General features: G+C 35.2%; 3 protein-coding genes and 1 long non-coding RNA gene across 4 annotated transcripts; 2 read left to right on the top strand and 2 right to left on the bottom strand.

The window, feature by feature from the left end:
* The first annotated feature begins 436 nt into the window (after positions 1–436).
* col28a1a (collagen, type XXVIII, alpha 1a) lies at positions 437–27,558 on the top strand. Its single transcript, XM_058047361.1, has 34 exons — positions 437–475; positions 659–807; positions 1,871–2,436; positions 3,856–3,876; positions 3,944–3,994; positions 5,171–5,224; positions 5,324–5,368; positions 6,396–6,422; positions 7,176–7,220; positions 7,314–7,358; positions 10,554–10,607; positions 10,698–10,766; positions 11,107–11,175; positions 12,051–12,119; positions 13,527–13,595; positions 13,667–13,735; positions 13,835–13,903; positions 14,046–14,114; positions 15,503–15,574; positions 15,748–15,816; positions 16,643–16,714; positions 17,061–17,129; positions 18,707–18,775; positions 19,008–19,076; positions 19,157–19,225; positions 19,327–19,395; positions 20,359–20,427; positions 21,094–21,162; positions 21,265–21,345; positions 22,498–22,533; positions 22,618–22,654; positions 22,970–23,094; positions 24,030–24,213; positions 25,992–27,558. The coding sequence occupies exons 2-34, from the start codon at positions 687–689 to the stop codon at positions 26,162–26,164; spliced, it is 2,844 nt and encodes a 947-aa protein (XP_057903344.1). The 5' UTR covers positions 437–475; positions 659–686; the 3' UTR covers positions 26,165–27,558.
* On the bottom strand, positions 25,731–28,243 carry LOC131101946 (uncharacterized). Its single transcript, XR_009119358.1, has 2 exons — positions 26,732–28,243; positions 25,731–26,629 (listed from the first exon to the last, which is right to left on the bottom strand). It is a non-coding gene; the product is annotated as an uncharacterized LOC131101946 (long non-coding RNA).
* Positions 28,244–30,179: 1,936 nt separating this feature from the next.
* On the bottom strand, positions 30,180–36,375 carry c1galt1a (core 1 synthase, glycoprotein-N-acetylgalactosamine 3-beta-galactosyltransferase 1a). Its single transcript, XM_058047136.1, has 3 exons — positions 36,056–36,375; positions 33,264–33,925; positions 30,180–30,844 (listed from the first exon to the last, which is right to left on the bottom strand). The coding sequence occupies exons 1-3, from the start codon at positions 36,192–36,194 to the stop codon at positions 30,713–30,715; spliced, it is 933 nt and encodes a 310-aa protein (XP_057903119.1). The 5' UTR covers positions 36,195–36,375; the 3' UTR covers positions 30,180–30,712.
* A 2,351-nt stretch (positions 36,376–38,726) lies between these two features.
* Positions 38,727–51,661, top strand: sdhaf3 (succinate dehydrogenase complex assembly factor 3). Its single transcript, XM_058047137.1, has 2 exons — positions 38,727–39,004; positions 48,255–51,661. Exons 1-2 carry the CDS (start codon positions 38,834–38,836, stop codon positions 48,447–48,449), a joined length of 366 nt encoding a protein of 121 aa, XP_057903120.1. The 5' UTR covers positions 38,727–38,833; the 3' UTR covers positions 48,450–51,661.
* Positions 51,662–51,731: the final 70 nt, after the last annotated feature.

Below are 51,731 nucleotides of genomic sequence, written 5' to 3'. Positions count from 1 at the left end.
TGGAATGTTTTATCAGAGCTTTTATTGTAGAAAATCGGAATCAAAGCACTGAAAAAGTTTGTATATTTTTCTGTTTTTAATAAATACGTTTTTTGTTTTTTTTTTTGAAAACCTGATGCGGCCCAGCCTTGCCCAGACCCTAGCTCCAGTGGCCCCCATTTAAATTGAGTTTGAGACCCCTGATTTAGAAGGTGGTAAACATGTTTTCTATGCTCCTTTTATGAAAATATTACATTCATAAACTATAATAGGACTTCCAATCGGTGGCATTTATTGGTGCTTTGTACTTCTGCAGTGGTGGTGAGTGTTTCTTGGCATTCTTTTTGTTGCCTGTCCAGTCAATCCCACGCTTGCACACACACACACACACACACACACACACACACACACACACACACACACACACACACACACAGACTGCTGATTCCGGTGGTGGAGTCACTCTGGTCGGGTCTTTTATTTGGTAAAGCTGCAGGTATGTGCCACACATTTTTTATTATTCATTATGAGAAACTGTAAGTATAAATGCTTAGAAATAAATTGCATGCTCTAAATAATCAACAATCATACTCACAATTTATTATTATTATTATTATTTTTGGTCCTTGCATTTTCTTGAACTATCCTTTGCACGTTCATTGACTGATCGTTTTGACAGGTTGGGAAGCCGTTTTTGCAGAACGACAATGCAGTGGTTGGTGAAGGCTGCAACGGTCATGTTGTTCCTGTCGGGTTTAACAAGATGTGAAAACGGGAGGAGGAAGGGACGGAAAGATGACAGCCATGGCGTCGTTGCAAAGACTAAAAGTAAGAGCTGTTTCATGGATTCAATTGGAAAAAGTCATTGTGGCTCGTTATAATTGGGTAATGCAGATAATTTATGTAATAGTTTTATTTCATTTGAACATGCAACAGATTACAATTGAATGCATCCCATAATCAGTTCACAGTTCCACATGTCCAAAAGGAGTAGGAAGAAGCAAAGCTTATTAAATCCTACCCCTCCATCTGGTATACATTTGTTCACTTCCTGCTTTCCTAATATAATTTTAGTTTTTTGTGTTTTTTTTAACTTTGTTTGATTATTTTTTTTAATTTTTTAAATTAATTTTTATTTTTGTAATTGTATTTAATATTTTTTAATTTTGTAATTTTTTTTACATTTTTTTATTTTTTAATTTTTTGTCACATACCGAAGTACGAGGTGATATGATCATGCGCATTGTTTGATTTCCTTACTCAATCCATTCCATAGTTTGATTCCACAGACTGAAATGCTATGGTAATTGATTATTTTTAGCCTTGTGTTTGTTTTTGGGGATTTAATTTATTTTTTCATTTTTATCCTAATATAATTTAATTTTTTTTTTAGTTTAATTTTTTCACTTCCTGCTTTCCTAATATAATTTAAGTTTTTTTTTTTTTATTTAAATTTTTTCACTTCCTGCTTTCCTAATATAATTTAAGTTTTTTTTTTTATTTTAATCCTAAAATAATTAAAAAAATAAATAAAATAATAAAAATAAAATAATAAATTAATAATTAATAATAATTAAAAATATCTTCTTTTTAAATTTTAATTTAATTAATTTGTATTCTTTTAATTGTATTTAATATTTTTTAATTTTGTAAAAAAAAATGTTTTTATTTTTATATAGTTTGATTCCACATACTGAAATGCTATGGCTTTTTAATGTAGTCCTTGCATATAAGTATGTATGAATAGATGTGTTATATGCAGAATTATTACATTTATAAATAAGGCATGGAACCAATTAACCTCAATGAACGAGGGATTACAGTAAATTGTTTTGGAAACACATGACTGGGTCTTGAAAAAGTCGTCTAAATGCTTCTGTTTCCTGTTTAGGTCCGGTTTGCCAAGTGGATATCATGTTTGTCGTGGACGGTTCAGAGAAAGCCAAAGCTACGCTGTTCGAGCAACAGAAAGATTTCATCCTGAGATTCAGCGCCAAACTTCTTCATCTTCACTTGGACGGCTGGACCCTGAAGCTGCGTCTGGCCGCTCTGCAGTACAGCAACACCGTGGTCGTGGAGCACAACTTCAGAGACTGGCAAGACATGGACGTCTTTCAGAGCAGAGTGGCCTCCATGACCTTCATAGGCCACGGTACCTACTCCGCCTTCGCCATTAGGAACGCCACGCGGGTGTTCATCCATGAGACGAGCTCCACTAGCCTCAGGGTGCTGCTGTTTATGACCGACGGTGTGGACCACCCGCGGAGCCCCAGCGCCGTGATGGCGGCCGCCGAAGCCAAACAACACAACATCCGAGTGTTTGCCATCCGCCTCTCCAAGATGGACATAAACGATCCCATTGGTGCAAAGCTGCGCTTTATTGCTAGCGCTCCCCAGCAGCAGTACGTCTTTAGTCTGACAGACGGTCATTTGGACCAAAGACTCTTCAATCAACTGGTCAGTCATGTTTAATTCCCTAATACCGCTCTCAAAAAAACATTTATTCAAACATTTAAAGTGTCGTGATTCGGTATTAATTAGACACCGGTTGCAGAGAACTGAGAAAGAGCTTGACTAAATGAAAGATCATCCAGATTGGTGCCAGTTCGCGCCAAAGATTATTTTTATTTTATTTTTATATTTTTATATTTTTATATTTTTATATTTTTATATTTTTATATTTTTATATTTTTATATTTTTATATTTTTATATTTTTACTGGCTTGTGGTGGCCCGTAACGGCGGCAAAAATATTTCAAAATATTTAAAATCTTCGTCATGCCACTTGCATCAAGCAATCGGCGCAAAGTGTCACAAACAATCCGCCTATTGGAATCCACTGGAATGTAATGGCGCGAGCCAAGTTGCTGCAATGATGCTAGGAGTCCACTGGGCCGGTGCCAGTTTGCGCCAAAGATTAATTTTATTTAATTTTTTTTTTTTTATATATTTTTTATATTTTTTATATTTTTACTGGCTTGTGGTGGCCCTTAATGGCGGAAAAAATATTTAAAATCTTCATCATGCCACTTGAATCAAGCAATCGGCGCAAAGTGTCCACCAAGTGGAACCAAATGTCACAAACAATCCACCTATTGGAATCCACTGGAATGTAATGGCACGAGCCAAGTTGCTGCAATGATGCTAGGAGTCGCTCGGCATGTTGCCATTATTTGGCGCCACGGCGAGCCACTACGCGCCAATCACATAATCTTTGGCATTTGCCATTACATTCCAGTGGATTCCAATAGGCGGATTGTTTACGACATTTGGTTCCACTTGGTGGACACTTTGCGCCGTTTGCTTGATGCAATTGAAGTGGCGCGACAAAGATTTTAAACATTTTGAAATTTTCTTGCCGCCAAACTCAATTTTTGGCACGAGCCAGTTGGGAGGCAGTTTGAGCCACTACACGCCACCAAGCACCTTAATGATGACACTAGGCGCGATAGCAAATTGCATTGGTGCCAACTGGCACCAACTGGCGCCGGCCCAGTGGACTCCTCGCATCAGTTTCACTTTCACTTTGCCTCATGCAGCTATGGTGTGTTCATGTATGAATGTGAGTGTGAATGGTTGTTTGTCTATATGTGCCCTGTGATTGACTGGCAACCAGTCCAGGGTGTGCTAGACAGCTGGGATAGGCTCCAGCATACCCTTGGAACCCTAATGAGGATAAGCGGTATAGAGAATGAATGGGCAGTACTGTACTTCCTGCGGTGGCTCATCATTGTCTCACTAGTATAGAATACTACATTTCCTCACGTCTTTGAATGTATCTTCTGAATGCTTTATATTTGTCAAAGTGTTGTGTTCAAAATGGCGTCAAAGTGGTGTAGTAGTTCCTAACCAAGTCCATTTTTGTCTTCCCTTTAGCAAACCATCGTAAACACCGGGGTAAGTCGCATCACATGAACAAAAATGTGACGTCTTCACGTCTGACGGATCATTTCCCTTTTGGCAGTGTCCACATCCAAAACGCTGCTTGTGCGAGAGGGGCCCGGTTGGAAACCCAGTGAGTAACTATGTCTCTCTCTCTTTGCTGTTAGCGCTAGTGTCGGATTAGCCACTTTATGGGCGGTTCTGTTGTAGCTGTGTCATTCAGTCACAGGGGTTACGTATCCGATGTAAACAAAGCGAGATCAGGGTGACCTATTCGTTTATGATTTATCATTCCAATGTAAGAATGAAAGGAATACGTTTTTCACAAGTCCAAAAGGAGTAGGAAGAAGCAAAGCTTATTAAATCCTACCCCTCCATCTGGTACTTTTACAATCAGTAACTGTTACATTTGTTCACTTCCTGCTTTCCTAATAAAATTGAAGTTAATTTATTTAAAAAAAATTAATTTGTATCCTAATATAATATATAATTTTAATTTTGTCACATACTGAAGTACAAGGTGATATGACCATCCAATGACATAATAAATAATTTTAATTTTTATCCTAATATCATTTAAGTTTGTTTAATTTTAATGACCTATTCGTTCATGATTTAAGCTTATTAAATCCTACCCCTCCATCTGGTACTTTTACAATCAGTAACTGTTACATTTGTTCACTTCCTGCTTTCTTAATAAAATGTAAGTTAATTTATTAAAAATTTAATTTTAATTTTAATTTTAATTAATACCGAAGTACAAGGTGATATGTCCATCCAATGACAATAAATAATTTAAATTTTTATCCTAATATAATTTAAGTTTGTTTAATTTTAATGACCTATTCGTTCATGATTTATCATTCCAATGTAAGAATGAAAGGAATAAGTTTCAGAGGATCGAACCAGCAACCTTCGTTTCTACAGTAGGTGGTACATGTTCGACTGGAATAATTGGTAGATAAAAACCAAAAGTAAACTCACATACTTGCTTGAGAAAAAGTATGCGGGAACCTTGGGAACCAATCGTGAAGCAGCCACAGTGGGAATTAGCCTGCACCCAAAGCCTTCTGGGAAAATACTTGAATCGGCAGGAAACATTCCCTACAGTGAAAGTGTAGCAGGTGGCAAGAGGGCAGCTTAGGTGTTGTTTGGACTGCCGGAAAGGGTCAAAGGTCAAGAATGGAAGCTTAGCTTAGCCACACAGAACGGAGGAGTTGATGTTGTACAAAAGGTTACAGACAGGTCACTACCTCTGCTAGATACACACCATATTCTATACAATATGTCCACCTTGGCTTTCATCTAGGGCAGGCCGGGCAAGCCAGGCTCTGGTGGAGCTCCAGGTCCAAAGGGGTCTCTTGTAAGTCTCTATTGTCTCCCCTAATTCTCTACGGGGAAAACACAAAGAGTCCACACAGCCACGTCTGATCTGTGTTGTGTTTGGACCCATTCTCTATAGGGGGAGTCTGGCATGAATGGACACCCAGGGAGGGAAGGCCTTCATGTAAGAAAAATGTCTTTTTTAGACTTTGACAAAAATACACATCACTCATAGTGATAATGGTAATGGTTTCATTTCATTTGAACATGCATCAGATTACAATTGAGTACATCCCATAATCAGTTCACAGTTCCACATGTCCAAAAGGAGTAGGAAGAAGCAAAGCTTATTAAATCCTACCCCTCCATCTGGTACTTTTACAATCACTAACTGTTACATTTGTTCACTTCCTGCTTTCCTAATATAAGTTTTTTAATTTTAATTTTTATCCTAACATATTTAATTTTAATTTTTATCCGAATATATATAATTTTAATTTTTATCCTAATATATATAATTTTAATTTGTATCCTAATATATATAATATATCCTAATTTGTTCACTTCCTGCTTTCCTAATAAAATTTAAGTTAATTTATTTAAAAAAAAAATAATTTTAATTTGTATCCAAATATAATTTAAGTTTGTTTAATTTTAATTTTAATTTTAATTTTGTCGTATATAGCCCGTTGCTTAACACGTTGGATGGAGTCTGGAATCGAAACGTTGAGTTGAATTGAAAATGTCTCCCAAATTCCAATTCAATTCCATTAATTTGAATTGAAGTTGCAAACAGGAAGTAGAATTCAAATTTGAATTGAATGAAGTAGAAATACCCCTAATTTATTTATTTAAAAGTGAATTTCCGCAAAGTAGGATTCCTTATTTGTAAATGGAATATTTTTGCCATGAGTGCATAGAAAATGTGTTTATAACCATCTAAATACAGTTGTTATTGTTAGAGCCCTCTAGACATGAAACAACACCCCTATAGTCACTTTTACACTCCTATTACCCAGATATTTATCAGAAATTAGACATAATATTTACTCACATATGCAATTCATTTTCCACATAACAAAAATTGCTGCTTTTCTGGGAATTTTGCATTTTCCGGCCCAAATGTTTACAATTGTTGTACAATCATCAATGTGTTTATGATCTGACCACACAGACAAAGTAACATTTTCTATTTTTTTCCTCTTTTTAAGGGTCAACCTGGCCGTAAAGGTGAAAAGGTATTTGCTATTGATGTTGTGATCATACAATAATATCTTTCCTATTTGATTACATTCATTGTACTACATTACACTGCATGAGTCCAACTGGTGTTATTCATATTTTTATCACATAATGTCCTTAGCAGTTAGCAGCATATTAGCTTGCCAACACATGAACAAATGTACCTTTGGTTGTATCAGTGTCATTAAAGTCGACAAATTACGTGAAGAAAAAATTTAAAAATTAAAATTTTATATTGTTTTATATTGTCAAATCGCGTTACATTGGCAAAAATATCGCAATATACGCTAAGGTCCATATCGCCCAACCCTAGTTTCTAGACGTCAAACTCTAACCAGAAAATGTATGTAAACCAAGAAAATAGTTGACTGAAAAAATATGCTAACCGAGGTTCCACTGTTGTTTTTGGAACAGATTAATTGCATTTACATTATTTCTTATCAGAAAAATTGATTCATTTAGAGTGCGCTTTGGTTAGAGTCTGACCTTCTTGAAAGAATGAATGACACTAACCAAGGTTCTACTATATATGACAATATTGATATCAGATATTGGTAAGAAAGCAAATATTGAGCATCTCTATATGTAAATATATGTATTTTACAGAGAATAATTACAGTTTGACATACAGAAAATATTGTGAAATCATTCTAAATAAGGAACGAGTAGAACTTACACTAATGCTAACCGCTAGGTCACAAAGTGTGAAGGAAAATGTACTTATCTGTTACCGTGTTGCATTCCGATAGGGCCAACAAGGTGAATGTGGTCCTGCTGGAAAACAAGGAGAAAAAGTATGTTTGATCATTGTATGGGTTTTTTTCTATTCTTTCAATACTATGTGTTGTATAACTTTATTTATTATTTTCCTTACTATTTTGTTTTAGGGTGCCATCGGCTCTTCTGGCCCAAGGGGCCCGAGAGGGGAGAAGGTAAAGTTTGAACTTTTCATCACTTTCATAGATTATGTTCATTTTGATGAATTGATGTAATCCCTCTTTTATTGCGGTTATTTGGTTCACGACCCGACCATATTTTGTTTCTGCCCTGAGGTAATTCTAACCTGCAATAAAAGCCTGTTGTTTGGCGACGAAGTCTGGTGATCGTGTGTCTCACCGGATCTTAAAGTTACATTACTGACACCTAGTGACCGGTGTAGAATACTACAACCTCTTCCAATGCATCTATTGAATGCATTATATTTTTATTTGACTTTCATTTTTTTTGCTTTGAAATGAAAAAAATAAACCCTGTTAAGTTTTCTTAAATAGACATTTCTTTGAATAATACAAAGCAGTGCTGATTAATTAATATTAATAATAATAATAATAATATTTATTATTATTGTTAATATAATAATAATAATAAAATAATTTAAAAAATAATATTAATAGTTATTATTACTGTTATTTATTTATTATTATTAATACAATAATAATTATATTATAATTATTATAATTTATATTATTATAATAATATTATATATTATAAGTATATTATATATTACAATATATAATTATTATACTATAATAATATATTATTAATTATTAATATATTAACAATATATTATTATTAATGGTAATAATGATTATTAATATTAATTAAGAATAATGACAAAGAGCTGTCCTATTTAGTCAGACTAGGGCTGTCCTACCTAGTCTTTTAGCATGGGCTGATGAAGCCTGCTTTTATGAAGCGTCTTCTCAGTTTCAGTCTTTTGTGGTGACATGGAGCTGTCCTATCTAGTCAGACTAGGGCTGTCCTACCTAGTCTTTGAGCATAAATTGATGAAACAATGCTCATATGAGGAGTGAAACGTACTCCTGGTTTTCACTCTTTAGTGATGGCAAGGAGCTGTCCTATCTAGTCAGACTTGACCTGTCCTACCTAGTCCTTGAGCATGAACTAATGAAGTTTCCTTGTATGAGAGGTGAAATGTCATTCATTTCATTCTTTCCTGGTGACAAAGAAAGCTGTCCTATCTAGTCAGATTTGAGCTGTCCTACCTACCTACCTAGTCTTTGACCATGAACTCATGAAGTTTCCTTGTATGAGAGGTGAAATGTCTGATTCATTTAATTCTTTCCTGGTGACAAAGAGCTGTCCTATCTAGTCAGACTAGGGCTGTCCTACCTAGTCCTTGAGCATGAACTAATGAGGTTTCCTGGTTTGAGAGGTGAAATGTCTGCTTCAATTCAATCTTTCCTGGTGACAAAGAGCCGTCCTATCTAGTCAGACTAGGGCTGTCCTACCTAGTCTTTGAGCTTGAACTTGTGAAGTTTCCTTGTATAAGAGGAGAAATGTCTTGATTCATTTCATTCTTTCCTGGTGACAAAGAGCTGTCCCATCTCGTCTAGTCTAGAGCTGTCCTATCTAGTCTTTGAGAATGACTTGATGAACCCTGCTTGTATGAGAGGTAAAAGACAAACTGAACAGTCTGATAGCAATCCATTCAATTCTCTGAACACAATAACCTGGATGAATAAGAAGACAAAAACGGAGGGCGAAAAAAGACAAAAAATGACAAATGCATATATTGTTGAAAAACTTTGATAGCATAAGCTAGCGAGGCTGCACTGTATTCGCCCATCTCGACCTCCGCTTCCACATCTATCTTCCATGTCTACCACGTGGGAAATCAGTACTCGGTTTTATATGACACCACTGCATGCATTGCTCGATACCTTCCCATGGCCACATCGAAATATTCAGGCTTGGTCTGAAAAGCATCAACTCTCCTGATCTGCACTTGTGGAATGTGAGCTGTGGATTACATCTTATCCCCATTGGAAAGTTGCTTTTCCAAAGCTTGTGATGTCTGGTTGAGCAGACAATGTCCCTATGGATTAGGATTTCAACATATGATCCATTTGCCCTCCATCCGTGCTCATCATACACGGCGGACGCCATCTTCCAATTGTCATTTGTCATCCATTTGTTTATCCACGCTTTCTTCCATCCATCTATTCGCCCATCCATCCATCATTCATTTATCCATGCTGATATAGTTCATCTTCAAACAGCTAAAATAATGCATAAGGCTAAAAATAACAAATTAGCAAAAAATGTCATCCACTACTTCTCTACAAGAGAGGAGAAATATGATCTCAGGGAAGAAGTACATTTGAAACACTTCTATGCTAGGACTACGTTATGCTAGCCATAGCATTTCAGTATGTGGAATCAAACTATGGAACGGATTGAGTAAGGAAATCAAACAATGCACAACGATGTATTGACACTTACTATGGTACCCATCGGTACCCATTATGTCATCGGATGCTCATATGACCTTGTACTTCGGTACGTGACAAAAAATAAAAAAATAAAACATTTTTTTTACAAAATGAAAAAATATTAAATAAAATAAAAAAAAATAAAATTTATTAAAAAAAATTAAAAAATTTTAATCTTTTTTTTTTTTTAAACAAAACAAAAATTATATTAGGAAAGCAGGAAGTGAACAAATGTAACAGTTACTGATTGTAAAAGTACCAGATGGAGGGGTAGGATTTAATCAGCTTTGCTTCTTCCTACTCCTTTTGGACATGTGGAACTGTGAACTGATTATGGGAAAACCTTAAACTGTATTATGGAAAGCAGGAAGTGAACAAATGTAACAGTTACTGATTGTAAAAGTACCAGATGGAGGGGTAGGATTTAATAAGCTTTGCTTCTTCCTACTCCTTTTGGACATGTGGAACTGTGAACTGATTATGGGATGCATTCAATTGTAATCTGATGCATGTTCAAATGAAATTAAACCATTACCATTACCATCAAATGCATTCATTTATTTATGCATTAATCCATACATGCATGCATTCATTCATCCATCCATGTATTCACTCATCTAAGGCCCTTCCATGCATTCACCAATAAACACATCCATCATTAATCATTAATTTAATACCAAATTGATGGGGGAAATGTTTAACAATCATAATAAAGTACAAAAATCACCTCTCACAGTGACGGGTTTTCACAATATTTTTCACAATATTGTGAAAAACAACGGACAATAAGCAGATAATTAGTGAATTACTGCATTACAATGGAAATATTCATACCCTATTATGAATATATCTATGATATACAGTGAAATCACAGTATTCGTTCTTTCTCAGGGTGCCCGTGGAGCAGCCGGAGACCAAGGTCCGGAAGGTTCATCTGGGTCTAAAGTACGAATTTATCAAATTAATCACATTTCATATTTACACATATATCCATGTATTTACTTATGTATCTTTATATATTTCCTTCACACAAAGGGTGACAGAGGACCAAGAGGTGCAAATGGACCTCCAGGAGATAACGGCGTCGGGTTTCCCGGTCCAAAGGTAAGAAAGTGAAGTCTGCATTGTTAAAATTTTATGAGTGAGCACATGAAATATGAAATATATGTTCAATATATGAATGATATAAGATGTGTCAAAGATGGATGCTCTTTAACCAAAAAATTGGAAAACAGGAAAACTGGAGCTTTGCTATATGGACATGGTCTTCGTCAAATGTACACTACACACCCACATGGGATTCAAACTCGCAACAAGACGCAGTCAGCAAGACTACAAATATCAATACAACCATACTAGAGTCATTTATCATGTTTTTATTATTATTATTATTATTATTAGCAGTAGTAGCTCTCACCTGTAATGACTTCATTTGGTTTTACAGGGCAACAAAGGGAACCAAGGAAAAGCAGGTCAACCTGGACTAACTGGTACCGGTGAACCAGGAGTGCCTGTGAGTGTCCACACTTTTAACTGATCACATGATCCATGTTTTTTTTTTTTTTTTTTACACATCTGTATTTTAATCTTGGGTGTGATATATATATATATATATATATATATATATATATATATATACTTGAAATAAAATGTAACATTACTTATGCACTGTTTTGTGAGGGATTGGACCCTGGGTTGCAGAGACACATGCAGAATTGAACAATAGGTGGAAAAAAAAAATTGGACCAATAGTGGCCTCTTTCTCACCAAATTTCTTCTTGATATCTTTTTAGTCGACAATCCTGTTTGCTGAAGTCAGCTCTTTGGTCTTTCCCCATGTACTGTACTTGGTTTTTTTTTGGCCTAAAATACGCATTTTCAAGCGTTAAAAAATGGCTAAATGAAGTAAAGGAAATACTACTTGGTGAATATTCACTTACCACGGTCAGGTCTAGAACCAGTTAATTATGATAATCTGTATGGTCATATCACCTTGTACTTCAGTACGTGACAAAAATGAAATAAAAAAAAATAAAAATGAAAAAAAACATATAATAAATTTAATATATATATATAATTTAATATAATGAAATAAAGTTTAAAAATAAATAAATGGTCATATCACCTCGTACTTCACCTTGTACTTCGGTACGTGACTATTAAAATTAAAAATATTAGGATAAAAATTACAATTAAAAAATTTAAAAAAACAAAAAAAACAAACTTAAACTATATTAGGAAAGCAGGAAGTGAACAAATGTTTGCATTTACTGAATACACAGACAACTGCTTTTGTTTGATTACTTCAGTGCGTGACAAAAACAAATACACCAAAAAAAAAACTACATTAGGACAAAACAGACATAACTGACATCTCGATGTGCTTAGGGTCCACCGGGGCCTCCAGGGATCCAAGGATATCACGGACTTCAGGGTGAAGGTCTCCCAGGGCCCAAGGTATCAAGATATATTTTTCCAATGTGGTTCTGTGCAATCATTTCTGAATGATATGTATATTTTTAAAAACCCAAACAAGCTCACACTGGACACCAACAGATGATATATTCCACCGTAATCAAGCTTTGAGCTGCCCCCACCCTCTGGTACACCCTGGACTGGTGGCCAGCCAATCACAGGGCACATATAGACAAACAACCATTCACACTCACATTCATACCTATGGACAATTTGGAGTCAGCCGCCAATTACCTTAACATTAAATGAATTATTTTTTTTAACTTGTTAGCCTAGCCTAGCCTAGCCTAGCATAAATGTCATGGGAACTGGGAACTCAAACCTCCAAAGTCATCTTCATCAGGGTTAAAATTGAACAGCCTCATAATTTTTTCATCACACACGTTGTCAGTCTCCAGCCATTCACACTCACATTCATACCTATGGACAATTTGGAGTCAGTCTCCAATTACCTTAACATTAAATGCATTATTTTTTTGAACAGTTCCATGTCTTGTTAGCCTAGCCTAGCATAAATGTCATGGGAACTGGGAACTCAAACCTCCAAAGTCATCTTCATCACGGTTAAAATTTAACAGCCTCAAAATTCTTTCATCACACACATTGTCAGTCTCCAGCCATTCACACTCACATTCATACCTATGGACAATTTGGAGTCGCTAATTAACCTAGCATGTTTTTGGAATGTGGGAGGAAGTCGGAGTACCCGGAGAAAACCCACGCATGCACGGGGAGAACATGCAAACAACACACAGAGATGGCACAATTTGGAGTCACTAATTAAACTAACATGCATGATTTTGGGAAGAACATGCAAACTCCACAATGAGAATCGAACCCACGTCTTCCTGATCTCCTAACTGTGTGGCCTACATGCTAACCATTCGGCATGTTTGGGGCATCTTTGTGTATTTGTTTATACACCTTTTGAGTATTAAGTTGCAGTGTGATGAATCGAGTGCTGTTAGCAAAGTGTTTGTTCTCAGTAAGACATTCACACTCACATTCATACCTATGGACAATTTGGAGTCGCTAAATTAACCTAGCATGTTTTTGGAATGTGGGAGGAAGTCGGAGTACCCGGAGAAAACCCACGCATGCACGGGGAGAACATGCAAACTCCACACAGAGATGAGGGTGGAATTGAACCCTAGTCTTCTAGCTGTGAGGTCTGCGCGCTAACCACTTGTACGCCGTACCGCCCATAAAATGTATTATTATTATATTATTATCCTCCCAAGAACACAACACAACGTGGTCTGAGTTCAGGCAATCAAACCCAAGTCCATCATGCAACGAATGGCCAAGCTTCATCATCAAATTATTAGTTTATGATTTGACCAACAGGTGAATATTCCTCTTATTATATTTGCTGAAATTCTCTTCTAGGGTGACATAGGATACGGGGGCCCCAAAGGCAGTCGAGGGCCCCCAGGACTTGGTTACAAAGGTGATAAGGTAAGTAAGTACACTATAATCCATATGCACTGTGACATACAAACTGTAACGACTGCTTTCCTGACCCGCAGGGAGTCTCAGGGGCACCCGGTCTTCCAGGTGGGATGGGTTTAGCAGGGGCGGGTCTCCAAGGAGAGAAGGCAAGATGAATAATTTTTTTAATTTGATTTAATTCCATCAGATATATTCCATGTTTTCTTGCATTTTAGACTCTTTTTTTGTTTTGGTTTATTGTGTAGGGAGATGAAGGACCACCTGGGCCTTCTGGCCTACGAGGACCTCCTGGGTTGGGTATTGTCGGACCCAAGGTGAACAGCTAACAGAGCCATGTGTAATATGTACCTTGCATTGTGTTAGCTCGTCAGGTATTTTACCAGTTGGATTATCTGTATGAAAAACACATTCACTGCCTTTCAGTTGTTTAAGATGAAGTCCTTTGCTGTTTCCCAGGGTGACCAGGGTTTCCCTGGGGAGGCCGGGCCCCAAGGAGAGAGGGGTATTTGTGAGCAAGGACCAAAAGTAAGTAAAATATCATTTAGTGAATAGAAATTATGTATTTGTAGTATGGTATGTAACATAATTTGCAGATTAAAGAGCCCACACTGAATTAATTAATTCATTTTCTAACGCTTATCATCACGAGGGTTGCAGGGGGTGCTGGAGCCTATCCCAGCTTTCTTCAGGCAAGAGGCGGGGTACCTGGACTGGTGGCCAACCAATCACAGGGCACATATAGACAAACAACCATTCACACTCACATTCATACCTATGGACAATTTGGAGTGGCTAATTAACCTAGCATGTTTTTGGAATGTGGGAGGAAACCGGAGTACCCGGAAGAAAACCCACGCATGCACGGGGAGAACATGCAAACTCCACACAGAGATGGCCGAGGGTGGAATTGAACCCTGGTCTCCTAGCTGTGAGGCCACACAACCGCCGTGCAGCCCCAATTCATTCATTCATTCATTTTCTACCGCTTATCCTCATGAGGGTCGCAGGGATGCTGAAGCCGATCCCAGCTGTCTTTGGGCGAGAGGCGGGGTCCACCCTGGACTGGTGGCCAGCCAATCACAGGGCACATATAGACAAACAACCATTCACACTCACATTCATACCTATGGACAATTTGGAGTCCGTCGCCAATTAACCTAGCATGTTTTTGGAATGTGGAACCAGAGAAAACCCACACATGCACGGGGAGAACATGCAAACTCCACACAGAGATAGCCGAGGGTGGAATCGAACTAGGGTCTTTCAGCTCCCAACACATTACACAAAAAATACATCAATTTTCTATGCCATTAGTCCTCATGAGGGTCACAGAGGTATGCTGGAGCCTATCCCAGCTGACTTTGGATGAGAGGCGGGGTACACCCTGGACTGGTGGCCAGCCAATCACAGGGCACATATAGACAAACAACCATTCACACTCACATTCATACCTATGGACAATTTGGCGTTAGTCTCCAATTAGCCTAACATTAAATTTTCCCAACAGTGAATGTAACATGACTAGTTACTAGTAACTAGTAGCCTAGCATAAATGTCATGGGAACTGGGAACTCAAACCACTACAGTCATCTTCTTCAGGGTTAAAATTTAACAGCCTCATAGTTCTTTCATCACACACGTTGTCAGTCTCCAGCCTTTGGAAACCTGTTTGTCATTGTGGGTGGTTGGCAGTCCAAGCAGTCCATACAGAAAGTGTAGTAATTCTACACTTCAAACTTACTTAAGATGTGTCAGATATTACTGTATAAGACTTCAAAACGTGATATTAGCTTCCACTTCACTCGTTCATGTCACTACTTCCTGAAACAGCACTCAAAGCATCATGGAACATGTAGTTTTTGGCGTTAATAATGTCTCACAGTACATTACAGTATGCACATGTGGACTTTTAGGGGGAGCCGGGGCCACGTGGTCCAATGGGCAGTCCTGGAATTCCCGGGGAAGACGGAGCTGCTGGGTCAAAGGTAAGACTTTGTGTAATTTATAAATAAGTTTCAGATCTTTTCAGATCTCCAGGCTGTGAGGCCGACATGCTAACCAGGCACACGTACAAGCAAAACATTTGTGCAGAGATTTGTGGCCATGGCAACGCTGTATCCAGTCACTGTTATCAGGTTTGTCTCTCCGGGTGCTGTAGGGAACAATGGGGTTGCCAGGTGAACGAGGTCAAGAAGGAGCAGAAGGGAAAGGTATCCCTGGGGAGAAGGTAATCCTAATGATCTGTAGCACTGCCACCGCTTAACTCTTGATGCTAGATGCTAGATAATGTAGGTAATGGTTTAATTTCATTTGAACATGCATCAGATTACAGTTGAATGCATCCCATAATCAGTTCACAGTTCCACATGTCCAAAAGGAGTAGGAAGAAGCAAAGCTTATTAAATCCTACCCCTCCATCTGGTACTTTTACAATCAGTAACTGTTACATTTGTTCACTTCCTGCTTTCCTAATATAATTTTTAAATTTTTATTTTTATCCTAACATATTTAATTTTAATTTTTATCCTAATATATTTAATGTTATTTTTTATCCTAATATATTTAATTTTAAGTTTTATCCTAACATATTTAATTTTATTTTTTATCCTAATATATTTAATTTTAATTTTAATCCTAACATATTTAATTTTAAGTTTTATCCTAACATATTTAATTTTATTTTTTATCCTAATATATTTAATTTTAAGTTTTATCCTAACATATTTAATTTTAAGTTTTATCCTAAGATATTTAATTTTAATTTTTATCCTAACATATTTAATTTTAATTTGTATCCTAATAATTTTAATTTTAATTTTAATTTTAATTTTAATTTTAATTTTAATTTTAATTTTAATTTTAATTTTAATTTTAATTTTAATTTTAATTTTAATTTTAATTTTAATTTTAATTTTAATTTTAATTTTTGTTTGCAACTTTTTACAAAACAAGTGATATTGGCTCCCAGCATACCTTGCGGCATTTTTTTTTGTAAGCAGTGCATTTTGTACGTTGTACTACATAAGCTTCTGATGGTGTTTTTTTTCCACAAGGGTGATCGAGGGGATTGTGGGCTACAGGGACTCCCAGGGCCTCCAGGCTCAGGTGGACCAGTGGGAGCTAAGGTATGAATAATTAAAAAGTAGATACCGGGACTTGATATTTGGGGTTCCCGGTGAGCATTTGCATGTTCTTCTTGTGCTTGTGTGTCTTTTCCATTCCAAAAACAGTGTGAATAACATAAGTGATATGATATTTTTTTCCTGTTCCGATTTTGTATTATTCTGATGTAGATAAGGGAAGAAATATTGAACAAATATTTGTACAGATATAGAAGGGAGCTGTAAAAAAAAAATGGTAAAGGAGCGGCACTGTTGTAAACCTTGGAGACACTTAAGCTTATTGTCTGTTTGACACACACACGTATTATCTTGGTTTATGTATCTTCATTTTACTGACCTTCTTCTCCAGGGAGAGACTGGCAACCCAGGAATGGTGGGCCGACCTGGAACACCCGGGCGGGGTCTTCCCGGACCAAAGGTGATGAAATGATTTCATAAGATTGATGACCAGTAACAGACAGCCAATCACAGGGCACATATAGACAAACAACCATTCACATTCATACCTATGGACAATTTGGAGTCAGTCTCCAATTAGCCTAACATTAAATAAGTTATTTTTTTTTAACAGTTCCCAACAGTGAGTGTAACATGACTAGTTACTGATAACTAGTAGCCTAGCATAAATGTCATGGGAACTGGGAACTCGAACCTCTAAAGTCATCTTCTTCAGGGTTAAAATTGAACAGCCTCATAATTCTTTCATCACACACGTTGTCAGTCTCCAGACATTCACACTCACATTCATACCTATGGACAATTTGGAGTGGCTAATTAACGTAGCATGTTTTTGGAATGTGGGAGGAAACCAGAGTACCCTGAGAAAACCCACGCATGCACGGGGAGAACATGCAAACTCCACACAGAGATGGCCGAGGGTGGAATTGAACCCTGGTGTCCTAGCTGTGAGGTCTGCGCGCTAACCACACGACCGCACCGTGCAGCCCGGATTCCTTATTCACAAATGAGCTATTTTTGCAGTAAGAGTATACAAATAATTTTACCAACTTCTAAATATTTTAATATTAGAGTCCTTGATCTATTAAATAACACCCCTATAGTCACATTTACACTCATATTACCCAATAGAGTAGACATATAAGAGAAAATAAGACAGACTCATGTTAGCATTGGACAGCTGGGATAGGCTCCAGCATACCCCTGCAACATTAGTGAGGATCAGCGGCATAGAAACAGATTGGATGTTAGCATTGGGAGTTTCTTGTTTTTTTCTGGACGGTGTACTTCCTGCGGAGGCTATTGTATATATTGTTAAATATCAGATATAATTGTGATAATTCCACCCAGCGCGCAGACCTCACAGCTAGGACACCAGGGTTCAATTCCACCCTCGGCCATCTCTGTGTGGAGTTTGCATGTTCTCCCCGTGCATGTGTGGGTTTTCTCTGGGTACTCCGGTTTCCTCCCACATTCCAAAAACATGCTAGGTTAATTAGCCACTCCAAATTGTCCATAGGTATGAATGTGAAAACAAACTTTGCTAACAGCACTCGATTCATCACACTGCAACTTAATACTCAAAAGGTGTATAAACAATACAAATACTAATACTCATTTATACTGATACTAAAATACAAATGCTAAAATACAAATTTCGCAAGGGGGCGGCACAGCTAGGAGACCAGGGTTCAATTCCACCCTCGGCCATCTCTGTGTGGAGTTTGCATGTTCTCCCCGTGTATGCGTGGGTTTTCTTTTCCGGGTATTCCGGTTTCCTCCCACATTCCAAAAAACATGCTCGGTTAATTGGCGACTCCAAATTGGTATGAGGTATGAATGTGAGTGTGAATGGTTGTTTGTCTATATGTGCCCTGTGATTGGCTGGCCACCAGTCCAGGGTGTACCCCGCCTCCCGCCCGAAGACAGCTGGGATAGGCTCCAGCACCCCCTGCGACCCTCGTGAGGAAAAGCGGTAGAAAATCAATGAATGAATGAATGAATTGTGCTAATTGTCCATACTTGTCTACTTAATAGGGAGAACTTGGACCTGTAGGACCTACTGGACCTATCGGAGAACCTGGAGTGGGGACTATTGGACCCAAGGTAACATAATATAGTATATACCTCCAAACAAGGGCACTGCAGAAATCTGAGGAGGGAATACTTTCACCTCAGTCTCCTCAGTCACATGACACACTTTCCGAAAAACCAAGTCATGAACACAGACATTCCCATCTTGGTTGGACCAGTGGAAGAAAACTACAGAATTCCGGAATATTTTATTTTAAGAATGTTTGTATTTGTGTTGCCTAATTTGGTTTGGATTTCTCCTCAGGGAAGCAAAGGGATTCCTGGTCCTGCCGGGCCACCAGGAATGAAGGGGGATAGTTTTTCAGGACCACAGGTGACCTTTTTTTCCGTTCGGAAAGAAAGACAAGAAATGTTCATTTATTAGGATGTAATATACTACATGGTTGCCATTAGGGGCTACGTGGGTTACCTGGAGTCCAAGGAGAGATGGGCCCTGAAGGGAAAGGTCTACCTGGGCTTAAGGTATTTATTTAATATTTATCTTTATTAAGCTCCCATATTCCAAAACCCAATGCAGACCACAGCAACTAATACATTTATGTTAATTATGTCTATGATACCAGGGCAGTAGAGGCTTACCGGGAGTCTCTGGACCATCTGGTCCTCCAGGAAATGGACTGTTTGGACCAAAGGTGAGTATCTGAATGTATGAAAAAGCAGACCAGGACATACTATTTTATTTACCATTACTACCTTACAGCCATTTAGTACATACTATTTTACACACATCTACAAGTTAAAATATTACATGTGGAGTACCCCAGGAGTCAATACCGGGACCAAAAGTGTTCAATTTGTACATCAATGACATCTGCAAAGTTAAGGACTTGAAGTTTTATTATTACTGCCTTTTTGTTCCGAAAGGTCAGAGGTGAAACGGTCATATTAAAACAATGATTTGATAATAATAGATTATCCTTGAACTTAAATAAAACTAAAATCATGCTATTTGGTAATAGTAGAAAAAATATGTACGAGCAAATGCAAATAAACGGTGAACACATAGAAAAGGGTGAATGAAAATACAATTCTGGGGATCATAATAGATGAAAAAAGAGCTAGAAACCTCATATTACAAATATAAAACATAATGTAGCAAGAAATATTTCAATACTAAACAAAGCAAAATTTATTCTTGATGAAAAAAAATCACATCGCTCTCTGGTTCTCCCATATCTAAATTATTGTTTGGCGATTTGGGGTAATAACTATATACAAATCATTGAGATTTCATAGTTCTTCCCAAATTCCAATTGTTCATGGAATTCCATGTTTTCTGGCTTTTTTGAATGCACCGTAGTAGCTAAAGCGAAACTTAAATAAACAGTGGATCTCATTCACATTTCATATTTTTGATTCAGCATTTTGGGCTGTGCAAATTTGTTATGTTTTTTATTATTCTAATTATTTTTCCTCAAATCACTGTTGTTCCTGGAATTCCATATTTTCTGGCTCAAAATTTCCAATTGAAAAGATTTTAACTAATTGCGTGGCGCACAGTTATTTCAGGAATCATCTCTATTAGACGCTACAGAGAAGAGAATCTTTTCTTCTTCTCTTTTCTTCGAGTAAAAATGTTTTTATGTCCAAACCAGGGATCTCCAGGGCAGTCTGGTCCACCAGGTCCCACTGGACCTTCAGGAGAGGGCATTCGAGGACCAAAGGTAAAGATCTTAAAGAGGTTCCGATGGATAACCGATGGGTAACCGATGGATAACCGATGGATAACCGATGACAACCGATGACAACCGATGACAACCGATGATAACCGATGATAACCGATGATAACCGATGGATAACCGATGGATAAACGATGGAGAACCGATGATAACTGATGGATAATCGATGATAACCGATGAATAGCCGATGGATGACCGATGGATAACCGATGGATAACCGATGGATAACCGATGGATAACCGATGATAACCGATGATAACCGATGATAACCGATGATAACCGATGACAACCGATGACAACCGATGGATAACGATGGATAACGATGGATAACCGATGGATAAACGATGATAACCGAAGATAACTGATGGATAATCGATGATAACCGATGAATAGCCGATGGATAACCGATGATGACCGATGATAATCGATGGATAACCGATGATAATCGATGGATAACCGATGATAATCGATGATAATCGATGATAATCGATGATAACCGATGATAACCGATGATAACCGATGATAACCGATGGATAACCGATGGATAACCGATGGATAACCGATGGATAACCGATGGATAACCGATATACTTGGAATTATGGTTGCCTCTTTCTCCACTCATCGTCACGGCTGTTTTTCATGTCACTACAGGGAGAACCTGGCTTCCAAGGCCCCGTGGGTCCCCGTGGCGCACCGGGTGATGGATCTCCCGGCGAAAAGGTACCAACAGATACAAATAACGCCAAATATTCAATATCACTTGTGAGAAATCCAAGTCGTTATACAGAAATGATTGTAAAAGACTCAATTTATTGCTCACAGGGAAATAGAGGCATCTCTGGTGAAAGAGGAAGGAAAGGAGATAAGGGTGACTATGGTGCGCCTGGGCATACAGGACTTATGGTAACACACTTGTTGCTGTTCATACGGCCCAATTCTCACTCTTTTTAATTGAATTATCAGGCTCTTAAATTCCGACACTGAAGAAGACGACTTTATTGGTTTTAGTTTGCAGGCGGAAGATGAAGACAGCAATGATTTATAGATTTAAAATCTCTCTCTGTAACATATATGAGCCTGTGCGCTCAATAATCCGGAAATTATGGTACATGTTTGATTCCGCATTGACGGACGCTCAAATTGCGTATTTTTCATTTTTTTAAGCATTTTTCCCCACATAGAACACATCTCATTCTCAGGGCACTGAATCGATCGTAACTGGACGGTTCAGGTTGTTTCGCCTCTCATCCGAGTTTCTCATCCTAGTTTGACCAGAGTGGACAGCTCTCATCTGTCAAAACCTGGTGTCTTCCATCACTGGTCAGCTAGTCCGAATGAGTTTTTGGGTAATGGTAATGGTTTAATTTCATTTGAACATGCATCAGATTACAATTGAATGCATCCCATAATCAGTTCACAGTTCCACATGTCCAAAAGGAGTAGGAAGAAGCAAAGCTTATTAAATCCTACCCCTCCATCTGGTACTTTTACAATCAGTTACATTTGTTCACTTCCTGCTTTTCTAATAAAATTTTAGTTTTTTTATTTTATTTTTATTCTAATTAATTTTAATTTGTTCACTTCCTGTTTTCCTAAAATATTTTTTTAAAAATATTTTTTATTTTTATCCTAATACATTTTAATTTTAATTTGTTCACTTCCTGCTTTCCTAAAAAAAATTTTTTTCTTTTTTTAATTTTTATTTGTGTCCTCTCTTGTAGAGAAGTATTGGATGACATTTTTCGGTAATTGGTTATTTTTAGCCTTATGCATTATTTTAGCTGTTTGAAGATGAACTATATCAGCAAGTTGAAGTATTTGTGATTTTAGAAATGAGTTAGTATGTTCTCTGTAGGCGCCATTATGAATTAGTTACTCAGTTTTTGCTTTAGTCACGCTCATACAGGAGAGTTGCCATTGATTCAGCACCCTGAGAATATGTGGATGAATATAGTACGTGATAATTCAGCATATATGTACCATTGTTGATTTTGGACTTTGCTTCTGAAATGTGTTTAATGAATTGTTTGTGAAAATGTGAATCTGATTTAACAGGGGAGACCCGGAGAAAAGGGTGAACCGGGACTGACTGTGAGTAAATCCCAATCATATCGATATCCTGACCACAACAACCAATGAGAATTATTGCTTCTGTATCTGTCTCTTGATGCCCAGAGAGAAGAGGTGGTCCGAATCATCCAGGAACTCTGTGGTAATATTCAACATTCACCACAATTAATTTAGTATGGATTCCAATGCATTCAATATTCATTATATAAGAAATGGACACATTCCTAAGAGATATTGTACATAAGGATGCTTAGTCACTGGTTCTGTTGCATGCATTTTACCTCCTAGGAAAAGCAATGATTTCTATGCTTGAAAGTGCTTAATTTATGCAAAATATGCAAATATTTGTCTAAATATGCATATTTTCAACATCAGGATTTCTAACGTTTTGGAAAATAGTGATCAAGTGAAGATCTAAATTTCTAACACCTTCCTGTTCCTGTGTTGGTCGATGCAGGCATGGGGGGAAGCATAGCGGATCACGTTTGCGGCCAGGATGACACACAGGCGTTACTGTCAAACTCTATCTCATCACCTGATCATCTCCACCAGGAGGGTCCAGTTGATAAATTTGGGCAGAAGGTATGTACTGCATTTAGAATTACTTATTTTCTATTATTCTATTATCTATAATTCTTCCTCTATGGAGTATTGCAAGCACCTCCACTTGTGACATTGCTGTGTATTTTATTGTCCGATTAGCAAGAATAATTATGTCAAACTTCCTTTGCTGTATAAAATCATGTTAGCATGCTAGCATGTTAAAATTAGCATACTAGCATTGTTTTGCTATTTTCATAGATGCGTATGTAAACACCACTATCATGGGTGTTAGCATGCTTATTTTAATATATTAGCATTGCTAGCATGCTAACATTAGCATACTAGCATTGTTTTGTTATTTTCATAGATGCATATATAAACACTTACCACTATCATGCTGGGTGTTAGCATGTTATTTTTAGTATGTTAGCAGTGCTAGCATGCTAACATTAGCATACTAGCATTGTTTTCCTATTTTCATAGATTCATATATAAACACTTACCATGATCATGCTGGGTGTTAACTCGCTAATTTTAGTATGTTAGCATTGCTAGCATGCTAACATTAGTATACTAGCATTGTTTTGCTATTTTCATAGATGCATATATAAACACTTACTATTATCATGCTGGGTGTTAACTCGCTAATTTTAGTATGTTAGCATTGCTAGCATGCTAACATTAGCATAGTAGCATTTTTATCCATTTTCATAGGTAGACACTATTATGCTAGGTGTTAGCAATACTAACATGCTAACATGAATTTTCATGAATATTCACGGCGTACGAGTGGTTAGCACGCTGGCCACACAGCTAGGAGACCCGGGTTCGATTCTCTGTGTGTAGTTTGCATGTTCTCGCCGTGTGTGAAAAAAATGAAGGAGAAAGAAAGAGGAAGTAAAAAAAGTTACCAAAATAAAAGCTATAACTAAAAGGCAATTTTTAGCTGAAATTGAACCACTTTTGTCCTCCAGCCTGAAGGTGAAGCACCTGAAGATGTGCAGACATGGCTGCCACCACCAGAGGACACCAAGCTTGACCCTAATGATGGGGAGAGGGAACGTGGCCCTGCGACCACCACAGTCCTGCTTCCAACACCTCACCCGCATGAAGACATGAACCGGCCTCTTCAAGCCCCGACACGCTCACCTGTGGCAGGTAAACATGAACAGATGGACAGCAGAGCCGCACCTTCCTGTCATGTGATGCTTGCGTCTTATCATGTCTCGTGTTTGGTTTGCTAACGACTTTTGTCTTAAATGCCTTCCTGTTGTCACGGTAATAACGTCAATCCACTGAGGACTTTGTAACGAGACATAAAACTAGCACAGCTACTCAGGTTGCTCTCAAGCCTCCTTTTAAATTTTATTGGCAAGGTTTAGAAACTTGCAGTAGTTTGCATGTCAGTATTCAAAACTACTCTTGGCCTGAATGAAGCATTTTCAAATACAGTATGAGGCATTCAAAGATGCGATATGTATGTAGTATCCTACACTGTTCAATAGGTGTCAGTAATGTCACATTGATGAGACAATAGCCGCCACAGGAAGTAATGTACAGAACAGGAAGTAGAACACTCCCAATGCTATATTATGTCTTATTTTATCGCATGTCTACTAAATTGGTTAACAGGAGTGTGACTATAGGGGTACTATTTCATAGCTAGAGGGCTCTAATAATGTTAAAGATTGTATTGAAGAGGTTTTCTATGCTCTAACTTTGAAAAAAAAAAATAGAATTCTTTATTGAGAAATTTAATATTTTGTAGTTAGAGCATAGAAAACCTATTAAACTTCTGAATACAAATTTTATTTATTTATTTATTAATATGATAAAATTAGAGCCCTCTAGACATGAAATATACCCATAATAAAGAAATTTAATATTTTTGTAGTTAGAACATAGAAAACCTATTAATGACCTTCTGAATATGATTTTTATTTTTTTTTTCTAAATTCGATTTAGACATGATTTAGACATGAAATATAAATATAATAAAGAAATTTAATATTTTTGTAGTTAGAGCATAGAAAACCAATTTACGAACTTCTGAATACAATTTGTATTTATTTATTTATTTGAATATGATAAAAATAGAGCCCTCTAGACATGAAATATACCCCTAATAAAGAAATTTAATATTTTTGTAGTTAGAGCATAGAAAACCTATTAACGACCTTCTGAATATGATTTTTATTTTTTTTAATTGTTTATTTTTTTCTAAATATGATAAAATTAGAGCCCTCTAGACATGAAATATACCCCTAATAAAGAAATTTAATATTTTTTTTTATTTTTTATTCATTTATTAATATGATAAAATTAGAGCCCTCTAGACATGAAATAACACCCCTAATAAAGAAATTTAATATTTTTGTAGTTAGAACATAGAAAACCTATTAATGACCTTCTGAATATGAATTTTAATTTTTTTCTAAATTCGATTAAATTAGAGCCCTCTAGACATGAAATATAATATAAAGAAATTTAATATTTTTGTAGTGAGAGCATAGAAAACCAATTTATGAACTTCTGAATACAATTTTTATTTATTTATTTTTTTGAATATGATAAAATTAGAGCCCTCTAGACATGAAATAACACCCCTAATAAAGAAATTTAATATTTTTGTAGTTAAAGCATAAAAAAACCTATTAACGACCATCTGAATATGATTTTTATTTTTTTCTGAATACGATTTCTAAAATTAGAGCCCTCTAGACACGAAATAACACCCCTATAGTCACCTTCACACTCCCATGACTCAATATCCATCCAACTATGATCAAAAGCCATATTGAACTACAAAAACAGCATCATTTATGAATATATTAATATATTAATTCCTCCTTTCAGTTCAGACGCGGTTCCATTTCTATCCAATGAGTTAGAACAGGAAGTGATAAAAGTTCTCGCATTTGCTCTTGTGCATGAAGGTGGGAGCTGCCGTCTGCCCCTGGACCCGGGTCCCTGTCGGCGCTACGTCGCCAGATGGTACTACGACCCGGAAGCCAATGCCTGCGCCCGCTTCTGGTTTGGCGGTTGTCAGGGCAACAACAACAACTTTGAGACGGAAGAGAGCTGCGGGATTTCCTGTGTGGTCACATGACATCTTTTCTTATCGAACCAACCTCAGGCTAGTTTATAAAAATTTGACCATGAGCTCATCCTTCCTTTTTTTCATCCTTTTGGATGAAAAATCACTATTTTTTTTACAGACTTAATCCAAATCTTAAGACCAGTTGAAAAATTAAAATATTGAATTTAATTAAAATATGCGTTTTGAACATTTATACTGAAATAGGTTGTTTTTCCACATGGCAATAAAAGCTAAAAAACTGCTAAAAATGCTAATTTTCTGTCAGGCATTCACACGGTCATAACCTCCTGATGGCTAAAGCTAAGAAGCTTTAAGCTTTTAACATTTTTGGAAAAGTCCTAAGCATTACACCCCCCCCCCCCCAAAAAAAAATGACACCTGTACTGAACCAGAGGATCCGATTGGCTGTTCCGTCAAAACACAAGGTGGTCCTCGACCCAAATGAAGTCCCTTACTGGTGCCGACTGGAACCATCTGCGGGACAAGGGTTTCAAAACCAAATAATTAATTAAAAAAAATGTAACCTTGGCGGTCCAGATGTCTTCCAACATTACTGGCATGACAAGGAGATCCTACCTGAGATGGAGATGGAGCTTCGGATGGTGCAGGGTCGTCAAACGGTTTTGTACAGATGTTGCAGCGGGCAATCCTGATGACTGAAGGTCCTGGTCTGTGTGGTAACTGCCGGGTTCTTCAACAGGACAACGACGCAGTTCGGAATTCTGGCTTGACCAAAGACTTCTTCAGGGAGAATAACATCCCTCTTTTTTGGACCGTCCCGCATGTTCCCCAGGTTTAAATCCCTTAGAGAACATTGAAGGATGGATGGGAAGGGAAGTTTATAAAACTTACCATCAGTTCTAGACAGTTGATACCCTTGGTGATGCCTTCAATGTCCATAATAGCCTCCTGGAAAACACTCGCATCAAGCATGTCTAAAGCTATTTTTGAAGCAATTAACAAGAATGGTGGAGCTTCTCATTACTGAGATACAGCCCCCCCCGAGGAAACACTGGAGTTAAAAGCTGAAGACTAAGAGCATAAAATAGGACTAAAAAGATAAAAACTGGAGTTAAAAACTGAAGACTAAGAGCAAAAAATAGGACTGAAAAGATAAAAACAAAACACGAGTTAAAAGCTGAAGACTAAGAGCAAAAAATAGGACTAAAAAGATTTTTTTTAAAAACACTGGAGTTAAAAGCTAGACTAAGAGCAAAAAATAGGACTAAAAAGATAAAAAAAAACACGAGTTAAAAGCTGAAGACTAAGAGCAAAAAATAGGACTAAAAAGATTTTTTTTTAAAAACACTGGAGTTAAAAGCTAAAGACTAAGAGCAAAAGTAGGACTAAAAAAATAAAAACAAAACACTGGAGTTAAAAGCTGAAGACTTAGTGCAAAAAATAGGACTAAAAAGATAAAAACATAACAACTGGAGTTAAAAGCTGAAGACCAAGAGCAAAAATTAGGACTAAAAAGATAAAAACAAAACACTGGAGTTAAAAGCTGAAGTCTAAGAGCATAAAATAGGACTAAAAAGATATAAACAAAACACTGGAGTTAAAAGCTGAAGACTAAGAGCATAAAATAGGACTAAAAAGAGAAAAACATAACACTGGAGTTAAAAGCTGAAGACTTAGTGCAAAAAATAGGACTAAAAAGATAAAAACATAACAACTGGAGTCAAAAGCTGAAGACTAAGAGCATAAAATAGGACTAAAAAGATAAAAACATAACACTGGAGTTAAAAGCTGAAGACCAAGAGCAAAAATTAGGACTAAAAAGATAAAAACAAAACACTGGAGTTAAAAGCTGAAGTCTAAGAGCATAAAATAGGACTAAAAAGATATAAACAAAACACTGGAGTTAAAAGCTGAAGAGTAAGAGCATAAAATAGGACTAAAAAGATAAAAACATAACACTGGAGTTAAAAGCTGAAGACTTAGTGCAAAAAAATTGGACTAAAAAGATAAAAACATAACACTGGAGTTAAAAGCTGAAGACTTAGTGCAAAAAATAGGACTAAAAAGATAAAAACATAACACTGGAGTTAAAAGCTGAAGACTTAGTGCAAAAAATAGGACTAAAAAGATAAAAACATAACTGGAGTCAAAAGCTGAAGACTAAGAGCATAAAATAGGACTAAAAAGATAAAAACATAACACTGGAGTTAAAAGCTGAAGACTTAGTGCAAAAAATAGGACTAAAAAGATAAAAACATAACACTGGAGTTAAAAGCTGAAGTCTAAGAGCATAAAATAGGACTAAAAAGATAAAAACATAACACTGGAGTTAAAAGCTGAAGACTAAGAGCATAAAATAGAACTAAAAAGATAAAAACATAAGAAATGATCAGCCTATTTCATTTTAATTATTTTTAATAAATTTTTTGTCACACTCCCTCTTCTTGCTTTTGCTTATTCTAGCGCTACTTAAATCCAAAGGTCAATCCGAGTTATTTTTCAACTTGTCTAAAAATTTTGGATCATATCTGTATTAGCTCCATTTGAATATTTTTGCTTCACTTTATCATGTTTTTTAAAAAAAAATACAAAATAAATAATACAATACAGCCTATAAATTAAGCATAAAGTAGCTAAATGAACAAAAATACAAATTGAAGGCATTCAGAAGATGCATTCAAAGACATTGGGATAATATGTAGTATTCTACACTATACAATAGCCCCCACAGGAAGTACTGTACAGAACAGAAAGTAACAAAGAACTCTTCACTGCGATTCTGTGATATGAGAAAAATATTATTTTAGTAGCATAGAGTTGTTGTCGTTTTTTTTTAATTGTAAGATCATAAGAAAGTAAACAAGTGAAGTAGAATAGTTTCATTTTTCACTAAATGACCTTTATCATAGTATCTCATTCTGATCACTTCCAAACAACCTGCGATACTGGTCAAAGGCAACAAAAGTACCGACTCAACTGGTTTCAGGAAAGCCCAGAATTCCCCATTAGCAAATTCCATACTCCTTTTGTGTCAACAACCTGCATTTACTTGTACTTAGTAACTTTGGATTAAACCATTTTATTCCCAGCCTTAGATTCCCATTCTAACGGCTCAAATTCAACCTGTATTTATATCCGGATGGCCGCAGGTGGTAACTTTACACCTGCATGGAAAACAAAGAGTGTTTTTTGGAAAACAAAAAGTTTATTTTGATCCTAATATAATTTAACAATTAAAAATCATAATTAATTATAATAAATTAAAATAAATGTTTTTTTTATTTTAATTTGAATCCTAATATAATTTAATAATTAAAAATAATAATAATTATAATAAATTAATAATAATAAAAAATAAATGTGTTTTTTTAATTTAATCCTAATATAATTTAATAATTTTAAATAATAATTAATTATAATAAATTAATAATAATTTAAAATAAATGTGTTTTTCATTTTAATTTGGATCCTAATATAATTTAATGATTAAAAGTAATAATTATTATAATAAATTAATAATAATTTAAAATAAATGTGTTTTTTAATTTAATCCTAATATAATTTAATAATTAAAAATAATAATAATAATAATAATAAATTAATAATAAAAAAATACATGTGTTTTTTAATTTGAATCCTAATATAATTTAATAATTTAAAATAATAATTAATTATAATAAATTAATAATAATTTAAAATAAATGTGTTTTTCATTTTAATTTGAATCCTAATATAATTTAGTGATTAAAAGTAATAATTATTATAATAAATTAATAATAATTTAAAATAAATGTGTTTTTTTAATTTAATCCTAATATAATTTAATAATTAAAAATAATAATAATTATAATAAATTAATAATAAAAAATAAATGTGTTTTTTAATTTGAATCCTAATATAATTTAATAATTAAAAATAATAATTAATTATAATAAATTAATAATAATTTAAAATAAGTGTTTTTTATTTTAATTTGAATCCTAATATAATTTAATAATTAAAAATAATAATAATTATAATAAATTAATAATAAAAAATAAATGTGTTTTTTAATTTAATCCTAATATAATTTAATAATTTAAAATAATAATTAATTCGAATAAATTAATAATTTAAAATAAATGTGTTTTTTATTTTAATTTGAATCCTAATATAATTTAATGATTAAAAGTAATAATTATTATAATAAATTAATAATAATTTAAAATAAATGTGTTTTTTAAATTTAATCCTAATATAATTTAATAATTAAGAATAATATTATAATAAATGAATAATAATTTAAAATAAATGTGTTTTTTTTATTTTAATCCTAATATAATTTAATAATTTAAATTTATAATAATTAAAAATACATGTTTTTTATTTTAATCCTAATATAATTTGATAATTAATAATAATAATTAATTATAATAAATTAATACTAATTTAAAATAAATGGCAACAAAAGTACCGACTCAACTGGTTTCAGGAAAGCCCAGAATTCCCCATTAGCAAATTAGCAATTCCATACTCCTTTTGTGTCAACAACCTGCATTTACTTGTACTTAGTAACTTTGGATTAAACCATTTTATTCCCAGCCTTAGATTCCCATTCTAACGGCTCAAATTCAACCTGTATTTATATCCGTATGGTCGCAGGTGGTATGTCAGATACTCCAAAAGGTAAAGTTGAACATCGTAGATGTAGTGGAAGGACACAGCGAAATCCGAACAGCAACCTGGACCCTAAGGAAAGAAAGAAAAAAAATTAATTTAATGGCAATATTGCAAAAATATATATAATATATATACTAATGAAGTCAATGAAAAAGCATTAAAGTTTCACTGACTCATGGGTACTTTGCAGAAAACTCAAGCTTCACTGACTCACGGGTACTGGAGTATGACACAAGTTCCACCGACTCACGGGTATTTGTGGAAGACCCGATTTTTACCGTCTCACAAATACTCATGGAAAACTGGAGTTTCCCTGAACCACACAAGACTCAAGTTTCACTGACTCCCGGGTATTTCTGGAAAACTCAAGTTTCACAAGTACTTGCAGCATAGTCGAGTTTGATTAACTCGCGGGTACTCACAGAAGACTCGAGTTTCACTGACTCACGGGTACTGGAGTATGACACAAGTTCCACCGACTCCCGGGTACTTGTGGAAGACTCGATTTTCACTGTCTCACGAGTACTCATGGAAAACTCGAGTTCCCCTGACCCACACAAGACTCAAGTTTCACTGACTCCCGGGTATTTCTGGAAAACTCAAGTTTCACAAGTACTTGCAACATAGTCGAGTTTGATTAACTCATGGGTACTCGCAGAAGACTCGAGTTTCACTGACTCACGGATACTTGACTAAGACTACGACTCAAATTTTACTTTCACAGGTATCCAAGGAAAACACGAGTTTCAAAGACTCCCGGGTATTTGTGGAAGACTCGATTTTCACTGTCTCACGAATACTCATGGAAAACTCGAGTTTCACTGACTCACGGGTACTTGACTAAGACTCAACTTCCACTGTCTCACAGGTAGTCGCAGAACGCTTTTAGACTCGAGTTTTACCCTCACAGGTATCGAGGAAAACTCAAGATTCAAAGACTACCGGGTACTTGCATTTCCCTGACCCACAGAAGACTCGAGGTTCACTGACTCACGGGTACTTGACTATGACTCAAAGGTAGTTGCAGAACACTTAAGACTCGAGTTTTACTCTCACGGGTATCTGAGGAAAACTCGAGTTTCAAAGACTCACGGGTATTTGTGGAAGACTAAGTTTTCACTGTCTCACAAGTACTCATGCAAAACTCGAGTTTCACTGACTCCCGGGTATTACACCATCATACGAGTACTCGCAGCATTTTCGAGTTTCATTAACTCACAGAAGACTCGAGTTTCACTAACTCCCGGGTATTACACCGTCATACGAGTACTCGCAGCATCGTCAAGTTTGATTAACTCACGGGTACTCACAGAAGACTCGAGTTTCACTGACTCTCAGCTATGGACAGGTACCAAAGGAAGACTCAAATATCACTCACGGGTACATAAGATTGATTCAACTGATTCACGGGTACTTAAAGACTCAAGTTTTTTCTTTTTAAACTACAATTTCACCTTTCGCGGCCTCACTGTTTTACGTTTTTTTTAGTGCAATTTTGCATGTTATGTTTGGGTTTTTTTTTTGACAGTGTATGAACACGTATTGTGTTCTGCATCCTGATTGGCTAAGGGACTGTAGAACATGGTCAATCAATTTCCTCAGCAAGTATTAAGGACGCAAAAACGCTACAGCCGAGTTTCAGATCATTTAGGTTTGCGCATTTGGAAGTGGGCGCTGAAATAAGTTTGGCATGGCTCTGAAGGTTCGGTTTTAACAGTTTTTTTTTTATAACACGGCTCAATAAAAATCAAACTTCCTTATATGGGCACGCCTGGGTACTACCTGTTAGCTGTAGAAGCTGAGTGTGACCAATCACAGCGGAGTGTGCGTGCAAATTGAACAAATTAAAACAGACCGAATTGGAAATCCAAAGAAATACAGCTTGAATAGGTGCAGATTCTGGAAGATCTATACAAAGGGCCGAAAATAAGCATAAGAAAAATAAATAAGAAAAATAAACACGTATTAGCATCATTAGCACCAAGGTCACATAAATCCCCCCTTTCCATTTCCATAGTCGTCTCGGGCCATTTTTGGTGTTGATTTTTTATTTATTTTTTTTGTTTTAAAATGTGCCACAAAAAAAATTAAAAAAGTGCCGCAAATGGTCCGCCGGGCCGCACTTTGGACACCACTGTTTTAGTTAGAGTTGGATAACATAGGCAAATATGTTACATGAGTGCCGCAAATTTGGAAGTGGGCGCTGAAAGAAGTTTGTCATGGCTCTTTTAACACAATAAAAGCTCAATAAAAATCGAACTTCCTTATATGGGCATGCCCGGGTACTACCTGTTAGCTGTAGAAGCTGAGTGTGACCAATCACAGCGGAGTGTGCGTGCAAATTGAACAAATTAAAACAGACCGAATTGGAAATCCAAGGAAATACATCTTGAATAGGTGCAGATTCTGGAAGATCTATACAAAGGGCCGAAAATAAGCATAAGAAAAATAAATAAGAAAAACAAACACGTACTTATGCTGTACTTACTTGAATGGGAGGGTAGTACTCGTAAAGCAGATGCCAGGGTTTTTTCTGGGTCTGTACCACCAAGTAACGTTCTGGAGGGAAAGGGTGGAACGTATGCCGCCCGTTCCCATCTCTGGTGTCTACCGGTTCCACCTTCATGGCCTCCATGCATTTCCCCAGAGATAAGTCCTCCGTGGAAGAGTAGGGTGTGCAAGCTCCGGTGGCGAAGCCTCGGATGAACCTTCTCAGCGCTTCCTTACTGAGGACGTAACCCGCTCCGCCGCTCATGTAGCCTTGACCCACGAAAGGCCTGAACCTCCTTCCCAGGTACAAAGGTTCCTCGCTGTCGAGCTGCGACACCATACGGCGAAGGTTTTCCACAATCACGTACGTGTCGTCGTCGGCTTTTAGGAACCAGTCCGCATCGTTTAGGTGGTGCTGGTGGATGTGGTGAAAGGCCTGGATGGTCTTCCGGAACAGGTTTTCCCTGCCCTCGCTGACGTTCAGCTCGACAGTCGGGAAGTCCGTCTTAACGGAACTCATGTACAGCACCGTGTCGCAACGCTCCGCCCAGGTTTCCTTAATGTGCTTGGTTCGGGATTCCAGGTTCTTGGGGCTCGTCATGATCCAACACAGAATCCGGGTGCTTTGTGAAGGATTAGCTTGAGAAGTCAACTTTACACCTGCATGGAAAACAAAGAGTGTTTTTTGGAAAACAAACAGTTTATTTTAATCCTAATATAATTTAATAATTAAAAATAATAATGAATTACAATAAATTAATAATAATTTTAAATAAATGTGTTTTTTTAATTTAATCCTAATATAATTTAATAATTAAAAATAATAATTAATTATAATAAATTAATTATAATTTTAAATAAATGTGTTTTTTTATTTAATCCTAACATAATTTAATAATTAAAAATAATAATTAATTATAATAAATTAATAATAATTTAAAATAAATGTGTTTTTTATTTTAATCCTAATATAATTTAAAATAATAATTATAATAAATTAATAATAATTTAAAATCAATGTTTTTTATTTTAATCCTAATATAATTTAATCATTAAAAATAATAATTAATTAAAATAAATTAATAATAATTTAAAATAAATGTGTTTTTTATTTGAATCCTAATTTAATAATTAAAAATAATAATTATAATAAATTAATAATAATTTAAAATCAATGTTTTTTTTAATTAATCCTAATATAATTTAATAATTAAAAATAATAATAATGAATTAATAATAATTTTAAATAAATGTGTTTTTTATTTTAATTTGAATCCTAATATAATTTAATAATTAAAAATAGTAATAATAAATTAATAATAAAATATAAGTGTTTTTTAATTTAATCCTAATATAATTTAATAATAAAAATAATAATTAATTATAATTAATTAATAGTTTAAAATAAATGTGTTTTGTATTTGAATCCTAATATAATTTAATAATTTAAATTTATAATAATTAAAATAAGTGTTTTTATTTTATCAATATATAATTTGATAATTAATAACAATAATTAATTATAATAAATTAATAATAATTAAAAATAAGTGTTTTTTATTTTAATCCTAATATAATTTGATAATGAATATAATAATTAATTATAATAAATTAATTATAATTTAAAATAAATGTTTTTTTATTTTAATCCTAATTTAATAATTAAAGATAATAAATTATAATAAATTAATAATAATTAAAAATAAGTGTTTTTTAAATTTTAATCCTAATATAATTTAAATTAATAATAATTTAAAATAAATGTGATTTTTATTTTAATCCTAATATAATTTGATAATTAATATAATAATTATAATAAATTAATAATAATTTAAAATAAATGTGTTTTTTATTTTAATCCTAATATAATTTAATTTAAAATAATAATTTAAAATAAGTGTTTTTTAAATTTTAATTCTAATACAATTTAATAATAATTTAAAATAAATGTGTTTTTTTATTTTAATCCTAATATAATTTGATAAATAATAATAATAATTAATTATAATAAATTAATAATAATTTTAAATAAATGTGTTTTTTATTCTAATATAATTTCATAATTAAAGATAATAATAAATAATTATAATAAATTAATAATAATCTAAAATAAGTGTTTTTAAATTTTAATCCTAACATAATTTAAAAAAATAATTAATTATTATAAATTAATAATAATTTAAAATAAATGTGTTTTTTTTATTTTAATCCTAATATAATTTAATTAGTTTAAAGTCGTATATTTACGAGAACCACGTCAGAAATATTCAAGGATAAAGTTGTTAATTTACGAGAATAAATTCATAACATCACATGTCATACGTGTCAAAGAGAAAATGGAGCATAGCTTTTATTTCGAACGTGGCAGCAAAACACAAACAAATTAGCATCATTAGCACCAAAGTCACATAAATCCCCCCTTTCCATAGTCGTCTCAGGCCATTTTTGGTGTTGATTTTATTTTATTTTATTTTTTAGTTTGCTTTTAAAATGTGCCGCAAAAAAAAAAAAAGTGCCGCAAATGGCCCGCCGGGCCGCACTTTGGACACCACTGTTTTAGTTAGGGTTAGGGTTGGATAACATAGGCAAATATGTTACATGATGATGATCAACATCAGTGCAGTTTTACTCCACAGAAAACTACAACAACATTTTTTGTGAGTGTGTGCGTGTAGTGTGTGCATGTGTGTGTGTGTGTGCTTGTGTGTGTGTGCATGTGTGTGTGTGTGCTGTACTGAAGAAGGCGGGCAAGTCATTGTAAATGACAAGTCAATATTTGAAAATACTTACCTTTGTTTCCACGTTGATCTCCTTGACCGGACGTCGGCCGGACATACGGCGTATATCTCTTAGACGAGTCCAATCCCAAAAAACATCGCATGGACAAAAATCCCATCAGCAATCCAGCGGTGAAGAGGACACGAGGCATTGTCTTTCACAAATCAAACGTCCTTGACAAGGTCAGCTTCCAGGACGGATGAACGGACGGACGGTGCTGACATTACAGTCACATTTGAAGCTGAAGCTCCTCACGGCATCTGAAGACAACAGACTGATCTCTCACCTGCTTTGTCATGCAGGTGTTTCCACTCAGTGCCACAAACCAGGAGGAGGCGGAGCTTCAAGATGGTGGACAAAAAAAAAAAAAGATTTCAAGGTAAATATCCTGCACAGGGTCGGACTGGGACCAAAATGGGGTCCTGACAGGCCTAAATCAGCACTTTCTTGTTGTTAAATATGGTCTATTATTGTCAAAAATATGCATAATTATGTCAATTTTAAATATATTTTGTCTAAAAATCATCATTTTCAAGCATAAAAGTAACTAAATGAAGTAAAATGCAAAGATAAGACATCCAAAAGACTCATTCAAAGACGTTGTGATGATATGTAGTATTATAGTAAATGTAGTATGTAGTATCCTACACTGGCCGCTAGATGTCAATAATGTTACTGTAATGTTTAGTGACACCAAAGATCAGGAAGTTGTCAAAATAAAACACAGAACCAAAGTAAAGTACAAGGAAAGTACAACAAGAAAGTGGAATAATATCTACAAAATGGTACAATTCTTACATTGTATTATAAATATCCTAAATTAGTGCTTTGTTGTGCTTGAATATGGTCTATTATTGTCAAAAATATGCATAATTATGTCAATTTTAAATATATTTTGTCTAAAAATCAACATTTTCAAGTATAAAAGTAACTAAATGAAGTAAAATGCAAAGATAAGACACCCAAAAGACTAATTCAAAGACGTTGTGATGATATGTAGTATTATAGTAAATGTAGTATGTAGTATCCTACACTGGTCGCTAGGTGTCACTAATGTTACTGTAATGTTTAGTGACACCAAAGATCAGGAAGTTGTCAAAATAAAACACAGAACCAAAGTAAAGTACAAGTAAAGTACAACAAGAAAGTGGAATAATATCTACAAAATGGTACAATTCTTACATTGTATTATAAATATCCTAAATTAGTGCTTTGTTGTGCTTGAATATGGTCTATTATTGTCAAAAACATACATAATTATGTCAATTTTAAATATATTTTGTCTAAAAATCAACATTTTCAAGTATAAAAGTAACTAAATGAAGTAAAATGTAAAGATAAGACATCCAAAAGACTCATTCAAAGACGTTGTGATGATATGTAGTATTATAGTAAATGTAGTATGTAGTATCCTACACTGGCCGCTAGGTGTCACTAATGTTACTGTAATGTTTAGTGACACCAAAGATCAGGAAGTTGTCAAAATAAAACACAGAACCAAAGTAAAGTACAACAAGAAAGTGGAATAATATCTACAAAATAGTACAATTCTTACATTGTATTATAAATAAACTAAATTGGTGCTTTGTTGTGGTTAAATATGGTCTATTATTGTCAGAAATATACATAATTATGTCAATTTTTAATATATTTTGTCTAAAAATCAACATTTTCAAGTATAAAAGTGACCAAATGAAGTAAAATGCAAAGACAAGTCATCCAAAAGACTAATTCAAAGACGTTGTGATGATATGTAGTATTATAGTAAATGTAGTGTGTAGTATTCTACTCTGGTCGCTAGGTGTCACTAATGTTACTGTAATGTTTAGTGACACCAAAGATCAGGAAGTTGTCAAAATAAAACACAGAATCAAAGTAAAGTACAACAAGAAAGTGGAATAATATCTACAAAATAGTACAATTCTTACAATGTATTATAAATAAACTAAATTAGTGCTTTGTTGTGGTTAAATATGGTCTATTATTGTCAGAAATATACATAATTATGTCAATTTTAAATATATTTTGTCTAAAAATCAGCATTTTTCAAGCATAAAAGTGACTAAATGAAGTAAAATGCAAAGATAAGTCATCCAAAAGACTAATTCAAATACTTTGTGATGATATGTAGTATTATACACTGGCCGCTAGGTGTCAGTAATGTTACTGTAATGTTTCGCGACACCAAAGATCAGGAAGTTGTCAAAATAAAACACAGAACCAAAGTAAAGTACAAGTACCAAAGTACAACAAGAAAGTGGAATAATATCTACAAAATAGTACAATTCTTACATTGTATTATAAATAAACTAAATTAGTGCTTTGTTGTGGTTAAATGTGGTCTATTATTGTCAAAAATATACATAATTATGTCAATTTTAAATGTGTTTTGTCTAAAAATCATAATTTGTGTTTAATGTTTAGTGATACCAACTAACCGGAAGTAGTCAAAATAAAACACAGAACCAAAGTAAATTACAAGTAAAGTACAATAATAATAATAAATAATAATAAAGTACAATATCTATTTGACTAATTCTTATTTAGTCATTAATCATTAATCACGATCGAAGCAAATAGAGACACAACAAAAGTCAGTTTCCCCTGCGCTTTTCTTCCGCTGCAGCAGGGGGCGACATATTACAATATTTTCCTAGTCTCCGGGACCGGAAATGTACTACAGTATCACATCCGGGACAAGCCGCAAGGACGTTAGTTAAGTAACTTTACTACCGTTTGCTACTATAAATTGCCGTGTTGTGTTAGTAGTATTTATTATCCGAGTTAACGATGAGTAGCCATGTTTCTAAAGTATGTTCGTTGTACAAAAGGATTCTTGTACTGCATCGCTTGATGCCGATACATTTAAGAGCGCTGGGCGACCAGTACGTGAAAGAAGAGTTCAGAAGACACAAGACTGCTTCTCCGCAACAAGCAGACAATTTCATGACAGAATGGCAGGTAAATACTCCATTAGAACATCGCACTCTATTTCTGTTTTGTATTCTAATCATCACGATGTGGTTTTGATACATTTGCTGTATTTCCTGTCATTTCCGGTATTGACATATACCGAGTGTGCAGTGTCAGGACATTGCCACAAGATGGCGGAAAAGCGCCAACAAACAGCTCGTATTGTGGTCCTTCGGCTTGGGTTTTTTTCCCACTCAAGTACTTTTTATTTTGCATTTTTGAAAATATTTCTGTCTTTTCATGCCTGTTTGAAATGTCTACTTTCCCTGACGCTGTGAATATATGCAAAATACAAAAAAAATAGGCCACAGATATGTGATACAGACAGCTATATTATTAATTGAAATTATTTTTTAAAATTTATATTTAAATTATTTTTAATAATAATTAAATAATGTAATTTATGTAATTTAAATTATTTAATTTAAATTGTGTAATTATTTAATTTAAATTATGTAATTATTTAATTTAAATTATTTTTTAATTTAAATTTAAATTATTTTTTAATTTAAATTTAAATTATTTTTTAAATAACAATTAAAAAAAATAATTTATTTAACATAAATAATTTAATCATTTAATTTAAATTATTTAATTATTTAATTAAAATTATTTTTTGAAATGTAAATTATTTTTTAAAATAATAATTGCATAATTTAATAAGTATAATATATAATATGTATAAGTATAATAATAATAAGTATTCCGAACCTGGAGTCTTTGCATTGGAATTGGTGGAATCTTGAGGCAACAGGAGCTTCTGTAGAACCTCGGAAGGTCTTTCTATAGGGTCTATACCCCCCCCCCCAAATCCACCCACCCTTACAGTCAACTCAATGCTATTTTCCACATTGCACATATTTTAAATAAGGGGGGGAGGCTGATATTGAAACCAAAACAATATCATCCATATGTTATTTTCAATGATTTTCCCACACAATATCTGTTCTTTTTCCTAATATTTCTTTCTTTCCCACATGAGTTGAATGAAATAAATGTGTAAATACGCCATCTGGCATGTGACATCAGCATCTGCCATCATTGTGTCAACGAGTGAAAGAGGCAGTAATGAGCAAGCACAGAGTAGGCATAAAATAAATATGCATATAAAGATCAATTAGAATTGACTGTGCCTTCCATTGATACGGTTTGACCTTGTGTTTTAGTTTGGTTTGGTTGTGGGGGGCCATTTAGTGACAAACGTTTATCAAACTTAACATGTTGATACGGTAAAAGTTGCGGACAATGTAGTTGTTGTGACCATGAAGGAGTAAGATCTCGATATGCATGGAGGACGTATGAAAAAATTCAAAATTTAGTCCAAAATTAATACCAGCAAAATTTGCAAAAGACACACGTTAGCTGTATGGATGACACACAAAGACGTACGAAGTAGGGATCGACCTATATGGGGTTTTTTTTTCAGGCCGATACCGATTTTTTTTTTTTTTCCACCATCTTTAACCGATGGCCGATTTTGCTTGGGCCGATATTTGTGGCCGATACTGCTTTTGCTCCCTCAATTTACATGAAAAAATGACAATGACAATTAGCAGTATCGGCCACAAATATCAGCCCAAGCAAAATCGGTCATCGGCTAAGGATGATGGAAAAAAAATTGGTATCGGCCCCAAAAAAAACGTACGTTTTCGTGTGTCGTCCATACGGCTAACGTGTGTCTTTCGCTTGGGCCGATTTTGCTTGGCTGATACTTGTGGCCGATACTGCTTTTGCTCCCTCAATTTACATGAAAAAATGACAATGACAATTAGCAGTATCGGCCACAAATATCGGCCCAAGCAAAATCGGTCATCGGCTAAGGATGATGGAAAAAAAATTTGGTCGATATTTGTGGCCGATACTGCTTTTGCTCCCTCGATTTACATGAAAAAATGACAATGACAACAAATATTTATTGACAATTAGCAGTATCGGCCACAAATATCAGCCCAAGCAAAATCGGTCATCGGCTAAGGATGATGGAAAAAAAATTTGTATCGGCCCCAAAAAAAACGTACGTTTTCGTGTGTCGTCCATATGGCTAACGTGTGTCTTTCGCTTTCGCCGATGTTGCTTGTGCCGATATTTGTGGCCGATACTGCTTTTGCTCCCTCAATTTACATGAAAAAATGACAATGACAACAAATATTTATTGACAATTAGCAGTATCGGCCACAAATATCGGCCCAAGCAAAATCGGTCATCGGCTAAGGATGATGGAAAAAAAATTGGTATCGGCCCCCAAAAAAACGTGCGTCTTCGTGTGTCGTCCATACGGCTAACGTGTGTCTTTCGCTTGGGCCGATATTTGTGGCCGATACTGCTTTTGCTCCCTCAATTTACATGAAAAAAATGACAATGATAACAAATCTTCCAGATATCAAGTTTAATCAAATTTTTGTTGAAATGTAGCAGTATCGGCCACAAATATCGGCCATCGGCTAAGGATGATGGAAAAAAAATCGGTATCGGCCCCCCAAAAAACCATATCGGTATTTCATATTTCATTCAACTGCCACATAAACGTTCCATCTCATGTTTGTCACTAATGACTAGGGATCGACCGATATGGTTTTTTTCCATCATCCTTAGCCAATGGCCGATTTTGCTTGGGCCGATATTTGTGGCCGATACTGCTTTTGCTGCCTCAATTTACATGAAAAAATAACAATGATAACAAATATTCCAGGTATCAAGTTTCGACAAATATTTATTGAAATGTAGCAGTATCGGCCACAAATATCGGTCTAAGCAAAATCGGCCATCGGCTAAGGATGATGGAAAAAAATCGGTATCGCCCCCCCCCCCCCCCAAAAAAAAAAATGAGATGGAACATTTATGTGGCAGTTGAATGAAATATGAAATACCGATATGTTTTTTTTTGGGCCGATACCGATTTTTTTCCCCCATCATCCTTAGCTGATGGCAGATTTTGCTTGTGCCGATATTTGTGGCCGATACTGCTACATTTCAATAAATATTTGTCGAAACTTGATACCTAGAATATTTGTTATCATTGTTATTTTTTCATGTAAATTGAGGGACCAAAAGCAGTATCGGCCACAAATATCGGCCCAGGCAAAATCGGCCATTTTCATAGAATTATTTGTGGCCGATACTGCTTTTGCTCCCTCAATTTACATGAAAAAAATGACAATGATAACAAATATTCCAGGTATCAAGTATTAACAAATATTTATTGAAATGTAGCAGTATCGGCCACAAATATCAGCCCAAGCAAAATTGGTCATCAGCTAAGGATGATGGAAAAAAATGGTATCGTGGTATCATATTTCATTCAACTGCCACATAAACGTTCCATCTCATGTTTGTCACTAATGACTAGGGATCGACCGATATGGTTTTTTTCGGGTCGATACCGTTTTTTTTCCCCATCATCCTTAGCCGATGGCCGATTTTGCTTGTGCCGATATTTGTGGCCGATACTGCTTTTGCTGCCTCAATTTACATGAAAAAATAACAATGATAACAAATATTACAGGTATCAAGTTTAAACAAATATTTATTGAAATGTAGCAGTATCGGCCACAAATATCGGTCCAAGCAAAATCGGCCATCGGCTAAGGATGATGGAAAAAAATCGGTATCGCCCCCCCCCAAAAAAAAAAAATGAGATGGAACATTTATGTGGCAGTTGAATGAAATATGAAATACCGATATGTTTTTTTTTGGGCCGATACCGATTTTTTTCCCCCATCATCCTTAGCTGATGGCAGATTTTGCTTGTGCCGATATTTGTGGCCGATACTGCTACATTTCAATAAATATTTGTCGAAACTTGATACCTAGAATATTTGTTATCATTGTTGTTTTTTCATGTAAATTGAGGAACCAAAAGCAGTATCGGCCACAAATATCGGCCCAGGCAAAATGGGCCATTTTCATAGAATTATTTGTGGCCGATACTGCTTTTGCTCCCTCAATTTACATGAAAAAAATGACAATGATAACAAATATTACAGGTATCAAGTATAAACAAATATTTATTGAAGCAGTATCGGCCACAAATATCAGCCCAAGCAAAATCGGTCATCAGCTAAGGATGATGGAAAAAAATTGGTATCGGCCCCCCCCAAAAAATGAGATGGAACGTTTATGTGGCAGTTGAATGAAATATGAAATACCGATATGGTTTTTTTCGGGCCGATACCGTTTTTTTTTCCCCATCATCCTTAGCCGATGGCCGATTTTGCTTGTGCCGATATTTGTGGCCGATACTGCTTTTGCTCCCTCAATTTACATGAAAAAATAACAATGATAACAAATATTCCAGGTATCAAGTTTCGACAAATATTTATTGAAATGTAGCAGTATCGGCCACAAATATCGGTCTAAGCAAAATCGGCCATCGGCTAAGGATGATGGAAAAAAATCGGTATCGGCCCCCCCCCCAAAAAATGAGATGGAACGTTTATGTGGCAGTTGAATGAAATATGAAATACCGATATGGTTTTTTTCGGGCCGATACTGCTTTTGCTCCCTCAATTTACATGAAAAAATAACAATGATAACAAATATTACAGGTATCAAGTTTAAACAAATATTTATTGAAATGTAGCAGTATCGGCCACAAATATCGGCCCAAGCAAAATCGTCCATCGGCTAACGATGATGGAAAAAAAAATCGGTATCGGCCCGATCCTTAAAATCTGTTCTTCTGTGATGGGATGCTACGTAGAAAATACAACCACATGTACTTGACCTTGTCGGGTGTGCAGAGGTCGCCTCATACTATAATGCTATTGTAAACACTGGTGCTGGTGTAGCTGAGAACGTTAACGTTTTGAAATCCATATTTGTATTTATGTTCTTGTGTGTGTGTGTGTATCTCGACACCTCATTCCGTTCCAAATAGAACTCCGTAAACACGTTTTATGTCATCACGGGGAAAGCCTGATTTCCAATTCAATTAGAGAGCGCCGATGGATGGAAAATCACCCGGTAGTAAATCGGAGTAGATTGCAGCTGAAATCCAGAGAGGTGCGTTTGTCATTGCGCTCGGCGTCAAACACCAACACGGGACGTCGGAGTCGAATTAGTATGCCTCGTGACGACGACAAATGTTGCCAGACGGGATACTGTCCCGCAAGTTATCATGGTTATATATATGACAGAATTATTGTCGATGTTATTTTCAGCCCAAATGAACCACTGATGTAATGATAATATATCATAATAATAATGCAAGTGAACCCTTTCGAATATAATAAAGTTTATATCAAATAATACCACGTCACGCTTCCAACTTAGCTTTTGTGACAGCTCAAATATTAAAATAACTATCAACATAAATGACACAAAAAAGGGTTGTTTTACATCAAAATAACAATTTATTTACTAATTTCCCAGTGTGTCTGAACCTGTATGTATTTGTTAACATTTCCATACAATGCGTAACCTGCATTAGGTGTCAGTAATGTTACTGTAATATTGGGCGAGACACACAAGCACCAGACTTGGTTGACTTTTATTGCAGGTTGGAATGACCTCAAAACAGGCACAAGCAGTAGTTTGTAAAATAAATATAAAAAAAAATGCGACTTATACTCCAGTGTGACTTATGTATGTTTTTTTTGTACCTACTTATGCATGTTTGGCCTTTTGCGACTTATACTCCAGTGCAACTTATGTATGTTTTTTTCTACCTAATTATGCATTTTTGGCCTTGTGCGACTGATACTCCAGTGTGACTTATGTATGATTTTTTTACCCAATTATGCATTTTTGGCCTTGTGCTACTTATACTCCAGTGCGACTTATGTATGTTTTTTTTGTGCCTAATTATGCATTTTTGCCCTTGTGCGACTTATACTCCAGTTTTTGGCCTTGTGCGACGTATACTCCAGTGCGACTTATGTATGTTTTTTTTCTACCTAATTATGCATTTTTGGCCTTGTGTGACTTATACTCCAGTGTGACTTATGTATGTTTTTTTGTACCTACTTATGCATTTTTGGCCTTGTGCTACTTATACTCCAGTGTGACTTATGTATGTTTTTTTCTACCTAATTATGCATTTTTGGCCTTTTGTGACTTATACTCCAGTGCGACTTATGTATGTTCTTTTAACATAATTATGCATTTTTGGCCTTGTGCGACTTATACTCCAGTGTGACTTATGTATGTTTTTTTTAACATAATTATGCATTTTTGGCCTTGTGCAACTGATACTCCAGTGTGACATATGTATGATTTTTTACCTAATTATGCATTTTTGGCCTTGTGCTACTTATACTCCAGTGTGACTTATGTATGTTTTTTTTGTACCTAATTATGCATTTTTGGCATTGTGCGACTTATCCTCCAATGTGACTTATGTATGTTTTTTTAACATAATCATGCGTTTTTGGCCTTGTCCGACTTATAGTCCAGTGTGACTTATGTATGTTTTTTTTTTAAACCTAATTATGCATTTTTGGCATTGTGCGACTTATCCTCCAATGTGACTTATGTATGTTTTTTTTTTCTACCTAATTATGCATTTTTGGCCTTGTGTGACTTATACTCCAGTGTGACTTATGTACGTTTTTTTTTTTTCTACATATTTATGCATTTTTGGCCTTGTGCAACTTATACTCCAGTGTGACTTATGTATGTTTTTCTTAACATAATTATGCATTTTTGGCCTTGTGCGACTTATCCTTCAATGTGACTTATGTATGTTTTTTTCTACCTAATTATGCATTTTTGGCCTTGTGCGACTAATACTCCAGTGTGACTTATGTATGTTTTTTTTAAACATAATTATGCATTTTTGGCCTTGTGCAACTTATACTCCAGTGTGACTTATGTATGTTTTTCTTAACATAATTATGCATTTTTGGCCTTGTGCGACTTATCCTTCAATGTGACTTATGTATGTTTTTTTCTACCTAATTATGCATTTTTGGCCTTGTGCGACTAATACTCCAGTGTGACTTATGTATGTTTTTTTTAAACATAATTATGCATTTTTGGCCTTGTGCTACTTATGCTCCAGTGCGACTTATGCCTGTTTTTTTTTCAAACCTAATTATGCATTTTTGGCCTTGTGCGACTTATACTCCGGAGCGACTTATAGTCCAGAAAATCCGGTACTTTTCCAGCTATATACTCTCTATCTGTTCCAATAAATTCTGTAACGTTCATGTTAGTACGCCGCTGTTTTCATATGATTATTAGCAGAATATGTCACACTATGTTATCGTACAACCAAACGCCTAACAAACTAGTCCATATAAAAAATCAAACATCCAAACAAAGCATCTACATTGGTGACTCTGCCTGTGAGAAGAACGAATCCTGGTTATTTTCAGATTGAATTGAATATTGCTGGAGTGTAACAAAACGTATTTATTTCAGCTGTAAAGATCAGCCTTGGGCAAGATGTTTGTCCTTGGTAAAATACTTAACATAATCACATTACATGCTGGACGGAGCTTCACAAATACGCCATGTGACTCGTTTGTGCCCACGATGAGAGCATTCTTATAAGCCAGAAAGCTCTCTGAATGGACACACAAGACATTGGCCGTGTGCTCGTTCTAACACTCCTATTTCATCAATTCTGACTAATTCCACATTGACTATTGTACTGGGTCCGTTATTCGATCTTGGACTGCGTACAAAATTACTACATCCTGTCTAATTGTGCAAAACATTTTGGTCTGCATGTGTATTCTTAAGCAGGAGGACCTTACAGGCATTCCAATCAATACACGATTGCCTTACTAATACTTTTCATGCTTACTGTGCTCCCAACTCCTTTGACATCAACCAACAAGCTCCTCCCTTGTCATTCCGGGCTGCTCCCTCACCTTTCTTAGAATCATCCTTACCCCAAGTCCATTACGGTCTTGTACAGGTCTGCAGTCTTGAGGTCAGCTGTTTGGTCCTTATTTTTATTTTTTTATTTTTATTTTTTTTATTTTTTTAAATTTTTTTAAAATATTTTTTAAAAATTTTTAAAAAAAAATTTCAATTTTTTTCAAATTTTTTTTGATTTTTTTAAAATTTTATAATATTTTATTTCTAATTACAACCCAAAGCATTTCAAAATAATCTGAGCCGGCAATTTTTTTTACAAAAAAAAATTATGAATAAAAATAGTGTTTGAATTCTAACATCAACATGTAGAATTATGGAAAAAGTCAAAATATTTTGGGATGTAGGAAATTATTATCCTGAATGTTTTGACGCTGGAATGGGAAAAACGACACTGGTTTCAGTGGGAATGTTTGGGTCAAATCATGAGAAATTCAGTGAAAATTAGAGAAACAACCTAAATATTCTGAATGAGCCGAATGTTTTGGTTTTGGGATGAAACATTTGGTGCCTTGGTTAGCATGTTTTTGGGTTTAGGTCCAAATTTCACACCAAAATTTTATTTCGGTTTAAGTACAATATGACACGTTTTTGTTTGTTTTTTTTAACTCAAAACCCCAAAGATGTCTTTTTGTGTTTTTTAAATTTTTTTTTTTTTAATTCCAAAATTTATACATAGCTTTTTTGTGACTTAAAAAAATATGCTGCTAAAACATAAAACATGAAAACATTATTTTTGAAAAATTCCAACATTTTTTTTTTCTTAATATTTTGACTTATACAATTTTTGACATGCAAATTCGACACAGAAATGCTTGAGGGTGGAATTGAACATTCTCTGACAAAAAAATACCCATTGAATTGATTGGAATTTTCCACAGTTATCAATTGTTTCAAACCATTCCAACACCAAACATTCCGCTCATTCAAGACACGTGGGTTATAATTTTCAACATTCCAAAACATTTCTTAAAGGATTTTTCCAACTCCCCAAAAAAGGAGTAAGTAATACGAGTGTAAAGGAGACTACAGGGGTGTTATTTCATGTCTGGAGGGCTCTAATCGTGTTAAAAACCATATTTAGAAGGTTGTAAAATGAAAATATTCCATATACAATTAAGGAATCCTACTTTGTGATCGTGTCTGGAACCAACTGTGTTAAACAATGGATCACAGTACTTTTACTGTTGCATTTCTGCATACATATTACGCAATACTGTCCAACATGGTAAAGCGTTTTTTTTTTCATGTTTTTTTCATGTTTTTTTTTCATGTTTTTTTTTTCATGTTTTTTTCATGTTTTTTTTTCATGTTTTTTCATGTTTTTTTTCCATGTTTTTTTCATGTTGTTTTCATGTTTTTTTTTCCATGTTTTTTTCATGTTTTTTTTTTCATGTTTTTTTTTTTTTCACAGAACTACAAGGACATTCTGCAATCCCAGATCCTGGAATCATCCGGGGACCAACGCACCTCACCGAGGTTTGGGATCGACATGGCTGAGGAGAAACTAAGCGACTTCCAAGATGAACAGATAGGCCAACTGTACGAGCTCCTGCTCGAATCCACTAAACCCAATAGGCAATTTCACATCCAGGAGGACACCAAATGAACGAGCATTCAATGCGTACCAGCCTCCATATCGGACTCCATACACCGCTATCAGTTTTACAATTCAAAACTCCAAATATTCAGAGAAAAATGTCATAATACTACAACAAGAAAAGTCGTACTCTATGTAGTATTCTGGTCACTCTGGGCATCATGTCATGTTATGAGACATGACATTAGATCACATGACCTTCCACAACTGCATGGAGACTAGCTACTGAGCCGGCAGAACCAATACTGAATGGAAAAGCTAAAAAGTTTCTCCTCTCGTTTTGTGTGGAAGTGGTAAGATCTGTGCTTCTTTTTCCTTCTTTCCCTTTCGGCGTTTCAAAAAACACTTATAGAATAAGTAAACCGGAGAGGCTAGTTAGCTTGCTACGCTAGCAGGGATCGTCTATTTTTGATCCGTAGCGTGCTAATGTGATGTAAACAAAGAATAATAGGAGTGTAAAATAGAATTTTGGTGTCACGAGCAGGCATGCAAATTTATGATATTTGGTTTGTGGGTGGAAAATATGCTAACAAAATATTGACGCTAAAGTATATATATAACTTTGCAGTATTTTCAAAATATTTCAGTGGCCCTAGCATACTTTCATTTATCACCGTGTGCTGAATTAATCTATTTAAAGAGACAGTACATGATATTAATAAATGGTACAGACTTTACTGGTTTTTGTTGATATGAAAATCTGCTTGGGTTTTAGTGGTTTAGAGTCACGATACCGTGTTTTTTTTTAGCTTTCAAAATTGCTGCTAAATATTATAAAATTATTCACGACGTACGCTGCTCTCTTGACTGCTTGCTTGTTTATCCGTTTATCCCTTTAAGTGCTTGTGCTTTCAAATTGTCATCTGTTTTTTTTATAAAATGGGATTTGTCGAGCTTTTAGCCGAGGTTATTCTACTTAGGTGTGATTATGGATAGTGGGCCGGTTACCGTAGCAACACAGACACACCCCAGCAATGATATGATTAATTTTTTAAAAACGGGCTGTAACCAATTTAACGGGGATGCAAAGACAAAAAAAAAAAGCTTTGCCTATATAGTACATTGCGCACCATTTTGTCATCAATTTATTCCTCTTTTACTTTTTATTCCACTTTATTCTTTTGTGTGCTAACTCTTCCCAGATTCCTCAACTGATTCAAAACAATCCGGCTTCAAAATGTTCAGCTGAATATTAGCCATCAGGACCCACATTTATTGTCATTTCATATTCACTGTGACGATTTTCCCATTGAAAATGAATGGGGAATTTATTTGGCGCCCCCTACTGGTGTAAAAAAAATTTCCCATTACTTAGAGTGATTGTTTCCCAACCACATAGTTTTGATTCCCGCTCCAATTACTCAACATGTTTATACATTGCGACATTTATAGCGTTATGATTTAACATGGATACAAAAACACTACAGCCGAACGATGCCAGGACGAGTCACTTTGTTGTGTGCGGTGTCAAGACACAAGAATTGATGTTCCGTCGATCAAGGGTTTGAAATTTGGGAGTGAAATCGACCAATTGTGAGCCTTGTAAACCCAAATGCCCGTACCAATCTAAAGCTTTTTAAAGCACCACCCATTTTTTATGGCATGTTTTGCAAGGTACAAATAGACAGGAAGTCGCACATACGGCGGACATGTTTGTTCTGGCTGCTTCAGTGGGGTCGGAGGTGAAGTACAACAAAGGCGGGAACACCAGCCAATGGGCAAAGGGCAGCATAGAAAACAAGGAAAGGCAAAGGAGCAATGATTCTCAGTTGATGAATCGGGACCCAAAATTGTGGAAGAATTCTGGGTGGGTTGCAGACAGGAAGTAAAAAAAAAAAAAAAAATTGTGTATATAATTTCCGGTGTGTAACCTGTTCTTAAAGTTTGTACCCTGCATCGTATACAGTAGTGCAGCTAAGCTCTACCTCAGAACGCTAAACTCATCACACAACAACTTAACACCCATAATAAGTATACAAACAAGCACCAATACAAGTTTAAAATGGAAGATAAGATAAGATATGCCTTTTTCGTCCCTCAGTGGGGAAATTTGCAGGAAAAAAATATTTAATTATAAAAATTATAAAAATTATAAAAATTATAAAAATTATAAAAATTATAAAAATTATAAAAATTATTTCATATATTATATTATTTAAAATATTATTTAAATATTTTCCCGTAATGCATTGTTGGTGTCTGCCAGTGTGCTGCAATGATATCAGCCTCCCTCTGGGATGTGATGTTGTTTTTCAGGCTACAAATGGCCATGGTTCCGCACTTTGGACACCCCCTGGATTAAGAGGCGTGTCCTTTAGACTTTTGTCCATGTAAGCGTGTGCACGGAAAACAGAAGTTGTTTATAATAACTCGGAAGACGAATGTGTCCCGTTTTGGTGCCAAGCTGTGGTCAAAGACGGGGGGGGGGGGGGTTGAGAGGCTTTTAAGAATATTAGCTGATATTAAAGTGCTGTGTGAGGGACAGTAATAAGCGGAACTCAATGTTTTTTTTGTAGCCATTAGAGGCTACCGATTATTTATTTTTATTTTTTAGCATTCAGTGAACAGTTGCAAACATCGTGAGGTGTGTTTATTCACAACGAATAGTAATGCTTCTTTCAGGCCGAGCGATGATGTCGTTATTTTTCCATTATTATTCACGCGGAAGTGCAAAACTCTTCTGTCCGGAGAGACAAGCGTGCTGAAGCAGTTAAGTTATGCAATCGTAAGAACGCTCAAACGTCACAATGGTTGTTCCGACAATGGTCACGTACGTGAATGACGTATGGATGGAATGAGTACACGATACCGTCCACGAGGTGTTTTCCCGGTATCGTGGTTTCGATATTTGTCATGAAACAACATGCTTCAAGTAGTGGACACGGACATAAATACTAATTTTATTTTCATAATATTACTTTATTCCCAATATTAGGGAAGCAATATAGCAATACAAGCAATATATTCTGCTTGTGAACGGGAGTTTTGCACAAAACAAGGGAAGCTGACGTCATCGCAGTTCTCCAATGAATGCGTTCCTCAGATGCAATGCCTTATGGAACAACTTAAAATAAATAAATAAATAAATAAATCAGAGTGGTTAGTGCACAGACCTCACAGCGAGGAGACCAGGGTTCAATTCCACCCTCGGCCATCTCTGTGCATGCGTGGGTTTTTCTCCGGGTACTCAGACTTCCTCCCACATTCCAAAAACATGCTAGGTTAATTAATTAGCGACTCCAAATTGTCCATAGGTATGAATGAGAGTGTGAATGGTTGTTTGTCTATATG

The sequence above is a fragment of the Doryrhamphus excisus genome, chromosome 14 (genome assembly GCF_030265055.1).
Source record: "Doryrhamphus excisus isolate RoL2022-K1 chromosome 14, RoL_Dexc_1.0, whole genome shotgun sequence".
NCBI lineage: Eukaryota > Metazoa > Chordata > Actinopteri > Syngnathiformes > Syngnathidae > Doryrhamphus > Doryrhamphus excisus.
This window is presented reverse-complemented; position numbering and strand designations above follow the sequence as displayed.

Coding starts and splice junctions, on each gene's coding strand:
- col28a1a (XM_058047361.1), top strand. CDS start 687: ATGCAGTGGTTGGTGAAGGCTGCAACGGTCATGTTGTTCCTGTCGGGT. Junction 13,736..13,834: donor CGGGTCTCCAAGGAGAGAAG/GCAAGATGAATA, acceptor TTTATTGTGTAG/GGAGATGAAGGACCACCTGG. Junction 21,163..21,264: donor ATGGATCTCCCGGCGAAAAG/GTACCAACAGAT, acceptor TATTGCTCACAG/GGAAATAGAGGCATCTCTGG.
- c1galt1a (XM_058047136.1), bottom strand. CDS start 36,194: ATGCCTCGTGTCCTCTTCACCGCTGGATTGCTGATGGGATTTTTGTCC. Junction 33,926..36,055: donor AGATCAACGTGGAAACAAAG/GTAAGTATTTTC, acceptor TTTTCCATGCAG/GTGTAAAGTTGACTTCTCAA. Junction 30,845..33,263: donor AGTACTACCCTCCCATTCAA/GTAAGTACAGCA, acceptor TTCTTTCCTTAG/GGTCCAGGTTGCTGTTCGGA.
- sdhaf3 (XM_058047137.1), top strand. CDS start 38,834: ATGAGTAGCCATGTTTCTAAAGTATGTTCGTTGTACAAAAGGATTCTT. Junction 39,005..48,254: donor ATTTCATGACAGAATGGCAG/GTAAATACTCCA, acceptor TTTTTTTCACAG/AACTACAAGGACATTCTGCA.